Source organism: Podarcis raffonei, chromosome 2 (genome assembly GCF_027172205.1).
Source record: "Podarcis raffonei isolate rPodRaf1 chromosome 2, rPodRaf1.pri, whole genome shotgun sequence".
Taxonomy (NCBI): domain Eukaryota; kingdom Metazoa; phylum Chordata; class Lepidosauria; order Squamata; family Lacertidae; genus Podarcis; species Podarcis raffonei.
Genome location: NC_070603.1, coordinates 36504611 through 36575944, shown reverse-complemented (window position 1 = coordinate 36575944; position 71334 = coordinate 36504611). Strand labels below are relative to the sequence as shown.

At 44.4% G+C, this 71334-nt stretch overlaps 2 protein-coding genes across 5 annotated transcripts in view; both read left to right on the top strand.

The window, feature by feature from the left end:
• The window catches only part of PRPSAP1 (phosphoribosyl pyrophosphate synthetase associated protein 1), a 19827-nt gene extending 8584 nt beyond the window's left edge, over positions 1 to 11243 (top strand). The window contains exons 5-10 of the mRNA XM_053376004.1: positions 931 to 1046; positions 1867 to 1922; positions 3477 to 3622; positions 4289 to 4359; positions 5375 to 5521; positions 7318 to 11243. Coding sequence (XP_053231979.1) covers positions 931 to 1046; positions 1867 to 1922; positions 3477 to 3622; positions 4289 to 4359; positions 5375 to 5521; positions 7318 to 7476 — 695 coding nt within the window. The 3' untranslated portion in view covers positions 7477 to 11243. The remainder of the gene's footprint in view (positions 1 to 930; positions 1047 to 1866; positions 1923 to 3476; positions 3623 to 4288; positions 4360 to 5374; positions 5522 to 7317) is intronic.
• Positions 11244 to 21780: 10537 nt separating this feature from the next.
• Positions 21781 to 65447, top strand: QRICH2 (glutamine rich 2). 4 transcript variants are annotated; one of them, XM_053376003.1, is made up of 21 exons: positions 21781 to 21858; positions 23060 to 23173; positions 30240 to 30344; positions 31069 to 31140; positions 31773 to 31886; positions 35689 to 36976; positions 37952 to 38046; positions 39599 to 39696; positions 42075 to 42189; positions 44339 to 44587; positions 45364 to 45486; positions 46497 to 46571; positions 46896 to 47060; positions 48517 to 48638; positions 52341 to 52406; positions 52786 to 52887; positions 53932 to 54135; positions 57188 to 57356; positions 61194 to 61281; positions 61862 to 61987; positions 64610 to 65447. In XM_053376003.1, the coding sequence occupies exons 2-21, from the start codon at positions 23081 to 23083 to the stop codon at positions 64735 to 64737; spliced, it is 3597 nt and encodes a 1198-aa protein (XP_053231978.1). In that variant the 5' UTR covers positions 21781 to 21858; positions 23060 to 23080; the 3' UTR covers positions 64738 to 65447. The 4 variants fall into 4 exon arrangements, with proteins under 4 accessions (XP_053231978.1, XP_053231975.1, XP_053231977.1 ...); XM_053376000.1 differs by lacking the exon at positions 21781 to 21858 and having other exon boundaries at positions 22040 to 23173; XM_053376002.1 differs by lacking the exons at positions 21781 to 21858; positions 44339 to 44587 and having other exon boundaries at positions 22040 to 23173.
• The last annotated feature ends 5887 nt before the right edge of the window (positions 65448 to 71334 follow it).

Sequence of the window (71334 nt, the reverse complement as noted above, 5' to 3'; positions counted from 1 at the left end):
CACAGGAGGACTGTTGTCTGGGGCCTACTGAACCTTGGATGAAAACCTGTCTGGCTCTTTAAAAAAAAAAAAAAAAAAGCCCTGTTGTAAATATTGCACAAAAACATTGGCATAAAGCAGTGGGGGTTTTTTTGTCTTGTTTTTGCTCTACGTGTTACTACTGTTTCAGTGCCAAAGTCCGTTGTGAGTCAACATCCGGTACATCCATCTAAGGTTCAGTGGTCCCTGTCACCTATAATGCAGAAATGTGTGTAGCAATAATCATGATGGGATACCCAAACCCAAGAGATCAGTTACCTGTTAGGAGTCAAATTTGTGAATGAGATTCTTTAAACCAGTGTTTCTCAAACTATGTGATCTGGTGGACTGGCAAGCCCTGCCCTCCTCACCATGTGCCAGGGACTGGTGCCATATTGAGTTCCTGAAGCATCCTGCCCAACCTTGGCTGTGATGGAGCCACCATGGACTGGCAGCCAATGACTAGTGAAGCAGCACTGGGCTGCAGACTACCTCTTTGAGCAGAAGTGCTTTAAACCCATGTTACCTGGGTACATCAATGTGACTGATACCCTACTGCATTTCTTCAGTGAGTTTAATGAACTAACCTGAGAGTCACATTCAACCTTTGCTAAACCCCAGGGTGGAAGTGGCCAAAAGGGAGCTGGTTACCTCGCATGCACACAGACATTGCACATGTTCCCTCTCCTCAGCTGATCCATTCATCCGCATTAGGCCACTGGAGTGGGGTGGGGAAGGAAAGAAGCTTACACCATTTCACCCACCTCAGCACCATGTCCACTTTACTTTCTTTCCCCCATCAGCTATTGCTGTCAGATTTAGTGAGGTCTTGCGAGGGTGTGTGTGTGTGCATCAGGCCCCTAGGCTGGCAGTTAGCACCCTGGTGTAACGTATGTTCTTTCTTTTTTATAGGCTTAACACACATCATCACTATGGATCTTCATCAAAAAGAAATCCAGGGATTTTTCAGCTTTCCTGTTGATAACCTGAGGGCTTCCCCTTTCTTGCTTCAGTATATACAAGAAGAGGTGAAGTTACTTTGATCCATCAATAGTTATACAGTGGTACCTTGGGTTACATACGCTTCAGGTTACAGACTCTGCTAACCCAGAAATAGTGCTTCAGGTTAAGAACTTTGCTTCAGGATGAGAACAGAAATCGTGCTCCGGCGGCACAGCAGCAGCAGGAGGCCCCATTAGGTAAAGTGGTGTTTCAGGTTAAGTACGGACCTCCAGAACGAATTAAGTACTTAACCCAAGGTACTGCTGTAATCTCAGCTTGATTAGAACACTGTTTAGTGCTGGTCGTTTTTAGACTTATATATTGCTTATGCTTGCTATAGGCAACTAATCTTTGCTGTTAAAGGGGATCCCAGTAATGTATCTTAACAGCCTCTTTGCTAAAAGTGCAAGCTGCTTGGCATGTTGGGACACGTTCGCTGATAGCTTGGTTAATACTGGTGGTAATTTTCTTCATAGATTTTCTTCTGACTTTGCCTCTACCTGCTTGTGGTGGTTGTTAATGAATCCATGGTTTCATGTTTTAGTGTGGCCCTGAGCTAAGGCTAGTCAAATATATATATATGGATGGGGTCTAATTACTTAAACATCCTGCAGCAATGAAAGTAAAAACTGTGTAGAACTATTTAAAAGCCAATTTTACTTGAATGTCTTCCAGTGTTCTGAGAATGATGATAGCATTGCTCTCAGCTGTCATCTTATGTAACAAAAGAGCAATTTTTATTTATTTATTTATTTATTTATTTATTTATTTATTTAAAAAATCTAATTCATTCTGTGTCAGAGTTTAACTGCTTTAAAGTCTCACCATGGTTTCAATGTGCTCCAGATTCCTGATTACAGAAATGCAGTAATTGTAGCAAAGAGTCCTGATGCTGCTAAGAGGTAAATACAGTTTAATTTTGATGTGAATAAATCCTACAAAATCAGCTTGTACAGACAATGTTTAAGGATGCCTTAGCGCTAGAGATTAAATGGTTGATATGTGAGGAATTGGGAAAAGAAAATCAAAAGGTGATTGGGTTCTGTTTTCTCTCTTGCTGGAGAAAGTGACAGTCTCTGCTGGGAAACAGTTTCTTTTTATCAGAAGTATAGCAAGGAGATGCACCAAGAACTTATTCTACTGCATACCTTAAAACACCAGCGAGAAACCCTAAAATAGATTTTAAAGATATATGATAAATTCATCCCCCTCTGGGCTGCAAAAAGTTCATCTGTGGAAGGATAGTGTGGGGAAAGATCTTCTTAATATAATTTAATAGGCATGAACCTAGGGCAGTTTTTTAATATAGGATGGCCACTGGAAAACCATCAGTGTGGGAGATAGAGTGTTTAAAAGATGCATAGCCCAATGCATTTCTTGACCACCACCTACCGGTATATTTGGAGAGCTTTATTCAGTATCTAGCTCAAGAGCAACTGACATGTCTCCCTTAGTTTTCCTGAATTGAAGTGGTAATTCTCTCTTTATAAAAATGAAAATGGAGTGACAGTTGATGTAACTGCAGCATCTTCAACCTGTTTGGACCTGGTGCATGCACAGTCTTCATCCCTTCCCATATCTGTTTACTATTCGATAACTTAGCTGTATTACTCTTATGTGACTATTCTGGTGTGGCCCCATAGACCTTCTGAAGGAAACCAAGAATATATGTAAACTGCTTAGGGGTTTTTCTTGATTTTTCCCCCCAAGGCTTGGGATCAGTCCATCCATGCCAATAGAAAAAACAGTTTGTGTGTACTGATTCTTCTTGTTCAATTACATCAGCTTCCAGTGAATACCAATACAAATATTTTTGAACCTTTGGAGGCACTGTTTCTGGAATACTTTGAACAGTTTATCACTTTGAGACACTTTCCTCTTTTCACTTCTGAGTGGAATGTAAAATAATGCTTAGGAGATCACTCCCATCAGCACAAGGATTTCTGCTTTCCAGATGGAATGGTCTCCCCTCTCCTCCTGCATGCTGTTCTGGAGGAATTTTCCAACCTTCCAGGGCTGATCTGAGTGTGGGGTGGGGGGAGCCCCATTGTGTTAGTGGTACTTGTTGCCCTGGCTTCCACCAGCACAGCTATTTAGATTAATCCAGACCTAGGCTATATCTTCAGTTCAACATTTGAAGTTATTACAGAGACAGAGGAAAGGAGCATCATGTTTTGGAAGTGTTTGACACACTTCCAGAATAAATAGCATCTGCTTTTCATATTAAAGTGGCAGAAGGTGATTGTGCATGGAGTCTATTTTGTTAAAAGGAAATTGAAAAACAATAGTGAAAAGCAACATTCTTAAGCATTAACTACTTACTGTTAGTTGAAAAAGCAAACTCCTTTCCCAAGCTGAATCCTGTTTAAATGAAGCACATGGAAATGAGCTAAAGCAGAGGACTTTTCAAAAGTGAATGTATTTCACCCCACTAATATCTTGTTGCTTTTATGTAGGGCCCAGTCTTATGCAGAGCGGCTACGGCTAGGACTAGCGGTTATCCATGGGGAGGCTCAGTGCACAGAGCAAGACATGGATGATGGACGTCACTCTCCTCCAACAGTAAAAAATACTACTCTGCACACTGGTCTGGAGCTACCCTGTATGTTGTTGCATTTTTCTTTACTTTTATTTTCCTTTGGTTTGATGTGCAAGGCAATTCAATGTAAGAGCCATCTGAATTCTCTGCTGAGGAAACAAACTCTGCACACATAATAATTTGTAGCTACCTAAAGGGAGATAAGGAACCAAGCACAATTAAGTTGCTTTTAAATCAGAGGTCATGCACACATCCAGGAATAATCTGCAATCAGTTGTTAAATGGCAATGCCAGAAGTCTCTCTCCCTGCATTAACTTTCTAAAATGAAAACTGGGTGATTTGTGATTTGTGTGTGAAAGGACTGGTCCTGAAAACCTGGGCTATTTCAAATTTCAAAAAGTGAAACCCTAAATATCGGTAAGTTTCACCACCACCACCCCTCCTCCTCCCCTCCCCTTTGAGGATTATCTAAAGATGACCTTTTAAAGGGTGGCTGAAATCAGTGCTGTGAGACTTAATTTTTGTGCCTCAACACAGTTCATTCAGAATTGCTTAAATGTGACAAGGTTTGTTTATGTTCAGTAATAATAACAGCTGCTATTTGAACTGTCTTTCATTTAAGTGAAACAAAATGTCCAGTATGAGGTCTCTTTCATACAAAGCATGAAAGATGAATATGCATATTACAATGAAGCTGTGATTCTGATGTTGGGTTTTTTATTCCTTAGTTATGATGGCCAAAGAGAAGCCACCAATAACAGTAGTTGGAGATGTTGGAGGTAGAATTGCCATCATTGTGGTAAGGAACTAAAAGGCCATGATGACAAATGGGATTTTTTCCCTAGGTTTCATTACATCTCAAATATTTATGCCTGGATGCAGTTGGGATTTCAGGACTGGGCTAGAAGCCATGCAGGAAAACTAAACAGTCACATTGTATTGTCTGGTTTCACTTTTTCCCTACTAATTAAATAAGGAAGCTATCCTCCAGTATTAATTGGGCTTATGAGGCTGTGGTATAAATTCCTGTTAGTTTTCTATCTGGAAAGAAAATCCAACTCTGATAGACAGTGACACCTCACTGAGTGAAGCTTTGGGGTTCATTGCTAACCTCCTGGACAAAAGTCTAGGTACAGTAGCCTTTCCATTTGGAGGGATCATTGTTTTAAGATGCAAGACTAGACATCCTGGCCTATCCAAGCTCGTATAGTCTGCATGTTGCCACTGTGTAATAGAACTCCATATGAACAAGCTTTTCAGAACCTCCTACCCAAAGGTCCCTATTCTGGTTTCTCAAACAGTCAACAAAATTGACAGGGCCTTGTGCCAAACCATTACATTTTGTGTAGCCTGTGTGACTAGCTTCCTAGTGCCTGCCTTTCCACAAGACACTTCTTGAGTTTGTAACCAGGAGCATGGGCAGCTTGCATTCTGTACCTCTCCTTGAGAGAGAGCTAACCAAAGCCATTTTTGTATTTTCAAATATATCTTTGCCCAAAGAAGCATTTTCATGTATATTTTCCAAACAGCACTCCTTCATAAATCTTTGGAAAGTTTGTGCCTGTCATGTGCTCATTATAGGAACTTAGCCCTGTCCAGGAAGCAGACTCATACCATGCTGGTATAAATACCTGCTACTGAAATCCTTATTGGCAATGTACCAAAAGTTCATATGTAACTTTAGGTTAGACACTGAAGCATCTTCAGATTATTCCAGATTTGCCAAAGTGGTTACATACTGCTTGTGGGACAGTGGAGCAGTTTGTGCTTGCTAATAACTTCCAGATTTAACTGGGATGTGTTTTGCTTCTCAGGATGACATCATTGATGATGTGGAAAGCTTTGTGGCAGCTGCAGAAATCCTGAAAGAGCGTGGTGCTTATAAGATCTTCATCATGGCAACTCATGGGCTTTTGTCTGCTGATGCTCCACGTCTAATTGAAGAGTCATCAATTGATGAGGCAAGTCTTGGTATATTGCTCTATCGGCAAGATTCCCTCTTGTTTGTGTATTAGTGTTGTTTTAAATAGCAAATGATGGATTTAGATTGATCAATAAGTTGACAGATTTGTATATGGAGTACAAGACTGTTGCACATTCTGAATATATAAACACACAGTTGGCTTCTGCATGAATCTAGCTGTTGCTGGACTAGGATTCCCATCAGCCCCATGCAGAATGATCCATTTTCAGGAATGACAGGAATTGTAGTACAACATCTTGAGGACTAGCCTCCTGCCCTGCTGCAGCATATATTTTTCAGTAGATGGTAAACTAACTGGAGTTGAGTTTTGCTGAGATTGAAACCAAATGCTACTGGTTCATTACTCCAAGAAAAAGAATGGCTGGTTTAAACAAGAACCTTACAAACAGGGATTCCCATTCTTCCACTACTATAGCTCAGCACTTAAATGTTTTCTGACTACAGAAACACAGAGCTGTGCTGTGGTGGCTGCCTGTCTCAGTAATCTCATACTTCAGACCAGGGGTAGGCAACCTAAGGCCCGTGGGCCAGGTGCGGCCCAATCGCCTTCTCAATCCGGCCCGCGGACGGTCCAGGAATTGGCATGTTTTTACATGAATAGAATGTGTGCTTTTATTTAAAATGCATCTCTGGGTTATTTATGGTGCATAGAAATTCGTTCATATTTCTTCCCCCCCCCCCAAAAAAAAAATATAGTCTGGCCCACCACATGGTCTAAGGGACAGTGGACTGGCCCACGGCTGAAAAAGGTTGCTGACCCCTGCTTCAGACCATAACATTTTTCCCACCAAGAGGAATGCTGTGCTATAGTGCCTCCTTCCTCCTTGTCTTACTGCTTGTAGAAACTTGAAGCTGCATCGATGTGGCTGCATTTTTCCAAGCAGGAAAATGCAGCAGATTGCTACAGTGGCAATGCACTTGTGGTGCATTTTGTCTTCTGACCTAGAGGTTTACAGTAGAGAGCAATTAACACAGTGCCCATCTATGCAAAACACTGAGTTGTACTCAGATTACACCTACTGAAATGAATGGACCTAACTTAGCCACTCATTTCAGGGGGTCTACTCTGAGTAAAACTTAGTTGAACACCATTCAATATGCTTTCCCCATGACCAGATATTATGGGAAATTGTAGGTCTAAGTGTCTTTCTAGGATTTTAGCACTATTTAAATAAAACTGCAGCTGTACTGCTAGATTTGTCTTAAATCCTAGGTTTTAAATTTAGGCAGACAAGCATTGAATGCCCCAGCCACCTTTGGTCCAGGTGAATTGTTGCTTTTTCAGTGAGTGGGTGCTGCTGAGCTTATTACTTGACACTTCATACTAGAACTAGTGTTTCAGCTTGCTTGCTCACTCACAACCCTCCTTTCTCTGGCCCATCTGTTTATCTCAAGCAGTTCAGGCAGCAGCAGCTGTTTCTGAGGAGCAGAGGCGCCAGGTGTTGCTTTCAGCTGCCTCTCCTGTGCTCCTTACTACCAGCTGCCCTGTTCTCTTGCAGCTTTATAGTTTTCTTTGTGGTTCTTGCAATAATTATATTAATGACACCTCCAACTATTGCGGGGCATCAAATGCAAATACCTTACACAATCTCAAAACGTTGGCTGCAACCTCTATTTCCATTAAGGAATTTAAATGCAAATGCACACTGTGTGTGTTTGGTGACCCATCAAGGAACTTCTGGTTTGATTTTATTTTTCAAAAGTCAGATCCTGTGAATTATGTTTCAGCCACATTTCTAAATTTAATCTTTTTACTTCCCTGTGCACTGCTAGGTGGTGGTCACCAATACAGTTCCTCATGAAGTGCAGAAACTGCAGTGTCCCAAGATAAAGACTGTGGATATCAGTTTGATCCTCTCTGAAGCCATCCGCCGAATCCACAATGGGGAATCCATGGCTTACCTCTTCCGCAACATTACCATGGATGATTAGATTCTCTTTATCATTCCCACATCCTCATTCCTTAAATAGAAGAGAGAAAAGAAATGTGCAAGGAAATATGCATGAATCGGCAGTGCCATAAAGTTGATGCTATTTGGGTGGGGGAAGCATTATTATGGGTCTGGGTGTCAAGAGACTGATGCCGTGAGGCCCAGGTATTTCAATTTCACTGGCCAACAGTTCTCGGAGCCAGCTAGATCAGGGTGCAAATAGGCATTGCATTCTGTTTTAAAAACCGATACTAGTGGTGGCCTTCTGTTCTTGTTCAGCAAATCTTGTGTATTCAATTGCTTACAGAGATTTGACTTCATAAATTCTCTAGTCATGCATGTCTTCAAGCTCTATGGAAGGAGGTGTGATTCTTCTTGCACTGCTGGAATGTGCAATGCCCTCTTACTGCCTTTGGAGCCATTCTTAATATGGGTGCAGCAGAGCTTCCTCTTGTGAAACCATCTACACATAGGTACATTTTACTGCAGTCTAGGTAATTTGATCAGCAATAACATAGCATGATGCTAAGGGGTTCCAAAGTCATGGTAGAAACTAGAATGTGCTACCTCTCCTCCTCTATAGAGCCCTAGGTTCCAGTTCTGCCTAGCTGGCCATGTAACAAGAGTATATAACATTTTAAGACTCTTGCTACAGTATGTGAGTAAATTTGTAAGATTAAGTACGGTCTAATGGGATTTGCTTCTGGTGGTATTCTGTGTTCCTTCATGGGCAAAAATTAAAGCACATCGGCCAGAAAGTATAGAAACATCCATGTAATACCTTCCTGTGTGTTTTACACAGCTGTACTCTTGATGCACAATGGTAAATCTAGAACAGTTTTTTATCTGTTGCGTCCCTAAGAGAGAATTCTATAGTGCTATCTATTAACATATAGGGTGATTCTGCCTGCTGCCCAGTGCAGTGTTTCTTAAAACATTTTACTGAGAAGGTATGCAAAATTCAAATCTTTTTGAGACAGTCCCATTATATGGCAGCCTCCAGCTAACAGTGAAACTGCCTACCCCTTGTGCTGTGTTCTCCTAGGGTGCTAGTGTTTGACCTGTAAGATTCCTGCAACTGTCTAGCATAACCTTTTCTTTGTACCTTTCGGTTGTTGAGGTCCAATGACTCCCAGCCTCCCTGGTCATTGAGTCATGCTGGCTGGGGTTGATGAAGCTGTAGTCCAGTAACACCTGGAGGGCCCTAAGTTCCCCATTCCTGATCTAAGCAATAGAACGCTTGGTCATTAGTAAGAATGAATAGCATACTTATATGACAAATTACCAACCTCTTTAAGGTCTGCTAAGTAACAAAACACTCCCTTCAAGACAGTTCACAAAAGCAGCTAGTGTTAATTGTATTTACTCTGATAACTGTTTGATTAAAAGCAAGAATGTTGCATTTGCCAACTACTGGAGGCCTAAGGCTGTCGTTCCACTCTGACTGGGCAATTGGGGTGAGAGATCACTAGGTACCAGCCACAGTCACTGCTTGGCTGCCTGGTGGCTGCTACTCAAAAGCCCACTCAGTGTTACTAGCTATCATAGAGATGGAGAAAAGGGAAGCAAGCCTGATGCTGCCCACCATACTGATCTGGCAGTTCCCTTTGAGGGAGCCCCTGGAACATGACCCAGTCCTTTGCTCTGCAGTGGCTCTGCCTGGTCCAATCCATTTAGCCCTGCTTCCCCGCTTTGGGCCCAGTTGTTCCCTTTCATTTTCTAGGACCAGACCCTATTTCTTTTTAACAGTTCAGCTGAAGGAAGATTTAGATCAAGGTAGCTTTTTCCTTATCACGTGTGATGGTGTAACAGGAGAAAAACTGCACCTGATGAAATACTTATTCCTGAGAGTGGACTTAAAGGGATTGAAGGTCTAAGAAACTCTACACCTCTGGCCATAGTTCTTGTCAGCTTCCAAACCCCCTCTCCTGGCCACCTTGTTATTTTAACAACTCAAATCACCATGTGAGGGGTTTTCCCCAAGTCCCACTTTATCAACTCCACCAGCTCTTTGCTTCAGTCTACGATTGAACCAGTAGTAAACCTTCGTCTTGGCTCACTGCCCCCCAGCTCCCTACTGAGAGTGGCTCTGACCATTACAACACAGGCTCCTTCTACAGTGTAATGACTAAAGCAGTGGAGGTGTGAGAATTCCAAATACTCACTGCCACTGTGGACATGAGGCACCAGAAGCTTAGAAAGAGGATGTATGAATCATCCTTTTGGCACGCTTTGTAGCAGCCAAACCACTTAGGTCCTTGGCTCACAACAGCTCTTCTTATCTCAGCCTCTTGCATAGGACCTTTTCCCAGTCAAACTGAAGACAGATACTGTATACTATGTTCTGTTCCAGAAATTTCACGTCTCAAGCTTTTGCCTGGCCTGAGCATCGGGCTTGCTTTCAATAAGTCAGCTTTCATTAACTCAGCAGTTAGAAGACTAATTAACACTCCATGGTGTCATAGCTGCTCAGCCAATTGCTGTCAGAAGCTTTACTACCAAGGAGTATTTTTTTGTTTACGGCATTACAATAGAGAATACACAGGGGCAGCCAACATGCCCTTCAGGTGTTGCTGGAATAGCTGCAACAGGTGGAGGTTGGTGTCCAGCAACTTATTGAGTGCATTCCATTGACTACACCTGGATTATAGGATCTTGAGAGTGCATTCAAATACTTGTATTGAAAGATGAGAAAACAAAAACCTGCTGTGGACTAAACAACCCATTTGTTAACTAATTATCAATAGCCACATTCTGACGCCAAACAATAAATGGTCCCAATAGCCATGGCAACAGGATGCTAAAACAGCTACATTTCACCAGCCATGCAAGCAGATATTCTGGCACACCCAGGCACGGTTTAAGTGCCTTATGGGTGAAATGGCAATTCTAATTCACACTAGAGGTTGTAAGAACAGAGCCCAGGCATACAGTATCTTCTAGACTGATAAAAATAGAAACGACTTGTAATGTTGAAACTCTCCCTTAATAGCCTGAGTTATCAAAAACACAGGCGAGGCTTTCAAAAGTACCATGCAGAGTGTCTTCTTCACTTACCTTGGGGGGGGGGGGGTTGTTCTTCACCTTTCCCCAACATATTTTCCCTCCAACTCAAGCACATTTTAAAATGTATATCATTCCATATTAAATTACAGACAAGAAAACTGCAAGTCCAGGACAGGCTTTTAACTGTTCAGCAAGTAAAGTTTCCTCCATTTATGTATGCAAAAGTGCACACAACACAACTTAACTACCTTTCTGTCTCATCACGGCTACCTAGGTATGCACATCTTGTTGAGATGCTGTCTTTTAAAAGCCCTCCCAGATGGCTTTAAACATAAGCAATACCTTGGGATAGGTTTACTATGAATCCTGAGCATTAGAGCAAAGTTACTCTCATCCATTGCTGTGATTTTTATGAACTCGGATTCAAAATTGTCTGAGAAACTTCTAATGTTAACAGTTAAAGTATTAGCGGCATTGTGTAAAGTTGTGGGTAAAGTCCCAAACATTGTGAGGTCTCCTTTACTCTCAAGCGGTTCAAATATTCATGATGGATTTCTGTTGCCAGTTTTACAACGATGAAAGCCACCTATATTCATGTTGGAGGGTTAAAATGTTCATCTGTGCATTATCATACTGCTTTGTTTGAACACTACATTGGTCCTTAATGTTCTAAGCAATTTGGCAGAGACAATCGATATGTCAAGACCCTGGACTACAACAAGAGGGATGGTGGATGAGAATTAAAGTGATGTAAAAGTGTTACACATGGCATTTAAATTTTGTTTCTGTCCACACTAATCCTAGAGGGTTTTCTTTACATATTCCAGTTGCTGCAGCATTTTCCCTTTAGTCTTGTAGGTTTTAGAAAGAAAGCCCATAACCTCTCCCGTTCCATCACCTCCAGCTCCTGGGGAAGACTTGAAGAGGTTATTTTTGCTAGTTTAAGTTAGAGCTTTTGGAGGGAGCTGGCTTTTGGTTTTAAATGGGAAATCACTTCTTTTTCAGATATATAGAATGTTTTTCCCCAGATGCATAACTTAAGTTTTTTAACTGCTTTGACATTTTAACATTTATCCCCCTCATTCTCATTTTGCTCTGTTTTGCTTTTTTTCATGCTCCTTTTTAATTAGGGTGACAGGGTGATGCAACAAACCCACTTACTAGTGCAGACAGTTGCAACCTCTGTCTCAAGTAAACTGCCCGCCTCAAGCTGAAGCTATGGGAGAAGGGAGTATAATTTATACCTCAGCTTTCTGAGATTCTAAGACAAAAGAAGTTCTGTCATGCCACACCATGCAACTGGTCACAAAACAGCACACAGAACATGATCCAAGTTTCACAGAGGAGGCAAACCATACAACTGAGAAATGGGCAAATGTCTAGTAGCCTTCTTGCGTGATCAGAAAAAGCATGCTTCCATTGCATTTTATCTTTTTCAAATTTGATTATGTTTACAACCATGCAGAGTCTTGTCTTAATCAGAGCTGTCAAAATAAGAGTGGAATTTTGCCACTTGCTGTGGACATGCAAAACAAAACAAAAAACCCTAGATACTTCAGAAAGAACCTTGGTGTGCTTTTGAGAAACAGGGCTGAAACTGGTCCTGATCTGATGCACTGCCTAATAGATCCTGGTCTCTTCCTTGTTGAACCAGAAGGCAGTTTGATCAGGGCTTATATGCAAAAAAGTAACACCTTCGCCTGTACACCATGGTAGGATCTCTGGCCTCTGTTTTGAACATTCTAGGTGTATTATTCCTTTGTGCAAGCTGTGAAGATTGCCTTCTTGAGCAGAAATTTTATAATGTATCCAAAGAAGAGGTGATTTATTCAGAATATTCCTGTAGTGTTTAACATCTATGAACCCTTTGTGCATTTCTCAGAGATACTGATGGTGCAGTGGGTGGTATGAAAAGCCTGCTGTCATGCACATGCAGTCAGTTGTTTTTAGTCTTCCAAATCAGGGTGAAGTGGGGGGGAAATCGTAAGCATCTACTTTTTGTCAAGCTTGCTTGCTAGAGCCTGTTCTCAACTGCTATGATTGCTGCTAGGAATCCCAAACAAAGATCCTTTTCAACCATTGGAATGGGAACTTTGTTATTTTAAACCTTATTTATTGACTTCCATACTAACCTGAGAAAGGAACTTACCATGATGGAGCTTTGTGGGTTGGCATAAGGAGGCAGCCACTGTAACACCTTAAATTAATCTTGCAGTGACTGTCACTTCTTGACAATGGCGCGCTTTGCACCTTGTTTTTCTTTTCAGTTTTCCTTTTTGTTTGGGAGCCCACGATTGATTTTTAATAATTTTTGCTTTGTCATGAGCAAAACTGCAAGCAAACCCTAGAGGGAGGTGCACAGAGAGAAAAATCTATGTACATGCCCTTGCCTTTGGGTATCTCACAGGACACAGCCTTCCACTTGCATGTATTTTTATGATAACCTGGAAAGCTCTTCCACACAAAGGGCTCATCCAGACTGTCTTTTGTGCTGTGTTTCTAGACACAGGTCAGGGCTTTAAAGCTCTGTGTCCAAGTGTTGTTTTTTTGCCAAAGCACTTTCCCCAGGGAAATCCGTGTTTTACTGCTGAATTGGAGAAAGTGGCAATTGGATTCTCTGCAGATTCACTCAGATTCAGCAATAAAACACGGGTTTCCCTGAGGAAAACGCTGGGACCAAAAACAAAACAAAACCCCACAACACTCAGACACAGAACTTTAAAGTGTGTGCCCATGTCTGGAAAGCACAGCTCAAAAGGAAATCAGATGAGCCTTAAGAGACCAAGTTTCCTTTTCAGTGTATGAACAGTGTCTATCAAATGCTAAACATGCCCTGGGAATAATTTCCCATAACAGAAGGCTTAAAGGGGTTTAAGTGAGTATCCTTCCTCAAAAAATTATCACATGCAAGATTACACCTTTTAGGTGTAATCTTACACATTTCCCTGCATAAATTTCTCCTGGGAAGTGAGGTGCTTTTGAATATATCATATGATCAGTAGGACTCGTGAGGTTTTAATTTTGTTCCTGAAATGAAGATCTGCCTGAGGTTTTATAGAATATAAATACAGTATAAGGTTTAGAAGGGATTCCTGCGTTTTGTAGTGATAACTAAGCTAGGCTTCTACATCAGTAACAGCTTCAACAAGACATGGAGAATTCCACATGATCCACTATTTTACAGGCGGAAAATCTGTTGCAGAGTTTCAGATCCATGCTTATGATAGAATTGATGCTCCTAGCTAAGGACCTTGTGAAGGATGCAGTGGGTGAATCATTCTGTTAAAACGAAAAGCAAATCAAAGTATCATTCCAGAGAGTCTTTAATTCTTGTAATTTGAAGGTCCTTGTTTAATAACTCGGTATTTGGATTTAGCAATGCCAGGGCTTAATAGCCCTTTTGAGTGCCAGCAACTGAAAGAGAATGTGACATTTCTTCCCCTACGTACCTGGAATTGTTTATACAACCAATGGGGCAAAGTGTGATTGGAGTTATGTTTTTTATATATATATAAAGATATTAAGTTTCCAATTTTATACAAACAAAAAAAAATGCAAAAGAAAAACACATACAATTCTGAATACTTAATTTTCTATGACATGTTTCCCTGACCTCATACCTTCCCTTCTTGTATTCCAATTCAAATTATTTACTCAGCAAATCCTTATCTCATAACATTACAGCTGGAAACCCCTTAATTTCAATCCAACATCATTCAACATTCTTTAATTTTACAATATTTCTGTAAATAGTCCTTAAATTTCTTCCAATCTTCTTCCGCCGACTCTTCTCCCTGGTCACGGATTCTGCCAGTCATTTCTGCCAATCCCATACAGTCGATCATCTTCATCTGCATTTCTTCCAGAGTGGGTAAATCTTGCGTCTTCCAATACTTTGCAATAAGTATTCTTGCTGCTGTTGTAGCATACATAAAAAACGTTCTGTCCTTCTTTGACACCAATTGGCCGACCATGCCCAAGAGAAAGGCCTCTGGTTTCTTCAAGAAGGTATATTTAAATACCCTTTTCAATTCATTATATATCATTTCCCAGAATGCCTTAATCTTAGGGCACGTCCACCAAAGGTGAAAGAATGTACCTTCGGTTTCCTTACATTTCCAACATTTATTATCGGGCAAATGATAGATTTTTGCAAGCTTGACTGGGGTCATGTACCACCTGTATATCATTTTCATAATATTCTCTCTTAAGGCATTACATGCCGTAAACTTCATACCTGTGGTCCACAACTGTTCCCAGTCAGCAAACCTAATATTATGTCCAACGTCTTGTGCCCATTTAATCATAACAGATTTAACCAGATCATCCTGAGTATTCCATTTCAACAGCAAATTGTACATTTTTGACAAAGTCTTGGTTTTGGGTTCTAACAGTTCTGTTTCCAATTTAGATTTTTCCACCTGGAAGCCAACTTTCTTATCCAAATTGTAAGCTTCCATTATCTGATAATAATAAAGCCAGTCTCGCACTTTATCTTTTAATTTCTCAAAACTCTGTAATTTCAATCTGTCCCCTTCTTGCTCCAAAATTTCCCAATATTTTGGCTATTTGGCCTCCATGTTAAGTTTTTTCTGAGCCTTAGCCTCCATTGGTGACAACCACCTTGGGGTTTTATTTTCTAGTAAATCCTTGTATCTTACCCAAACGTTATACAATGCTTTCCTGACAATATGGTTTTTAAATGCCTTATGTGCTTTAACCTTGTCATACCACAAATATCCATGCCACCCAAACACATTATTAAAACCTTCTAAATCCAAAATGTCTGTATTCTCAAGAAGCAGCCACTCTTTCAACCAGCAGAATGCTGCTGATTCATAGTAAAGTTTAAAGTCTGGCAGGGCAAATCCACCCCTTTCCTTTACATCAGTTAATATCTTGAATTTTATTCTGGGCTTCTTGCCTGCCAGACAAATTTAGAAATGTCTTTCTGCCACTTCTTGAAACAATCCATTTTGTCCAAAATTTGCAATGTTTGAAACAAAAAACAACATTCTAGGCAATACATTCATCTTTATAACTGCAATTCGACCCAACAAGGAAAGTTTCAAACTTGACCAAATTTCTAAATCTTTTTTCACTTCCATCCAACATTTTTCATAGTTATCTTTAAACAAATTCCCATTTTTACCTGTCATATTAATCCCCAAGTATTTCACTTTCTTAACCACAGTCAGTCCTGTTTCATTCTGAAACTTCTCTCTTTCAATCGGTGTTAAATTTTTCTCAAGAACCTTAGTTTTTAACTTATTCAATTTGAACCCTGCAACCTGACCAAATTCTTGAATTAATTCTAAAACTCTTTTAGTACTAGATTCTGGCTCCTGTAGTGTCAAGACTAGGTCATCTGCAAATGCTCTCAATTTATACTGTTTAGCTCCGACCTGTATACCTTTAACCATCCGGTCCCTTCTGATCATATTCAGCAAGACCTCCAGGACCAGTGTGATTGGAGTTATGAATGAAGGCTTGTTATAACAATGAGATCAGAGAAAATGGTCACAGATTCCCTTTCCAGCTGTTGTCTTCAAAATATCCCAAGAGCTGCTGGTACTTATCTCTAAACTGGAAACAGCAATTAAGTTGTGCCAGCAATTATGAGGAGTCAATTGCAGATTATGTATAAACAGTGCACACACATCAGCTGCGGCCCTCTGACTTGTTATATACATCATTAGCGAGCAGAGATCTCCAGTAAGCGAAGCTGACCACCCGCTTTCCTGAGAAGAGTGAAGGAACACAAAAAGGATGCAGAGGGTGAATTAAACAAAGGATGCTGTACTGTAACCCACAGCTTTGGAGCTGTTAACAACAGTAAATAAGTCGACAGTTGTGCGTCTTCCAAGTACCGTATATGCCAAGAATTGTCTGCGTCCAAGTAAGCACTTGAGGAAGCTTATAAACACATGATTTTAAATCTACAGCTATATCTCTTAAGAGTTTCTAGTGTGAGTAAGGTAAAGGTAAAGGGGACCCCTGACCATTAGATCCAGTCGTGACTGACTGGGGTTGTGGCGCTCATCTCGCTTTACTGGCTGAGGGAGCCGGCATACAGCTTCCGGGTCATGTGGCCAACATGACTAAGAGCAGCGCATGGAAACGCCGTTTACCTTCCCGCTGGAGCGGTACCTACTTGCACTTTGACGTGCTTTTGAACTGCTAGGTGGGCAGAAGGTGGGATCGAACAACAGGAGCTCACTCCGTCGCAGGGATTTGAACTGCCGACCTGATCGGCAAGTCCTAGGCTCTGTGGTTTAACCCACAGCGCCACACATGTCCCTCTCTAGTGTGAGTATTTATGCACTAAAATTAAAACTGCAAGAATTGCTTTTCTGGATGAGGCCAAGGTGCATCTAGTCTAGCGTTCTGACTTGCAACCAACCAGGTGCCTCTAGAAGCTGATGAGCAGAGCAAGTCATGCTTGGAATGGTCACTTCCATGTTTGTCCCCAGCATCTGGTCACCAAAGGCAAGTGGCAATGCCTCTGAACATACTGGTTCCAATTAGCTGTGCTTACTCAACACTCAAATAGCCTCACTTCCCTGAGCCTGGTATTTTGATCACAGGACATCTGATGCCCTTTTGTGCAAGGCATCAAGACTGCCACAGTTGGGGAGTGGATATTGAACAGCTGAAATGCGAAGACAACCTCTCTCATAGGCGGAGGGCGCAAGGGTGAGGCATAACCTATCAAGGAGTTAAATCACCCCTGGGATGCATTGAGATGAAGGGTGGGTTATAAAAATGATTCTTAACAAAATAGAATAAAATATGAGGGGAAAATGTGAAGGATGTTTCTGGACAAAATTCAAATTTAAGCAGCAACAGTGATTGTGATTCTTTAGCTAGACCAGATTTGCTTGTGGTCAAAAGAAAAGCAAAAGAGACGTGTGTTGTTACCTATACACTGCTTTCTAGTGCTTATCTGATCTGGGGGATACAGGCATACTTGAAGACTGTGATATGGGTCACATCCACAACGCAGAAAGTGTGCAATGTGTAAACAGAATACTTGCTCGGTAGACACTCATACAAGGCTTTGTCAATAGCTGCCTACATCCTATTTCATGTGATATGCTGCCACCTGCAGGAGGCTTGCACTTTTGTTGTTGTTTAGTTGTTTAGTCGTGTCCAACTCTTTGTGACCCCATGGACCAGAGCACGCCAGGCACATCTGTCTTCCACTGCCTCACGCAGTTTGGTCAAACTCAAACTGACAGTAAGAGCTGTTTGACAGTGGAATTTGCTGCCAAGGAGTGTGGTGGAGTCTCCTTCTTTGGAGGTCTTTAAGCAGAGGCTTGACAACCATATGTCAGGAGTGCTCTGATGGTGTTTCCTGCTTGGCAGGGGGTTGGACTCGATGGCCCTTGTGGTCTCTTCCAACTCTATGATTCTATGATTCTATGCTGGTAGCTTCGAGAACACTGTCCAACCATCTCATCCTCTGTCGTCCCCTTCTTCTTATGCCCTCCATCTTTCCCAACATCAGGGTCTTTTCCAGGGAGTCTTCTCTTCTCATGAGGTGGCCAAAGTATTGGAGCCTCAGCTTCACACTGTCCTTCCAGGGAGCACTCGGGGCTAATTTCCTTAAGAATGGATGTGTTTGATCTTCTTGCAGTCCATGGGACTTTCAAGAGTCTCCTCCAGCACCATAATTCAAAAGCATCAATTCTTCGGCGATCAGCCTTCTTTATGGTCCAGATCTGTCTTATTATTGGTTGTATAGTTAAGGGTCAGGGTACGGCCAGAGACTCATGCAGCTTGGTAGTTGCTTTGTGGAATGTCAACATTTGCTTGCAGGTGAAGCCAGTGCATGTCAGAAGGGTAGAGAAATCATATTGAACCCTGTGGAACTTACATCAGAGTAGACACATATAGGATTCTTCTGCTGTTCTTGCTAGGCTGCCTATTGTTTCCCCACCCCCCTCTCTGCTTCATTCTTTAACTATTCCCAGCCTATGGGAAACTGGGGATGCACTAGAATGGATCGATAGCTTATGAATTCCATGCAAAAATGCCAAGAACAGCTTGGAAACGTAAGATGCTGCCTTATATACTGCAGTTGTTCTCCAGGGTTTCAGGCAGGGGACATTCCCAGCGCTACCTAGAGACACTGGGGATTGAACCTGGGACCTTCTGCATGTAAAACACCACTGAGCTGTGGCCCATAAACTAGATGGACTGGAGGAGGTTTAGGCAGGGAGATGCAGACGAGGGTTTGATGATAAATTATTGTTTAAATGATCGTATAAGTAGTTGCATTGGCTTGTCAATTACATGGAACAGCTTGTATAGTTCAAGGAACTATGTATTTGTGCAGTTATTTGGACTTACTGCTATTCTTGTTCTGAGCATTGCATATCAACAAACCAGTTAATTTGTTTCACTTACAGTCCTGAGTCTGTGATTCTTGTCATGGATTCAGTTTTACCTTCTGGGGTTCACATATGGACCAAAATGAATCCTGATTTTTTTGTCTAGCTTCACTCACATATACAAAAAATATATATGCAGCATCCTACCATACCTAATGTAAGGCTCCCCTGATTTCATTGCACAATAAGTGGGTCTTGAAATTTCCTACTTTGTTTAGAGAAGGGCACTTGGGCACTATCCAGACCACCTCCCTCCCTCCCTCTCTCTGTCACACACATGCGCGCGCACACACACACACACACAACCAACATGGACACACACTCCTTTAACCATATGTTTCTTGTTCTGTTTGCATCTCAGATCTGAGAGCATTACAGTGCCCATCTGTGCAGTGCACCTTTAAAAGTGGTCCCTGGGTATATTACGAACTATATATAGAATATCATTTCACCTCCACTGCAATGCAGTCAGGCCAGAAGTAGAACACCGCTATCTAGCCCAACACTTAGGAGAAGCAGAAAATATTGCAAAGATATATTCTTGATCATGGTTTTAGAGAAGCTGTCCTTGTTGCTGTTGCTGCTACATATTTCTTAGTTGCCCTTCAACAGCCAGTCTTAGGATGGGTTGCAATTTGTAAAGACACAATTAAAACAGCAATGAAAATAAACAACCCCATGCATAACCTTAAAACAGTAATTCCATAGTGATCTGTATTAGAATTCAGCCAGGATCCCTTACACTTATGAATCAAATGTTGAGCATTAATTTCATATGCTTAAGATCTGTGGGAACTGCTGCCCTTAATGTGCATTTGCTGTGCAGACTGTAAAGCAGGGGTAGCCAATGTGTCCTTCAGATGTTTAGTGGTGCCCATCAGCCCCAGGCATCAGGTCCAAAGCTAGAACTGGAGCTGTGGTCACTAATGCGTTGGCTACCCCTGCTCTACAGCAGGTCCTTAAGGGCATTTTCTCATCTGTAAATACAATTGGCTTGGATGAGAGGAACTGAGCACAGCCACCAGCTCTCATCACATGATGAGGGCATCTAATCACAGATAAGAGACTCTGCAAAGAATCTGCTGTTTTTTTTTCCAGATTCAAGGTGCTAGTCCTTTCAGTACACACAGAGAGCTGTTCTGAGCTGATGTTACATACATACATCATTTTATTTGTATGCCGCCTTTCCATAGCTAAAACCATGCTCAAGTTGGCTTACAACATGAAAAAAATTGCATAGTTACAAATATAACCATAGTAGTAAAAAACTACTGTATGAATGTATTTGTTCATTAGTCAGCATACCGTGAAAACATGATTACGTCCTGCAAAGTAAATTCACATTGTTTTAGAGTAGCTGACATGAGTAGCTGACATGAGTAGACTGATCCTATGCATTTCACTCAGAGAGACATCCAACTCTGTCCAGTTGTGGTTTAATCCCAAGTGTCTGCCACAGAAATTTTGGCTTTTTTGATAGGGAAATTGCCAACCCTGTTAAGAATATAGAAATTCATCATTTCTGGCCCTCAGCCAAGCTGCCTGGGACTAATGAGAGCCAGAGTTCTCCATCCCGGCCCTACATCTGTTTCACTTTTGCCCCTTTTTTCACTCCATCCCAGTTATGAGAAATCAAGGACCAGATGCTCTTTTGTGCTACTGTGGAGAAGACAGGAGCAAAGGAGCTCAAACTGCAACTAAACAACAGAAGTGAGATGTTAGGAAGAGCCTTCCAATTGCGAGAGAGGCAAAGCATTGGGATATTTCAGTTGAGATGTGACAGGCAGCTGCTGCTTGTCGGAAGTCACTGTGTAGGTGAATGTTTGCTTTGAGATTTGGGAGAGAGCAAGAGAGAGATCAGGGCTCCAGGGATGAGGACCATGTGGTCCTCCAGATGATGTTGGACTGCAACTCTCTTCCTGTGCCGGCTTGGCACTGATGGGAGTCCAACCGCACAAAGCCCCCCTGTCTGCTGTACTCACTGTCTCATGGGAACTTTGTAGTTGCCCATTGTTGGAGGAAACATGCTTTGGAGTAGAGGGCATCACTACATATTTAAAAGACCTGGGCCACAAGCCCATTGGACATAAATCTGCATGAAATGTGCATAGGTTTTTATATCTGTATCTATAGATATATAAAAAAATAGAATTATATAAATTTAATAAATAATAATAATATTTAAATTTCACAAATCAATGCAAAACTAACCGTTAAATAGCGTGTATGGAGTTTGGCGAGATGAACCTTGAGATCCCTTCCAACTCTATGATTCTATGATACACAGAGTCTGTTTTTCTCACCACTGTCCAATTTCCCCCACTTGCCGCTGTCCACAGTTTATCTGTTCCCAGTATCTTGAACACTGAAAACAGCGCTGGTGCAAACTAAGACGTACCTGAGACAGGTCGCTTTCCACCATCCAAGGCCTTTGGTTGCAAGGAGAGCTTTTGCAGGGGTCTTGCTTCTGGCAAACGGTTGGACCAGATGACCTTAGGGCTAAATCACGCTTACGTGGTTCTGCGCAGTATTTCAGCACTTTCCCCTTTTTTCCTGTAAAACCTACGGGGCAATTTAAATGTTTAAAGTAAACAGATCTACGAATGCCACCAACAGATATAGGGGGGACAGCCCCCCTTTAAAAAAATCAGTGTGTGTAGCGTCTAAATTTTATTTTATACTTTTTGAATCTGCTGCTCGGAAACTCATAGGAAAGAAATAGCTTAATTAAAGTGGAAATATATTAAACTGGCTAAGAAACCTCCCCGATTCCTTCGGCTCCCGCCCATTCCTCTCTGCCTAGCAAGGGCGGGGGGAGCGCGCGGAGTCATAATTCGCGCGGCCCCGCGAGTCCCGGAACAGCGGAGGGCGGTCGCCCCCGTTGCGTAGCAACCACAAACGCCGGCTCGCAATCAGCCGGCAGCCGGCGAGGTAAACAAAAACACCTGAGCAGTTCTCGAAGCCAATCCGGGAACGAGAAGGTTTGTGAGGCAACCAATGGAACGCAAGGATTCGAACGGGGCCGGATTGTCCGCGGCGGAGGCGGCTTCTTTTACGAGCTTCGGCTGGGAGCTGCTCGTCAGTCTGTCGCTCGCCCGAGCTGCGAGCTGCGCTGGGGGCGGGTGCTGCTTAGGCTGAGGGGAGCTTTGAAAAAGCCCTTTAAATAGGGGTGGTCGTTTTGAGGGGGGGGCGGGTAGGAAAAGGATAGGCAAAAAGATAAAGCGAGATAGAGGCGCTGCTCATCCCTTTATGGCGCCAGCCTGCTCACTTTTAGGAATGGGCTTACAATAAATTGGGCTTAAATATATATATATATATATATACTCCAGATATTCCTTGTTAAAAAAAGGGATGAGATTTTATTTATTGAACTGCCTTCCCATCCCAGCGTTATATTTTCATAGGGGTTAATAAAAGATTAGGAGGTGTTTTGTTTTTTTTTTGTTATTTCTTAAAAGAAGATTTTGTTTTATCTTTCTTAAATAAGGCAGCTGGCAGTTGTCGCAAAGCGAAGGGTGGGTCGAAAGGGGTGCAGACATGTCTCTGAAAGTCACCTTGTACGAGTTGGCGGACATCTCCATAGGGACTCCAGAAGTTGGCCATGTCAATTTCAATGCCCTCCACACCCTCCTCCATGCCATCCTCAGGTACCTCAAAATCCAGGATGCCATGGCGGAGGTCAAGGTGGATCGGGGCCCGCCATCCAAGCCAGACGTGCCGGTGGCTATTGAGACGGGGGTTGGGGAGATACTATCCGATGAAGAGTTACTGAAGGGCAAGGATGGCAGGGCAGGCAAGGAGAGCCGGGAAGGCAGGGCAGGCAAGGAAGGCAAGGAAGGCAGGGCAGGCAAGGAAGGCTTGGAGGGCAAGGAAGGCAAAGAAGGCAAAGAAGGCCTGGAGGGCAAGGAAGGCAAAGAAGGCCTGGAGGGCAAAGAAGGCAAAGAAGGCAGGCCCAGGAAGGAAAAGGGGGTTTCAGACAAAGACATAGAATCTCGCCTTGACGACTTGGAAAAGCAAATGTTCGCACTGCAGGCTAACCTCCAAGGGATGGCAGATCAGGTGCAAGGGGTGGAAGATCAGGTCCAAGGAATGCAAGATCAAGTGCAGGGAGTCCAGGGGAAAGTGCAGGGGTTGGGAAAGCGGGTCAAAGGGTTTGAACAGCAAATGTCTGGCCTAGAGAAGCTGCCTTCTGGTACCGACTTGATGGATAAAGCCAGGAGTGGCTCTGTGGCCGATCTATGGCAAGCGATGCAGTTGCAGAAGAAAGTTGAAGCCAACGAAGAGGGCATCAACAAGGTATGTGAACGATTAAAAAAACACACCCAGATTGTAGAAATTTCAGGGGCATGCAAAGGTTACATCAGAATTGAGTTAAGAGTGCCCTTTATAGCGATTGCGAACAATATTAATTTTAGACTAGTTTTTGAAGGAGGCATGAGGACTGCTTTGGTTTGGTTATTTTTCCTTTAAAGGCCTAGCTCGCTGCAGGGATACGGTACAGCAAGCTGTCAATCATTCATTTCTGAAAGTTTCTTTCTTTTTTTTAAAAGATATTTATTAAAGTTTCCAATTTTTATACAAACAAAAAGAAAAAAGCAAAAAAGTTTAAAAACACATAAAATTCACAATACTTAGTTGTCAATGACATATTTCCCTGACCTCCTCATACCTCCCCTTCTTGTATTCCAATTCAAATTATTTATTCAGCAAATCCTTATCTCAAAGCATTACAGCTAAAAACCCCTTGATTTCTATCCAACATCATTCAACATTCATTAATTTTACAATATTTCTGTAGATAGTCCTTGAATTTCTTCCAATCTTCTTCCGCCGACTCTTCTCCCTGGTCACGGATTCTGCCAGTCATTTCTGCCAATCCCATGCAGTCAATCATCTTCATCTGCCATTCTTCCAGAGTGGGTAAATCTTGCGTCTTCCAGTACTTTGCAATAAGTATTCTTGCTGCTGTTGTAGAAAGTTCTACAACAAAAAGAAAGTTCTATCCTTTTTTGACACCAATTGGCCGACCATGCCTCTGGTTTCTTCAAGAAGGTATATTTAAATACCTTTTTCTTCAAGAAGGTATATTTAAATACCTTTTTCAATTCGTTATAGATCATTTCCCAGAAAGCCTTAATCTTAGGGCACGTCCACCAAAGGTGGAAGAATGTACCTTCATTTTCTTTGCATTTCCAACATTTATTGTCGGGCAAATGGTAAATTTTTGCAAGCTTGACTGGGGTCATGTACCACCTGTATATCATTTTCATAATATTTTCTCTTAAGGCATTACATGCCGTAAATTTCATCCCAGTGGTCCACAACTGTTCCCAGTCAGCAAACATAATGTTATGTCCAACATCTTGTACCCATTTGATCAGAGCAGATTTGACCGTCTCATCCTGAGTGTTCCATTTCAACAGCAAGTTATACATTTTTGACAAAATCTTAGTTTTGGGTTCTAACAGTTCTGTTTCCAATTTAGATTTTTCCACCTGGAAGCCAACTTTCTTATCCAAATTGTAAGCCTCCATTATCTGATAATAATGAAGCCAGTCTTGCACTTTGTTTTTTAGTTTCTCAAAACTCTGCAGTTTCAGTCTATCTCCTTCTTGTTCCCAAAATTTCACCGCCTGTGATTTCTTCGGGTCCCCGCTTCACCGCAGCGGCCAGACCCAGTCCCCGCGGAGCCGATTCCCTCCGGAGCTCAGAGGGAATCCGCCATTAGTCGCTGGCGCTGACCGGAAGTCCCTTTCTGAAAGTTTCACCCCGCTCCAAAGATGTTTAACTGTCAACTTGTGTTGGAGTGAAGAGACAAAGAGAACTATTATGCATTGTTGTGTTGGCAAACACCATAAACTGCTGCACCGTGATTCTAGATCTGTTGTGCAGATCTCGGCAGTACCTGAAGCTTCACATGTATTCCTCCGTGGAGGTGATGCCTCCTGGAATTATGAACAGAAGCATAAATAAATGTTTCCCCATGGAATCATTTAGTAACCCTTAAGAAAATGCACCAAGTATGCACTTGGTATTTACATCTAGGTACCTTGTCCATACAAGCTTCACCTTCAAATTTCCAGAATTAGTATTAATTCCTGTTTTACGTTTTTGACTTAAGAGTTTGAATACTCTTTCAAGCGACTGATTATTAAAATGTTGGTTCATACATTTCAAAAACAGTTCATGCCAAAGCTTTCGTTACTTGTAGTGCTTCGTAAAGTCATTGGCAACAGAGAAATCATTGTTTTGCTAAAGTTCTGAGAAATCCAGAGGATTTGCTAAGTTACACCAGACAGGCATTGATTTACCTGTCAAAGGAGCACTGGGACTGGCTAAAGTGGAAAGCTGGATGGATGCCAGTAACACTGTGTGCCCCCACCCTCTGCCCTGAACATCTTTCCCTGCATTAGAATTGGTGAACCAAAGGCAGCACAGTTTGTGAACTGTGAGGTATGCTATGCCAAGATTGTCTCCCAGCAGAGCTAAGCTTTGCAACAGGCAACTGCAGGAGCAGTTGAAATATCTTGCATTCCTTAAGTTTCCATTAGTTCTAGATGCTCCAGTGAGCTGGACATGTAGAGACTCATCTCTTGCTATTTAGAAGCTGGCTTATTCTGGCTTGTGCTGAGACCCCAGCTGGGTGGGCAGGAGTCCGTTACCTGTATTCCGTGCATAGGAATAACATTAAATAGAGCAGAGACATGGAATATTTGTCAGCCTGAGGGCCACATTCCTATCTGGGCAGTCTTCCAGGAGCCACATGCCACTAGTGGATGGGACCAGTCCAGAACAAAATGTTGGTGGAGCAATTACAGTGGTACCTCGGGTTACATATGCTTCAGGTTACATACGCTTCAGTTTACAGACTCCGCTAACCCAGAAATATTACCTCGGGTTAAGAACTTTGCTTCAGGATGAGAACAGAAATCGTACAGCGGCGGCGCAGCGGGAGGCCCCATAGCTAAAGTGGTGCTTCAGGTTAAAAACAGTTTCAGGTTAAGAACAGACCTCCAGAACAAATTAAGTTCTTAACCCAAGGTACCACTGAAATGTAAATCTCATCTTTGTACAGTAGACTAGTTTCTACACATGCTCCCACACTCTTCTCCATCCCCTCTATCTAGGCAAGCAAGAGGCATTATCAGAGTTCAAGGACCAGCAAGGCAAAAACAGTCAAGGAAGGAGCACAGCAGGGGCAGGGAGGGTTGGGGCCTAGGGAGAAAGGGTGTGGCATGGAGAGAGTCCTGAGGACCAGACAGTGAATTCTAGAAGGCCACATTTGGTCCCTGAGCCTGAGCTTTTCCACCTCTGTGGCAGAGTGAGGGAGCTGTTGGGGGCAGTAACAGCACCCCCCCAGTCCTGCCATGCAGTCTGCCCTGTGCCCCCTAAGCTAACCTGCTGCTCTCAGGATGCTGCTGCTGTCTCTGTCAACCAGCACTGGAGTAAGTTTCAGCCGCCAGTTGAATGGCCTTTTGTATGTGGAAAAGGGGAGCACCATCTTCTCCCTCACCTCAGGCAACAAAATGTCTTGGCCTGGCTTTGGCCTGTTAGTTCTAGCCATCTCTTGATGCACACACCAGGATGTTTTAAATCAGGCAGCCTTCCAGTTAGTTAGGTCTGGTTATCGTCTGTATAGTGTTGATAACAAATTAATATGAATGCAGTTTTGGTAGGAGGTGTGTGTGTGTGTGTGTGTGTGTGTGTGTGTGTGTGTGTGTGTGATGAGCTCCAATCCCCGCTGGGAGCACTGAAGGCTCCGCTTTCCGTTTTCGCCATCTGGGACTGAATTCCAGTCCTTCTGGACACAGACATACACTCATATACAGACATTTGCGAGTGAGTGAGGTGGTTTCCATCTCTACTATCTGCCACTATGGGGCCTTCTGAGGACCATCTTTCCCTGAAGGGAGGAGAGACTAAAGACAAACTGGCCTGGAGAGCTGCCTACAACCTGGTTCCCAGTATTGGAGTTGAGGTGACCTCTCCCTCCCTTAACCGCCACCCCAGGGCTACTCAAAGAACCTCTTTACCTGTGGGAAGGGGAGATGTAGCTTTCAAAAAATATCCCTCTTGTAGATTATCTTGGCTGGCTTATTCTATAGATTTAATTGCTGCCTCTTGTTTTAAGATTTTAATGTAAACTGCTTTGTGAGAGGCAACTGAAAAGTGGTATATTAAATTGAATTAATCAGTGTATATAATATTTATCAGATTTCTATGTTTCATTAGATAAGAAGAACAGGAGCATTTTGCAGTATAGAGTCCCCCCAGACAACATGCCCCTACTAGTCTATGAGGGGAGCTATAGCAATAAGTACATGCTCATAAGTATTCCAGATTCAGAGTGGATAGTGGTGACAGGGCAAGCTCTGTGTGAAACCGCCTATGAGTTAATGAGCAGCAAATTGTTATGTCCAGTCGCATCTGGCAAAGGCCTGGGACAAGTCTATACTTGAATTCTTAGTGAGATAGCTGCTATTCTGATTTTCAACTAACCTCCTGGTGTCTAGTGCATTGAAGAGGGTGGTAGGAAATGTAATCATTTAGTGAATTTGAACTACTATTTCCTGGTTTCCTATTTGGGGAGGCTTCCACAACAAAGCAAGACAGAGACTTGATTATTTCCTTTAGTAGATGATTCATTGCCTAGGCCTTATCAGATTAGTCAAGACAACCAATACCAGAACATAAAAGCTCCTCACCGTGGACTTGTGTGTGAATGAACTTGAGGGACATTAATGACAGCACATATTGCAAGCACATTTTATGGTTGGTTTGTTTTTGTAGCCAACAGGAGAACTAGAAACTTACTTTGAGAATGTTGCCTTTATTCTGTTCGTGTCCTGGTGAGCAAGCTAGCTGACTATTCCACCCCACCCCCCAAATCCACATAATCCTACTGGAATCTTAAGACTGCTCTGTTGGGTTTTCTTCTGGCTCCAAACCAACTTTCTAAGAATCACCATGCATCTCCTGTGGTGCAAGCAAAAGCTATGCATGGCTTTAAGTACATAGGGAATAGCTACCGTAAATGTGACTCTTCATAACACCAGAATCAAGAGGCGCATACAACTTGAGGCAGGTAAACTATTTAGGGAGGAAGCAGGGTTGAAGAAAACCAGCACAGTGGTACCTCAGGTTAAGTACTTAATTCGTTTCAGAGGTCCGTACTTAACCTGAAACTGTTCTTAACTTGAAGCACCACTTAATAATAATGATGATGATGATAATAATAATAATAATAATAATAATAATTTATTTAGACCCCGCCCATCTGGCTGAGTTTCCCCAGCCATTCTGGGCGGCTCCCAATTAAGTATTAAAAACAATACAGCGTTAAATATTAAAAACTTCCCTGAACAGGGCTTCCTTCAGATGTCTTTTAAAGATAGGATAGCAACTTATTTCCTTCACATCTGAAGGGAGGGTGTTCCACAGGGTGGGTGCCACTACCAAGAAGGCCCTCTGCCTCGTTCCCTGTAACCTTACTTCTCGCAATGAGGGAACCGCCAGAAGGCCCTCGGCGCTGGATCTCAGTGTGCGGGCTGAACGATGGGGGTGGAGACGCTCCTTCAGGTATTCAGGACTGAGGCCGTTTAGGGCTTTAAAGGTCAGCACCAACACTTTGAATTGTGCTCGGAAACGTACTGGGAGCCAATGCACATCTCTCAGAACCGGTGTTATGTGGTCCCGGTGGCCACTCCCAGTCACCAGTCTAGCTGCCGCATTCTGGATTAATTGCAGTTTCCGGGTCACCTTCAAAGGTAGCCCCATGTAGAGCGCGTTGCAGTAGTCCAAGCGGGAGATAACTAGAGCATGCAGCACTCTGGTGAGACAGTCCGCGGGCAGGTAGGGTCTTAGCCTGCGTACCAGGTGGAGCTGGTAAACAGCTGCCCTGGACACAGTATTAACCTGCGCCTCCATGGACAGCTGTGAGTCCAAAATGACTCCCAGGCTGCGCACCTGGTCCTTCAGGGGCACAGTTACCCCATTCAGGACCAGGAAATCCCCCACACCCGCCTGTCCCCCAAAAACACTACTTCTGTCTTGTCAGGATTCAACCTCAATCTTTATCTAATGGGGCCTCCTGCTGCTGTTGCGCCGCCGGAGCACGATTTCTGTTCTCATCCTGAAGCAAAGTTCTTAACCTGAAGCACTATTTCTGGGTTAGCAGAGTCTGTAACCTGAAGCGTATGTAACCTGAGGCGTATGTAACCTGAGGTACCACTGTATCTTTATTCCACAACCACCACATCATCCCTATGAGGCTATTAAGCTATTAGGGAAAGTGTAGCAGTCCTGCTGGAAAGCTGTCCTGGTTCTAGGTTTTATTTTTGGAAGAGCTTGGGCAAGATCTCTGACGGCACCCACTTCCTTCTTATCACTGCCCATTCACTTGTCTCTTCCTCCGGACCTAATGTGCACCACTTCCCAGAGGGACAAGAGAAAGCTTGTGGAAGTTACTGCTCCTTCTCCTTACTTTACTCACTTGGAGAGCAAGGCTGAATGGGCAGTAGTGGTCAGGACCAGAAGGCTCCAGAGTATAGTCAGATGTCTAATGCCAATCCCCTATGTTAATCCTGGAGTACAGATCTAGTCGGGTGTTTGTGTGCAAATCTGAAGGTGCTGGGATAGGATCTGACAAGTGTTATAGATAGGGTTGCCATATTTCAAAAAGTAAGAACCAGGTCCCCCTGAAAGTTGTTTTTCTACAAAAACACCAAAGAAACACAATCTTTTTTTAATGACTTGCCAGAACAAAGCGTCACCTTTCAGAAATCCCCCTGGACGTCAATTCCGCCTTTTAAATCCCAGATGTATGGCAGCCCTATTTTAGATGCCTAAGGTGCTCCTGTGCATCAGCACTCTTTCAAAGGCAATAATATCTGAATTTCAAGATAAAGAGTTTGTACCTGCTTGAAGATAGTTGACTTTCTTATACTGAAATTTAGAAAAATATTGTTGCCTCTGCAGAAAAGCCAATGGTTAAAACATATTGGGCATCAAAAAATTGTTGGAGGTCCCCCTTGCCTTTGCTCAATGTATTCTATCCTACCACCTTGCAGTAGGTGGTGGGCTTTTGGGGGGCTATATTGATGCTGTTCCCTCTTTTCCTCTTTTGGATGTAGTTTATCCTAGGGAAACAGCTCCTCTCCAGCGTAGGCTGCTTAAAGTGGGAATGGGCTCTGTAAGACCTGAAAATAGGTTTCCTACAGCATATCTTCTGTCTTTGGCAGTCAGAGACATTAGGAAACACATGGTAGCTTCTTGTCAGTTGGAAATTATATTTAGGCTGATATTTAGAGGAGTCCATGTATTCCTTCCTTTCACTGATATTGTATCTCTTTTTGTTTTCTAGGCCATATCTTTGTTGCAGGATGTAATAGATGAGGCTGGCAAAATGAAGGCAGCCACAGCTAATTTAGAGGATGAAGTACAAAAAATCAAGGATCACTTAGCATTGGTAAACTAGTCCATGCCTTATTTCCTTCTATTTAACCACTTTTCCTGTTGGGTCCACCTAACCCCTCAGAGTTCAGGAGGAAAGCAACACTGAGAGGATGAGAGGTTCAGCAGTCTGACCCACATGTTCAATGTGTTTGTCAAAGTGGAACTTCGCTCCCATTTTGATATATGATTGGGGAGACCTACTGTTAAAGAAATGGGCTGATTGTCATTGTGTATTATTTGCCCCAGGCCTGGCCATAGGTCTGGAAGTGTTGGAAGAAGCCGTTCTCAGCCTTGGCAATCCAAAACTCAACCTGGCATATTCATAGCAGGCACTGGGATGCTATGCTTAATACTGTGTATTTTTGAGCAATATTGAATACCCAGATACATCCCCAGAGGCTATCCCATGAGAGCAATTCAGGTTTCTGGGCTGTGCTTTTGTTTCTTTGTTCTCTTGGAAACGTGATGTTTGCTCCTGTCCCCAAAGGTTTGTTGGGAGGAAAAATGGCCCCCTGAGCTATGCATTTGCTGTGAACTGGGCATGCATAAAGGTGCCTGAGTTTTATTTTCCCTGCAAGGCTTTTCCCCAGGTGCTCACCTCTTGTATTTTAAAAGTGTGGGGAAAACAAGCTCACTTTTGCAGTGCTCCTTTTACAATATTAGAACGTGTTTGCACTCATACATTATTCTTGAGCAGCCTGGGGAAATCCTAAATTATCTTTTCCTTCCTTTTGCAGTTGGACCCCCATGCATTTGACGATCGACTGAAGACTTGCTTAAGTGATCAGATAAGTTTGGATAACGAAGTGGTATGTTCCCACACAGCTCCTCTACAGAACACCAGTCTCCATGCAGATAGCAACCTCTCCCTGCTGTGTGCTAGTTTTGCACAGGACCAGAAGTAAATTCAGTGACCTATCAGTTTGCCATGGTCAATAGGCATTGGCAAATTCCGTCCACACTGGTCCCAAGCCTACTTCTCCACCCTGCCTGTTCCAGCACATTTGCAGTGTCAGACTAGCATACAGTGTTCAATTTGTCCATAGCGGGGAACCCAGCCACTCGCTGGCACATGATTTGTTCATTTTCTGTACTCCCACCTTTGTGCTAATGTATCAGATTCATAGCATCAGAAGCTGCCTTGAAGATGTACCCTCACTGGTTAGTTTAAGCAGCACCTGCTAATCCCCATGTGTGTGTGTGTGTGTCTTGTAACATTCAGTACCTTCCCATCCCCGCCCTGTTGACACTTCTCCAAAAAGGGTTGTCCCATAGTTTGATGTACCCACTAGCTCTTCGCTGGTATGTATCCTAGTCCTCTGATACCTCTCCACAGCCAAGGTTCCTAATGAAGAATAAATGAAGGTGGCTGCAATGGCCTCTTCCATACTATTCATGGGGAATAAAGTGTGACCTCTTTAATGTTTTTGTTTGTCTGTAGAAAGACTTAGAGAAGAGGCTGAGCCAGTTTCCTTCCCCAGAGGAGATGAGCAATATGGTGCGGTGGGACGTTCTAGAGGACGTCCTCGTGAAAGGGAAGAGGAGCCCATCTCCCGTGAGTATGATTTCTGTAGCAAAATGAAGATTGGAGGATAAAAGGTTTGCACATGAACGTTTTCTTCATGAAAAATACCAAGACAATGCATGCATCCTTTATATGTTGAATTTCATGTCCTATTTATCCCCTTCACTTAGACCTATATTATTGTGTACAAAAAGAGTTTTCTACGTACAATCTGTGCACCATGAAGCACATTTCTTCATCACCTTATGGCCAGTTCCAGGGGTGGGGGTGACATTTATTTTGTGCTAATTTTCAGTGGCCTCTGATCAGCCCAATGTGGGGCTTCATTTTCTGCCTTTTGTATTTAATAAGCATGCAACAAAGTTGATGACAAGCTAGTGTGTGGCTCACATAGATTGTTCTGGACCTTTCCATTGACCTCCACTGCTTGCCATCTGTCTGGTCACTATCTTGGGAGATGCTGGATGAAGATACTACTGTACAGGGCTTTATTTGTTCTGCCAGGACTCAGCCACAGAATCTGCCAGCAGCTCAGCTACAGTTTCAAGCCCAGAATACAAAAAGTAAAGCTAAATGAAAGTGCCCTTAAGCCAGATGCAGGGTGCATTCCCCTTGCTACTGAATAACTGCAGAGTATTTTCACACATCAGGAATATTGTTGGGCGGGGTGCAAGGAAAGCCTTCGGAACAGAAAGTGATGTTTCCAAACAGACTTGAGCCCCAACATCTCTCTTTTTTTAGAAAAAAGAAACGAAGCACTGAATGCATGACATAAAAATGCCACTTTTAAAGTATAAAAATGGGCAGATACAGAGTGCTCTCATGAGGATGGAAATCACAAGTTAATCTAGCTTCAAGTGTTCAAAGATTGGTCTTTCTGGACATTATATATTTTCCTTTCAGGCACCACTAATCCGTCCTGGTGACATCATCTCAGCCTGGCAGCCTATTTGTCCATACATTTGGCCCAGCATTCAGAAAGCTAATCACACTTGCAGAAAAATAGCAGATATTATACCCCAATATGGGTATTTTCTGTGAAGTTGGTAATTGCCTATTGGAAGGTGGCCATGTCATCATTTTCTGGTGCATCATGGTGAAGCCTGTATCCACGTGGTTTTAAATTGGGGACAGTGTGGGAGGTGGAGGATATCTCTGTTTTCCTCATAGGAGGTTGACTTTGCTTATACTCTCCAGTGCTTGGGCACATGCCGCTTATACTTCTAAAACCTCAGAAACCAACCCATCCCCTTGAACAATGCTAGTTCTACCCCCTCCCCTTTGACTGCATCCCATGGCTGAAATGAATGTGTGACTAAGAGGGGTGCTTTATTCTCCCACTGCCACCAAAAGAACGTAAGTGTTTAGAAAGGGTCCTATGTTAGAAGCACAAAGCTGTTTGCACAAGGCCATCTCCAGACATTTTTCTGCCCGAGGCAGAAGAACAAACAATGCTTTCCCCCACTGGTCAAGGTCAGTATTTATCTTGTGTATGTTTTTAGCCTGGAACCTGGAGCAGACAGTGATAGTACCAGGTGTGGGGAGAACATTCCTCAAATGGGGAGCCACCCTTCTCATAAGGCCCATTCTCATGTTGCCACGCTCCGCACCTCTCTTGTTGAAGGCACACAACAAAGTTTTTCTGATGATTGCTGTGCCCTGGTAGGTTCATGTGTGAAGAGGCAGTCCAAAAGGTATTGGAGTCCTTAGCTGCATAAGGCTTAATTAGGTCAAAATCAGCACTCAACAAAATCAGAGTTGAGCCCAGAAACTAATTGGTAGCTAGTGTAGTCATGCCATAATTGGTGTTAAATGCTTAGGTCGTCTTGCCCCACGAAGAGTCTGATGAAGCGAACTCTAGTCCATAAAAGCTTGTGCCATAATAAATTTGTTAGTTAAGGTGTCACAAGGCTCTTTGTTGTTTTGATTTGTACTTGGTTCTCCTGTGCATACTGCATTTCCTGGATGAATATCTTGAAGAAAAATCTTTGTCCTGAGCATAACCGTGATGCAGTGTTATAAAGACTATGCGAGTTTGTATTTCTTTTACTTGAGAGCAAAGGCATGCAGGAGTTTGAGAGAGAGAAAAGCAATTTAGCACCTAAACAACAATGTGAGAACACCTCAGGGCTATTGTTTTGGCCCCTGAAGAACATTTAAAACAGTGCAGCTCCAAAGCACCCATTTAGAATTGTTGTAAGCATCATTAATTTCACATTTCCATAGTCATAGAGCAGCTAGTGTCCCATAAGGCCAGATAGGGCAAAACTTGCATGCATGTTAAATGCCTGCATTTGGATATATAGCCAGTTTCCACAAAATAATGAACTGTTTTAAAGTGGTATGATAGATTCATTACTGTAGATCATCTGTGCATGTGCAAAGTACAGATCTAAAAAAGATACCACTTTACTGTAGCATCTTTCCATGGCTTAATGATTGGTTTGAGGCCAGGCTTTGGGCTCTGGGCCCAGCCATTTCTTACCTCCAGACTTAAAAGAATTCAGTGAACAGCAAAATGAAATATTTAGGATTCCTGACAAAGGTACAATAGCAGGAATTCTAGAAAATTTACCCAGCTACTTGCTTTCTTACCTTTTGGGAAAATCAGCACTTGGTTAGTCTATTCTGAAATGTGCATAGAAATTGTTTCTGGCCAGTGTAATTCTTTGTTCTACGTCAGAATCTCAATAGAAGGAAATCACTGCAGTGAAATATTCCCTCTTGGTTTATATGTACTCTGATTCCATGAGTGAGTCTTTCCAGTCTCTCAGTCAACATGGTATAATTGAGTGAAGCAGAGTGTCACTTTTCAGGCTGTTTCTATGTCTAAAAGCAAGTCTTCATGATGGAGAATCAGCTGTAATCCATGGGCTCCTGCTTTTTTCCTTTTTCTTATTAAGTGTAGGATCAGGTGTCAGTTTCTGCTTTTTGATCTGAACAGCAATAATATTTCAGGAACAAAAAGTAGTTCTGACTGAGTGTATGATGGCTCTTATGCATTCCTGCATAATTTCCCTGTAGATCTTGGACAGAGGTAGCATAAGCTAACAACTGCAGAACCAGAGGGATACAGGCTAGGGATTCAAGTATTTGAGGGAAAAGGACTGGTTTATGCCATTCAGTTCTGGTCCTTATTTTCAATACCAGCCTAGACCCCTTGAACATGGCAAGTAATAGTAATGAAAGGTTGCCTCTGAGCACATGCAGATTGTCTTCCTCTCATCAGTGAGTTAACCACAGTTAACTCCCATTGTGGACAAAGGAGAAGCACTGAAGCTTATGAATGAAATTGCCCAGCTGCTGCTCCTATACAAAGGAGGGTTTATGAGCTTTTCAGTAGCGACACTGGGGCGGACTTGGATCATTCAAATTTCAGCAGCGCCTTGTGACACTTAGAATGCCATTTCCTATCAAAGGCCTCCTAGATCTGAATCCAGCAATCTTACCTGTTGCACCACACTGTCCTTGGACACTTAGGAAACTTCAAAAGCCCATTTCTTGTGGCCTTACCCAACTAAGGGCAATCCAGTCAACACCTCAGATTGTGCAGCATGTATTGTTAGTTTGAATTAAGGATGATACAAAACCAGTTGACCTGCTTCCAAAGTGACAGCGCCCTTGGATTTGCTGAGGGGCTGTGGCATGGTGCTGGTCGCCATCTTGGATTTGCTCTGGTGCAGCCCTGCAGTTGAAGGTGGTGGTAGTGTTCCTGATACACAGTGGACATGAGATGTTCTTATGAAGTCAACTGCAAGATGTGAGATGCCTGTGATAATGCCCCAAGCTAAAGCCACCCCTGCTTTTGTCACTCCTCTCTATATGTTTCTAGGTGACAAGTCCAGTCCAACACTCTCCAACTGATTCTGCAACCTCTCCAGAAAGCAGAGCCACTCCTGGATCTCCGGGAACTTTGCCTGGCACTCACAGAAGAGAAGGAACACCGGCTGGTGCACCAGGGGCTCCAAGAAGTGCTCCAGCAGGCATTCCTGGAGCTCAGCCAGGCCAGCCTGGTGTTGCTGGTGCTCCAGGGACCCAGCCAGGAGCTCCTGGGGCCCAGGCACCCTATCCCGGGGCACCTGGGGCCTATCCCGGAGCCCCTGGAGCCCAAGCACCCTATCCTGGGGCTCCTGGGGCCTATCCCGGAGCCCCTGGAGCCCAAGCACCCTATCCTGGGGCACCCGGGGCCTATCCTGGAGCACCCTATCCTGGGGCACCTGGGGCCTATCCTGGTGCTCCTGGAGCCTATCCCGGAGCCCCTGGAGCCCAAGCACCCTATCCCGGAGCACCTGGGGCTTATCCTGGTGCACCTGGGGCCTATCCTGGGGCTCCTGGAGCTCAGCCTGGTGCTCCTGGAGCCCAAGCACCCTACCCTGGGGCACCTGGGGCCTATCCCGGAGCCCCTGGAGCCCAAGCACCCTATCCCGGAGCACCTGGGGCCTATCCTGGGGCTCCTGGAGCCCAGCCTGGTGCACCTGGAGCCCAAGCTCCATACCCTGGAGCAGCCGGGGCATACCCTGGGGCACCTGGAGCCCAGCCTGGGGCACCTGGGGCTCAACCTGGAGCACCTGGGGCCCAGCCTGGCGCACCTGGAGATGAAACAGCCTATCCTGGAGGCCTGGCGCCCTATGCCGGAGCCTATCCCGGAGCCTATCCTGGAGTCCTTGGCGCCCAGCCTGGTGAAGCCTTCCCTGGAGGCGCTGTCATTCCATGGATACAAACTGGATTTCCCGGACCCCCTCCATTCTATCCTGGTTCTCCTGATGCCCAAGCTGGGTACCTTGGTCAGCCTGGGATTCTTTGGCCCAGTCCTCTTGGTTACCAGCCTGGTGAGGGGGCTGGTGCGCAGCCTGGAATGCAGCTTGTATTGCCCCCTGGGCCTGTCCTTGGAGCTACACCTCCAGCATCTCCGCTGCTCTCCGCCACAACCCCCATGCCACTGTCCGAGTCTGGCTCCACTTTGGCCCCAGCCCGCTACTCTGAGACTGTGGATGCCCTGCGGTCTCTCGCTCAACTGACGGACTTGTACTATGCTCTGCGAGACCAGATCAGCCTCCTAGATCAATTCAAGTGTGGCTACGCCGATCTCCGCAGGCTGCAAGACTTCCTCACAGATGCACGTATGTATCACGTGTGTATCGGTTTTCTGGGTTTCTGTTTTAAATGGCAAATATCTGGAACCTGCTTCGGCAAATTTCCAACAGGTTGGGCAACCATTTTTTTCTGGGAAGGAAAATCTAAAAATGTAAGCCCACCCAAATGTTTGGAGGGTTGATTTGGGGGTTAGAGCTAACCAGGAGCATGCAACCTTTTGGACATTTCCTGGCAGCATTTCTTGGGCAGTATGGCCAGTGATGATGGACATAATGTCTGGAGGGTCAAAAGTCACCCATCCATATGAGGAATGAGCATGTTCAGTGGGCACACTGCAGGGAGGCTAAATGGAGAAGCATTGAGTAATCTGGAAGGTAGCTTGGCTGGAACAGGAGCTTTCCATGTTTTAATTCCTACTTGTATACAGTCATATCTTGGTTCTCGAACGTAATCCATTCTGGAAGTCCATTTGACTTCCAAAAACATTAGAAAACCAAGGCTCGGCTTCCCATTGGCTGCAGGAGCTTCCTGCACTCAATCGGAAGCTGCGTCAGACGTTCGGCTTCTAAAAAACATTTGCAAACCAGAACACTTATTCCGGGTTTGTGGTGTTCGGGAGCCAAAACAGATGAGTACCAAGGCATTCGAGAACCAAGGGACAACCGTATGTACTAACAGCGAACTTTCATTCTGTGAGTGCTGAATCTTATTTAACTAAACTGGCATCATCCACCCACAAGAGGGAGCTATAGGCTTGTTTGTGGGGAGAGGGGGGACCCCAAAGTTTGCAACAACAACAACAAAAACTGAAACCCCCAAACAGTGTGCACTGATACTGTTCAATGCAGTTGGAATGGACTGTCCCTAAAGAAGTGGGGGGAGTGGGATGGACTATCCCTACAGAGGGCATGGCTGGAGCCCTGAACTGGACACTACAGTGTTTTGTCACCTGATGGCTCACTTGTATATATTTATAATTCTACTGTGTTTTTGCTGGATAGTTTACCGGAACATTGCTCTCATCCCACCTGATCTTCCTGAAAAGCTTGCTGCACTCCAGGCCATGGAAGAAGACATGAAAACTGAGAAAGAGAAGGTAGGGGACTGTCAGGGAGAGACTATGCTGCCTTATTTGCAGCAAGAATGTTTTCAATCAGGTTTTCATATAAGAGGTAATTTGCCCAGTCCCAAGAAGCATCCTGTTCTTAGAAGCCATCAAAACATATCCAAAACATAAAGTTCATTGTATCAGCACTCAACCTTTAAAGCGTTATGAATGGAATATATTTTGACCAACTTCCTAAACACCAAGGTGTGTGGGGGGGGACTTTCTTGAAGTTGCGCAGTCAATTGACCACCATTGACAAGCACCCCCAAACTCAGCCCTCCAGGTGTTTTGGGACTACAACTCCCATCATCCCTAGCTAACAGGACCGGTGGTCAGGGTTGATGGGAATTGTAGTCCCAAAACATCTGGCGGGCCAAGTTTGGGGATGCCTGCCCTACTACTTGAAACAAGCTTCTGAGTATCAGAAATCCAAGCCACTTAAATTGAAAGCTGAGATTTTGAGAACTGTAAGCTGGTTTGCATGCTACTTTGACGGCAGAACTTGTAGAAATGATTTTATATTTCTGATTTCCTGCAATTCATCATTTCTGAATTACAGTGATGTTTGTTAGCTACAGGAGGTACCAGGTGCTCACAATTCCTATCATGGATGAGATCAGTGAGACGCACTTTAGTTGTTGTTTTTTCTGTGCTTCTGCAAACTGCAATTTAAAATAGAATGTGCACTAGCTGCTTGAAGCTCAGTGGTGTAATTGGGTGGTCCTAGTGTGGTTCCCCTGTCTGTCTGGGTCACAGTGACCACCTAACTTCACCAGGCTTAGTTTGATCCTGCACCCTGCTGTTGTCATTTCCTTGAGTCTCCTGCTGACGCTTTTGTCAATTGCTCAGGGTCTAGTTTTGCTTGGTTGTAGCAGTAAACATGTGCTGAAAATAAATCTGCCTTCAGGATCGTTAGAGGGGATTGTTATTTAATTATAATTGCCCCCCCTTTTCCTGAATATGATGACAGTATTCCCAATGTCAAGCTTAAGCTTTCTCTCCTTTTTTTGTAATTCTTAGTTCCTTTAACAGGGGAATTCATCGCTCTACTATTTTCCCTTTACAACATTACTATTGCTCATGATCTTCATTTAAGAAACATATAACCTTTTCAGTATATTCACAATGTAGTCATACAGTTTACTTTTTGTTGCTGTTGTTGAGGTGTCTTTAAGGGTCTTTAAAAGACGTGCTCTGTTTTATTTGAGATATTATGGGTGGTGGTTAATCTTCAGCCTGATTTTGTGACTCTAAACTTGAAACTCAGCCAGTAGAACCCCAATGTTGTGAATCATGATGATGCTCCAGTTACCAATGAATCAGTTTAACATTCCTCATAGGAAGCACTTTCTTAATCTCTAGACCTGAACCTTAGCTCTGATATATGTGGATGTAAACTATCTATTGTTTACAACACGGGGAGGTGAGGATGTGCCCCTTTCTCCCAGGGACTTTCCATAAAGGAAAATTAGTGTTTCATGACCAAAGTTCTTCAAGGCAAGTATGGCTTTTGATCCCCCTACCCCAATTGTGATTCTAGTTAAACAAGATCCAGAATGTACTTGAAGGAGAGCTGGCAGAAACAGATGACAAACTGGAAGGAGCTGGTCAGATCAACATGCAGATAGGTTTTCTGAGGTAAATAAGTAGCCACTATACTGAAGGAAGCCACCTAGTAGGCGAGTCCAGTCTCAGTCTTATCAGCTAAAACATTGGCCTGTCATGTTTGGTGTCACCACAACCAACTGAATTGTGGAGTTACATAATTGTTTGCTGTACAGTGGGAAGCCAGAATGGGATCTTTACCAGTTAATAGTTCCATGGAAGTTGAGGGGTCTTTCTCAAAAGTGCAGCTGAAATAAGATGCCACAAAGAATTGCTCAGTGAAAATTAGAAGTGGTTTGAAATTTCACTGGCTTTCTAGCATATACACACTTTAAAAAAAAAGAATTCAACTGAATTTTTTTCAATTATATTTTGGAATGTCATCAGTATTCTTTCCCCCCAGGCAGATTAAATAGAAAACTGTGTGTGGAGCAGCTTTTTCGGACCTGGTGCCCTCCAGATGTTTTGGACTATAACTTCCACTAGCCCCAGCTAGAATGGCCAATGATCAACTTCCAACGATGGGAGTCATAGTCCAGCAACATCTGGAAGGCAGAAGGTTGGCAAAGTAGCTCCTTCGCTTTATAGCACCAATGTACACACAGAAGAAGGGATGCGGGTGGCGCTGTGAGTTAAACCACAGAGCCTAGGACTTGCAGATCAGAAGGTCGGCGGTTCGAATCCCCACGACAGGGTGAGCTCCTGTTGCTCAGTCCCTGCTCCTGCCAACCTAGCAGTTCGAAAGCACATCAAAGTGCAAGTAGATAAATAGGTACCACTCCGGAGGGAAGGTAAACGGCGTTTCTGTGTGCTGCTCTGGTTCGCCAGAAGCGGCTTAGTCATGCTGGCCACATGACCTGGAAGCTGTACACCGGCTCCCTTGGCCAATAAAGCGAGATGAGCGCCGCAACCCCAGAGTCGGCCACGACTATATCAAAATAGTTATAAAATGTGAATGTGCAGAAATGAGTTTTGAGAGGTATTGTGACAAGGCCAAACTCTTAGAAGGTGTGAGTACACCACAGAAAGGTCTTGCATCCCCCAAATAAATCATGTGTGGGGAGATAGGGAGGCCTAAGCAGCTGGTTAAGACTGGACCCAGTAGATGGAGCTGAGGCTTGGCAGAGGTCAGTGTGGGAGCCCCTTTTCCAGTTCTGGCATCCCTCCTGTAAAAGAACACCATACAATTAAAGCACCAGTATACCACTTTAACTGTTGTGGCAGGCTTCTCCCAAGGAATCATGGGAGTTGTAGTTTGCTAAGAGTGCTGTGAGTTTTTAGCATACCCCTCACACAGCCACAGTTCCAGCACTCTCTTAATAAACGTCAGCGACCAGTATATGAGTGCTTGTGAGAAGATCACGGATGCTACTAACATGCAGTCCCTCCAGTAGTATGTCTCTGGGTGTGAGGAAGTGTGATGTGACTTCATTGTTTTTGGGGCTTCCTTTGTTTTATTGACTGGCACCTTCTGAGGGCAGGAAAAACGATCACCTCACTTCATTCTGCCCCCACATGTAACTAGGATGACTCAGTTATGGTTTGGCAGTGTCTGCATCTATCCCTTGGGTGCCAGGAAGGAAGGAAGGACTCAAATGATGGACTCGGTCCATATTGTTCCTCTCGTCAGGAGCTTAATTACAATTGTGTGGGAAATGGCCCCCATGCCTCTAATTGTAAGTGTGAATGTGCTGAGGAGCCCAGCACTCCTGGGTCAGAATCTCTGAAAGAAGGAACACTGTGTAGATATGTGAGTCTTATAAATTTTGATGGATTCGCTGTGTTCTGAAATATGGAACATCTTTTATGTTCTATTGTACTCACAGTTTTCTCATGTTAATTTTTAAAAGCATTAAAAGTTTTTACAATGCAATAAGATAACAACTACAAAAACTACAAACAGAACAAGTAGAATGTGGAGAGTGAACTTGCAGTTTTCTAAGGGACAATTGCCATAAGAAACACCTGGCATTCCTAGGAGACAGTTGTCATTTGTAAAACCTTAGAAAGAGATATTTTAAGCTCCACACCCCCAAACTTAAAGTTCTCTAATTCACAGCCATGAAGGCCCCTGCAAGTGGTCTGTCTTCCTCAAATTGATTCTACATTTCTGGAAAAAAGTAGCTAGAAGTCAAATTGCCAGGATGATTTCACATATTGTTGGGGCATTTTGCAGTGCAATGTGACTTGATTACAAATAAATATGCCAAAGCAAACCCCCTACCCTCGAAAGCTGGCCAAGTAGGTGCATTTAGGGAGTTGATTGTGGTCTAGTTTCAGTGACCCCCAGTTTACCCCAGAACTGTGGTGTGAGTGTTTCTGATTTCCTAGAGACCCACACTCCAAAAACGACTTTCTTTTTCCTGTTTGGTGAGTAACTCCTCTCTATTGTTGTTGGCTTTGCGGTACAGAGCAACAGTGCAGGATATAGAGAAAGAGCTAAAGGAGCTCAGAAACAAGCAGGATACGGGGAAAGCCAAGCTGGAGCAGTCAGTGACCGACACTGCCATCTACCTGCAAGAACAGGTCAGCGAGAGGAAATGTGAGGTCTTTCTTCCTGGCTGCCAAGAATCAGTCACATGGTTTCCCCTGGCCATTAGTTTGGTTTCAGGTCCCTTGCCTGCCAGATCTCCTCTTGAAACCTCTGCGCTTTGCAAGGGCTCTGTAGAGGTGGCTCTTTCACAGTGAGAATAAAAGCATGAGACTTAGCTTTCTAAGGCAGGAGCCAGACAGGGCCAAATCTGCTTGGAAATTCTAGGAAAGAATATTGGTCCAAGTTCTTCTGCTGACACCTTAAGCTGACAGCCACCTTGTAGTTAGCCAGGAAGAGTAACAGTAAAGAGGGAGTAAGAATCTCTTCCCAGTGATCAGCTTGCCAGACACACTTCTTCGGGTTGCCCTGAAGAAGTACACTCCTAAAATTGTAACTTTCTTGTACCGTTGGGTTCAGCTGTGTCATTGGGTTTGCTAAGCAGGAGTTTGCAATGATGCTGTCCTCGATTTAATAAGCATGCCCTGCTGTCATGAGGGGAAGCCCACAAGCCTAGGAACAGTTTTGATCTAATTTGGGAGGACTGATTCCACTTTTGCAAGTAGATAGGTAGCTGAGAGTTCTCTGGGATGGCTTAGAATATATGTCCCTGCAGGATCCCCACAGTTGGTACATGGACAGCTGCCTGTTTTTATTTTTAATGAAAAGCTCCCTTCCTAATCCTCCAGATAAGGGAGGATGCCTCAAGCTCTGGCTGCTTCTGCTCAGTGGGGCAGACTCTGGTTGCCTTGCTTTCCCGCTGCCTTGCAGGGCCTTTTGCTCTGGAGTTGCCAGTGTTTTGAACCAGCCCCTGTAGCTTTCTGCTTTTAACAGCCATTTGTTTTGCAGCTATGAGCAGGTGTTAATCTTTGGCTCCATGTTGTGTAAAGCATCACCTGCTGTTTCCCACATATCGAACCTCTTCTAGAGGTATAGAGAAGGAGGCCACACTGTCCTGTTCCTCTCCCCCAATGGTAACCCTGTTTCTTTCCCATGGCCATCCAGTTTAGTTTTTTGGAATGCTCACTTTCTGGAGCAAGCATTCCACAGATGGGGTGCCACCACGAAAAAAGCCCTTTCCCCCAGCCTCACTTCTAAAGTCAGGAATACCCAGGGAAGGGCTTCAGAAGGAGATCTTTCGGCAGGTTCCTGCTGCACTCCCCAGGGAACCCACTCCTGCCATGCATTCTCAGGGAGCTTCAGAGCAGCTGCAGCAGCCAAGGGCCTCACGTTTCTGACACCTTTACGATACCCATTTGTAAACAGATGCAACTTTGCCATGAGCCACACCAGATGGGAATGAGTGAAGTGCAGAAGGGTGGCAGTGTAGCCACAGCCTGATCCTAAAGGGGTCCGTGTTAGCTAAAATGGCATCAACAGTGGCACAGAAATCCCAGGCAAATGCCCTTGGCAGTAAGAGATATTTGTGAGCGACTGTGTAGAGGCAGGGGGAAAGGGAGGGAACTGTAGAGTGTCCTGTGTTGGGCAGTGAACCGGCACGTGGTGAAATAAGTGCCACTCCTTGGCCACCGAAACCTCCATCCGCTCCCCCTTGACAGCCTGAGAGCTAAATCAGAGATTGCGCTAAATGCATCTGTTCAAATTGCAAGGGGGCAAGGACCAATTTTCATTGGACTGCAGAACGTGCAGAAGACTGGCTTAACTCTTACAAACCCCCATAGTCCTAACAAAAATCATTTTCACAAATCTTGCTATTAACTCTGTGTGGAAGAGCTCCTACTGGCACCAATGAAAGCCTCCCTTCAAGTGTGAATAGAAACTTTGGCTTCTAGGGTATATGTCATGTCCATATTGGTCTGTGAGAGTTTAGCAGACCCTGCTTTCTAAAACTTCCACCCCATCTCAAGTCATGAGCTCTAGAAACTTTTATCTCTTAAGATGCCACTGGGATTCTTGGCATTATGGTTGCGTTGCCAGACCCTGCCTGCTCCTGCCTGAAAATAATGTAATAAATTGTTGTTGGTGTCCATCTGTCTTGAGAGACAATGGAATGGGCCAATTAGAGCAGCACGATATAGCTGCCGCCACCCGTACTCGACCCCACTTCTGTGGAAGATAGGAAACATTTTGTCGTCTGACTCCCTTGTCTAAAGCTGGACTCCTCCTTCTCTCCCTTGCCCACAGTTAGACAAGCTTAGAGGTGTCATAGAGAACATGATGGCTTCCTCGTCCACGCTGCTGTCCATGAGCATGCCGCCTACCCCGGAGCCTGGGGTGGCTCAGGTCCAGAGCACATGTGCAGCTTGTAGCTTAGATGTCAGTGAGAAGGTTAGCCAGCTGTTCAAGCGCTATGAGCAGCTGCAGGACTTGATTAACAACTTCATGTTAAGGCAGGCAGAAGGCAAACTAGCCAAGAAACCCAAGCACCGCCAGGTAAGGCCGGCGCAAGAACGTGACCTCAGGTTTCCAGGAGGAGGGCAGAGGGAGGACTGCAGGGGGCTCTGTGTGGATGCTGAGGCCTGATCTGAGACTTAGTGGTAAGGCCTGAAGAAGGCCCATTTTGGGAGTGCTCTCCAAATGCATGATTCAACCTGCTGTCCTCAGACGGCATTATGTGTGCAGCTGCACATATTCATATCATTTATTATCCTGCCCATCCCTAGAGACGGGATCTCTGAATCCCTCTCCCATCCTCCAAAGGGAAATAGAGAGATTCTTGTCCTAGGTAACATAAGCAAGGAATTAAGAAGGATTGAACAAGCCACCCTACCATAGATAATGGTTATGTCCATGGCTTTTTTGTGATTCTGTTTTCTCATATGGCATCTTTTTGTTCTTTGTGCTCTGTAACAAAGTGCCAGGATTTGTGCTTGCTTTTGTATGCTGAAAGTGCATTAATATCAGCACCTAGGGGCAGAATGGAAGTACAGTGCAGCATCAATGATAACTAGGGGCAGGGGTGAGAACAACACACGTGTTTCCATCCAGAGAGGAGACACATGCAAAGGCAGAACCCACGGGTGTCTGCTCCTAAGTACAAAGTTTTTGCTTGATGGTGTACTGTCATCTTCAGGCTGTAGTTCTGATCCAATGTAGATAAAATACGCATTGCACCAAAACGAAAGGGAATTAACACACTTGGGGAAGGATTTAATTAAGGAGACCCATGCCAATGTTGGCTTTCATTACTTTGTTGCCTTTGCAACCAGGATGAAGAGATGCTCAACCAGATCCAAAGCACCATCCTGCAAGTTCAGGATGACTGTGAGAAGCTGAACGCCACTGCAGGCACTCTTGTAGAAGATCATCGCCAGAAGCAGAAGGAGATAAGTGTAGGTGATCTTGACGCCAGGTTAGAGGGTCAAATGACATGGGACATTCCCAGTGTTGTTGCTTCACAAGGATTTGGTGGTGCTTCCTCCAGGGGGAAGCAGCTGGCTCTCCTCCCTCTGCTTAAGCAAGTGCAAAGCAGGTGACTGAGGCCATGAGACTATAGCGGTGGCAGCAGTACTGGATATCCACCTGGGTTTGTTGGCATTTGGTCCAAGCAGCTACAAATCAATCAGCATCAGCAAATCACCTCTTACAGCAGATGTGCCAACATTTGGTATTTGGGCGGGGGCGGCAGCCTGTTCTCCAGGGGCCATCGTGTTCCCTGCTACCCAGACCCCTCATGGGAGAACCAGCTGTATAATATGCCACCAAGTAGCTGCCAGCCAGATTGTCCAAAGAAAAAGGAGTGATGCTAAGATGTGCAGTATCTTGGCTCCTTGCTGCTGTTGAAAACAACTTTGTTTTTTCTTACAAGTGGGTAAGAGTTCTACCTGATGTTCACTAAACTTTAGTAGGGTTGCCAGGGGCCCCATCAAATCACCCTGTTGCCCTCCTTGGCAAGTAAGCATCCTCCCACCCCCACTCTGCCCCCAGTATCGATTCCCAAAATGTTGAGCTAGTTGACCTAAAGCATGCTTTGTCAATACACTAGCCTACAGTCTGTTATCAGTCATGAGATAGAAGCACAAGACGGCTCACTTTGGAATGAGAGTTGTGTGATTTGCAGCATTTGGATGCAATGAGACCTTGCAGAACACGTGCTAGTAAATGAATATATATATATAATTTTAATTAAAAGTGTAGTGGCAATGAAGAACTCTGTGGCCTTCCAGATGATGTTGGACTACAAACAACTCCCATCATCTCTGATCATAGGCCATACTGCCTGGGACTGATGGGAGATGAAGTTGGAAACATCTGAAGGGCACCAGATTCCTCTGCCCTGCTGAGTAGGAATGTGAGTCTCTGGGTAACCACCTTTGATTACTTTGCTTTGTGTTCTTTACAGATGTTGTTCAAGTCCTTGGAGAGACTAGAAAATGTAAAAGCGGACAAAGACAGCCTTGTGATGGAAATCGATGTGGTGAGGAGTTGTACTTGATAACACATCACAGTTGTCCCATGCGCATCGAGCCATGGCTTGGTGCTCCTGCATAAGATCTGCTTGCAGAGGGAGCTAGCATATGAAGTAGATGGGGCCTGGATTCTGCTCACAGCTCTGCAGCCAACCTGCAAGGCAGTCATTAGCAGTTTGAACGGGGATTCTGGTGCTTGCCATCCTTATAGATTGGAGGGAGATGCTCTCTGGACATGCACACTCAGAGCTACTGATGGGAAGGGTGGGGGTGTTCTTTGCGATACAGATCCGACCAAAGATATGCCCCCCATTTCCCCCCTACTTTTCCAGAAAGCAGATAAGGCTGCCCTTGCTGCGAAGGTCAGCCGTAGCCAGTTCGATGCCACCACGGAGCAGTTGCATAAGATGATGCAGGAGCTGTTGAACAAGATGGCTGGGCAAGAACAAGATTGGCAGAAGATGCTTGACAAACTCTTGATTGAAATGGACTCCAAGGTAAGCAAGGCTCTTGCCTTGCCCATGATTCACAGCCAGGCCAATGAGGGCATCCCAAAGTGTCGAGAGCTTCCCATGTTTGTGGTTCAGTGCTGTGGAATGTGGCTGGGAGTACCCAGTGACTCATGCAGAAGCACATCCCTTTCTGCCCTGTTCCCAACACTAACTGGTGGTTATGCTGGTAAGCCAGCCATGCATGTCTCATTGCTCGCGCCTGTCCCTGCCAATCAGGTGAGCCAGGGTAGGCTGAAGGGTAAGCATACGCATGATTCCTGCCTCTAAATACTGGCTTCTAGTTTGTTTCTGGGCACAATTTGAAATGTCAGCTTTTACCAGTAAATCTCTATAAACAGGATGTCTGAAGTAGGGATGGACAGGCCAGTCTAATTGTCAACCAATGCGTGTTTTACATGTGTTTACTTGTGGGTCCCATTCTATCCCATTTCTGCATCAATCTTTTTAATGCATTTTTTAAAAAAATCTGTTTAATGTGTTTGATCACATAAAATACATATTTGTGTATGAACTTTGTCCTTAAATACACATTTTTGAATGCATTTTAGTATTTTTATAATCTTTTACCTGAGAACTATATTGCAAAAATAATAAGGGTGCAAAAAGTGGAGGATAATTGTGTTCTAATCCGCTGTCCAGGAATGCAAATCAGACCAGGTCACTTGAAAATGAAAGGCCAAGTGAAATAGTTGAGTATCTCTAGGCCAAAGGCATGCCTTCTCCTATAGAAACCTGCCTGTTCATACCAATTGTCATCTGAGGCTCTTCTCTGCTAGCCTGCCTTCAGAACCTACACCTTTTTCTTCTTTCCCTTTTAAGTTTCTTTTAATTTAAACATACAAAGCATATGAACATTTCCATTCTTTACACACCATACAATTATCTTAAATGTTCTAACTCACGCCCTCTCTAAAACAATGCAGTGTAAGTTAATATGTGTTTTTGTATGCTAATCTTGCCATCCAGCCATTAATTATTTAATATAGCTTTTATGGTCTTTCATATTGTTTTCAAAGTACCTCATTTCAGCAGTCAGAAAGCGTTAAATGACCCTCAGTTAAATCTTTGCTTCATTTAATTGGTAAAGGGGGAACAAAATATTTCAATTTGTTCTTCTGTCTCTCCACACTCCCCTGCCCATCACAGGGTCTACCATGTGGTGGCCCCTCGCCTTTTGAAACGCTCTCCCGGGGTATCTCCTCCATATCTAGGCCTTTACCACTTAGGCACTGATTAATGACTATGCCATTTTCCCAGCTTGTGTTGAAATGGATGCACGACTTTTCTGCTGTAAGTTGCCTTGAACACCAGAAAGGTGGGCTGAACAATATTTTGAATGGCAGTGACTCACTTAATGGGGCAGAGTTGCAGCTCTACCCTACCGCGTCAGTGCCTTGAACGCGCAGCTCTCTTCAGAACCATTCTGTCCCTTTCTGTGCAGCTGGACCGCTTGGAACTGGACCCCTTCCGACAGCAGCTGGAGGAGCGCTGGAAGGATATCCGGAAACAGCTGAAGGAGAGGATGCCACAAGAAATAGGAGACGAAGCTGCTGGGATCAGGAGGTAAGAAGGTCTGAAGACAGACAACTCTTATCTTCCGGTAGACGTATGAGAACAGCGGGCAGATGTCAAGCCAAATCTGATGCACGTTGCCACACGTGTCTCACGTTTGTGGGTGTTGTGACAAAACGAAAGCCTCCAGCATGCCAATGCACACTGCCTACAACATGCTCCTTGGAACCGTGTGCTGGTTTTATAGTTGAAGGGTCTTAAGTAGAGGAGCAGAATGCTGAGACACTGCCTGTCAGGATAAGATGTGTTGGATGGACTATGGCCCTTTGGCCTGGCCTGACCTCAGCGCACTTTGTATATCTAGTATGAGTTCCTGAAAGAAAGGACTTTCGAGTAGCTTGCACCCTAACCTAACACGTTGAAGAGAATGGTTATTCTCCAGCAAGCTGGGGTCCATACGTCCTACTTCTCTACTGCACTCTTTGGGCTCCGGGTATTTGTTTTTGACACTTACGCTGGGAACAGTGAGCCCTGTTCCAACACCGAAAGCCTTGCCAAAGATGCTGTCTCTACACCAGGTAGGCAACCTGAGGCCTGTGGGCCGGATGCAGCCCAATCGCCTTCTCAATCCGGCCCACGGACGGTCCAGGAATCAGCGTGTTTTTACATGAGTAGACTCTGTCCTTTTATTTAAAATGCATCTCTGGTTTACTTGTGGGGCCTGCCTGGTGTTTTTACATGAGTAGAATGTGTGCTTTTATTTAAAATGCATCACTGGGTTATTTGTGGGGCAAAGGAATTTGTTCATATTTTTTCTCAAAATACACTCCAGCCCACCACATGGTCTGAGGGACGGTGGACCGGCCCATGGCTGAAAAAGGTTGCTGACCCCTGCTCTACACCATCCTTGGCTTTTCTTCCTTCTCTCTGCTTAAGCTCTTTTCAGAAGTGTTTGCTGCTTCTAGGCATAGTTAGCAGTTTGTGAAACAATACACCCTTGGCTTGAAGGAGTATACCTTGCCTGCCTGCCTATATATCTATTCTCCCATGCCATTAGGTTGCCTAGAAACCTCTGCTTTCAAAGAGTAGAAGTTATGATTTGGGGGGGGGGTGCTTAAAAAAAAAACTGCTTTGGAAGACTGGAAGCCTTTCACGTTTACTATTGCAGTATGATTAGAGTAGGCCTGGGGTCAAGTGTGTCCCTCCAAGCCTCTCTGTCTCACTCTCTTTACTCTCCCCAGAGTACACTCTCTCTTCTCCCTGGTCCCAGGCAAGTCAAAGGAGTAGTGGAATTGATAGTTAGAGTATGGTGCTAATAACACCAAGGCTGCAGATTCGATCCCCCTATGGGACAGTGGCATATTCCTGCATTGCAGGGGGGTTGGACTAAATCATGGGTAGGCAAACTAAGTCTCAGAGGCTGGATCCAGCCCAATTGCCTTCTAAATCTGGCCCATGGACAGTCCAGGAATCAGCGTGATTTTACATTAGTAGAACGTGTGCTTTTATTTAAAATGCATCTCTGGGTTATTTGTGGGGCATAGGCATTTGTTCATTTCCCCCCCAAAAATATAGTCTGGCCCCCCCACAAGGTCTGAGGGACAGTGGACTGGCCCCCTGCTGAAAAAGTTTGCTGACCCCTGGACTAAATGATCCTCAGGGTCCCTTCCAACACTACAGTTCTATGATTCAGCCCCCCCCCCCCAAGTCTGCTGGTCCTCCTTCAGTGTTTTTGCAATGCATGTCTTCAGTAAAAAAACAAAACACACACACACAAAATTGTGTATGTTAGAGTACAAAAATGCATTGTGTTATGGAAAATTGCCAGCAGAAATGTGTGTGTTAGGTAAAATTACATATAATATGCACACCTACAGAGAAATGTACACAAAATTGCAAACAATTTTTTTGCCTGGAGGTACCATTTCCCCCTTCCCCTTTTTTAAATGCAAACTAATGTGGAAAAGGGGCAAACTGAATTTTAAGACTGGAAAAGTGAGAACCCGAAACTGATAATTTTGTTCAGATGGGGCTCTGAATCTTGGATGTTCCCCCGCCTATAGGAATCTCAATCACACTCTGCTGCATAGCTGTGTTTTTTGTTTTGGGTTTTTTTGAAGTCTTTTGGAAGGAGTGGCCCAGCTGGCCAGCTGGCACTCTCTCACCCCTCCACGTTGTTGTCAATGGATGCGCTTTCCTTCACTGCTGCAAGCTGCATCACCCATGTGTCACCACCAGAGGGTGGTGGTGCTTGCGACGCGTGGGGACATGGGGCACGGCTCACTCACCTCGAAGAAAGGAGAGTGAATAGCCTCAGTGATGGAAACTGGCAATTACGAATGCATTCTGCTGGGCGGAGGGTGGTGGCACAGTGAGCAGCCCCCATACTGTGTGCCCGTTATGTAAGAAGATAGAGACTGGATCCCACAACCAGGCAAGCCACCTCCCAGGCCTTGCCCGTTGCTTCCCTCCACATCCTTTGACGGAACGAAACAGTGACTGTACTTGAAAGAATGGAGGAATAAGGCGCCAGCAAATGCTTTCCGACAAGAAGCATGGTATCCCCAGGCGAAGTTGTGTGCGCGCAGTTAATTCCAGCTCTTCCTCCAGGGCGATCTTCAAGGAACAGAGAGGCTTGAAGCTGCTCAAATCCTGCCCCATGCACCAAGTACTTTTTCCCAGCAGTAGCTGGTGGTGCCAACGTCAGTCAGTGGGATTAGGTAAAGGTGTGTCATGTTTGGGAGGGAAGGATCTCCATAGCTACCTGATCTCCACCAGAGGAATCTGCTTCCCTCGAAGAAGGAAAAGGGGGGTAGGGAATAGAAGTACAATACAAAGTGCAACCAACGTGCAGTTTTGAAGAGGGGAGTACAGTGGTACCTCGGGGTTAAGAACTTAATTCGTTCTGGAGGTCCGTTCTTAACCTGAAACTGTTCTTAACCTGAAGCACCACTTTAGCTAATGGGGCCTCCTGCTGCTGCTGTGCCGCTGCTGCACGATTTCTGTTCTCATCCTGAAGCAAAGTTCTTAACCCGAGGTACTATTTCTGGGTTAGCGGAGTCTGTAACCTGAAGTGTCTGTAACCTGAAGCATCTGTAACCTGAAGCGTATGTAACCCGAGGTACCACTGTACTTGTTTTCTAAAGCAGGTTGTTGACGTTCTTTTTTAAAAACAACTCCCAACGTTTTCGCATGCAATTTGACATTTAGATTTTGAAAATGTGTTGTTCTAAAATATCGAGAATGGTCTCCTGTTGCTCTCTGACAGCTCCCCAGGTGGTCAGTTTTAAATAAGAGGCACCCATGCTGAGCGTTAGGATAGCCAAGTTAATTCCACACTGTTATGTTGCTACCCAGGCAGTCAGAAACTACATAGGAACGGGGTAAGAAGGCAGCAGGTGAATGTGCCTGGCCTGCTTGTGCTGCAGTGTGCGAAAAGTGCCTTCTGCATCTCCTCCTCATCCACGGAGAGATCTGTGAGTGCCTGGTGTTACCAAGCACATAAGGAGCTCCCTAGACACAACTTGTGTTGCTTCTTCCTCTGCTGTTGTGAGCCCACAAACCTTTCAACTCCAGGGCATCTTCCCCTTCATGAAAACGTGTGTACAAACTATCATTTTCCTCTCCTTCGCACGGACCGTTCAGGGAAACATTTGCATATCCTGTATCTCCCCCTCTCCTGGCACCTGCTGTATACTCCCATTGCCGTAATCCCTTCATTTGACCTAAGCATCTCTTTTTCTACCCAAACAGGAGACTCCTGGCCCATTTCCACTGCATCTCTTGCGACCGACCTTTGGAAATGGTGGTTCCTGGCCCGTAAGTCCATGTGTGGAACTCTAATGGTGCTTGTGTGCTTATGCTGCTGTCCTGGGCTCCTTTGGGAGGAAGGATAGAAAAGTAACAATAAATATTTATAGGGGTATGTGGTGGTTTAAAAATAGGTGCAGAACAGGACTTGGAAGCCGGGCCATTTGGATTTGAGTCCTCCTTGCTCAGCCATGATGGGGCAACCACAGCCTCCAACTGGTAGCTTGGGAAAAACACATCCCATCAGCCAGCCCAGGGTCCTGCATGGCCTGCCCTTCCGTGACAAGCAGATGTCAGCAGCTGAACCAGGGACGACTTCCTTGTCCTGTAGCTGCTTCGTTCTCCCACCCCTCCCTTTGCTTAACCTGCCTGCTTATTGTCTTGGCAGACACATCACTACACTCCCTGCTGTGCCAGGTTTACCTGCTCACCAATCCCTCCGGCCATACATGGTTTATGAATTGGAACAAATCAGGCAGCTGAACCGCAGGTACGCAGAGGACAAGGGGCTTCGGAGGGGTTTTTTCTGGTTCCTAGCTTGTGTGTATTTTAAGAGGCAGGTCAGGTGGGAATTGGACGGGGCACAGATTTGGAAATAGGGGGCCTGCTGGGGAGAATGAAACTGAGAAGAGAGCAGATGCAAAGTGCCTCTGGCCTTGGTGATTTTGCTATCATTCTGCTGGGGGAAGGCAGGAGTGGCAGGGAAATAGCTTGCAGCCCAAATACTCCTACCTAGCAAAACAAGATTTTTCACTGACAGGTTGGACAGAGGGAGCTCCCCCATTTCCTCTGCCCCATTTGCATGTGATGAGAATGGGGCAATCGTTTCAGCAAACTGGCAGGTAGGGGAGCAGGGCAGGGAATTAGTCTCTGTTGGTGTGGCGAGGCTTTTCCTGGCAGCTAGTGGATGCCATTGTTTGTTTCCTACAGTTCTCTTGCAAACAATATTCTGTCACCGTGTAGCAAAAAAATTACAGTGGCATCTGTTAACCAGAGGCTAAAAGAAATAACCCCAGTGCCAAAGTTAGGAAACCGGTGGTGGAAGGAGGACAGGGATATAAGGGGGTAGGTGGGGGTGAATCCCTCCCTTTCCTCCAACCATCCCTCTCAAAAATTGGCTGAAAGTTTCCTTTGGGCAATCTCTCAACACATCCTTAGATAGAAGTGTCGCTGGATGGGGCAGTAGACCTCAGCAACCCCTCCATTTGTTACACCCAGAGGATCTTCTGTAGAAAATGTGTCCCATTGAACATGTGTCCTTTGCTTTTTATATTCTTCATAGCTGTCAGTTTGAGTGAACCTGGTTAGGTCCTCCCGGGTAGCATAGCTCCACGTAAATGTTCTCACTAGTTCCTGCTTTCTCACAAAAGGCGCGTAAAATGCGAGCAAGGCATGCTGGAAGCAACAGCCCTGCTTAACAGTATGATTTCTCTTTTCCGTTCTCTTTCTGTGGCTGTTTGCCATCTCCTTGCTCTCTGGCTTGTGCTGCTGCACCCCACCTTTCCCCTTCCCATCCTATTGTACCCCACCCTAGTCTGAAGTTAGGACCTGGTGTTCGTTTTGACGCACTGGAGAAGAGTGCGAGTCTCAATAAGCTGCGCCGCATCCATTCCAAGATGCTCATGGATATACAGAAGGTGCAGAGCCATTACAGTGGTGGAGCAGCGAAGGTCAACGCTCAGATGATCAGGGAGATGCTGCAGGCCCAGTGTCTTGGCTCAACCCCGTATGGCAAACGGTAGGAGAAAAGGTCTCGAGCAGTTGAAGTTCATAGCTCCAAAGCAACGAGAAGCAAAGTAGGGCTGGCACTCAGTTTGAAGGCACCCGGGACAGATCAAACTCCACGCCCCACCCAATTGCGGCTTCCTGGCCTCACCCACCGTACCCCACTTCTGCCACCACGCCCCAGTTCTTGCCGAACCTGGTGCGAGCCAAGGTGCTCCTCTGAGTGTTGCTCCCCCAGGGGAAAACCAAGCAGCAGCCAGAACACAGGAACACCCTGGCTCTTGCCAGGACACTCACCCAAATATTGCTGCTTCCTTGGCTTCTCCACCTGGAGGCGGGGAAGACGAGCAGCAAGGCTGCACACTGGAATGCCTCCTCCTCGGTGGCAGAAGTGGTGGAGAAGGCCATTTTATTATCCCAGAATGAGTCTGGAGGAATAAAAGATGTTGGCTCAGGCCACTTTGCTCAGTGCTTCTTTGATGAGTATGGAGTTGGGTAAGCTACATTAAAAAAATCAAAAGGGGAGGGCAGCAGTGTCAGCTCCAGCGGGCTTTCTGGGGGTTCTGGGCCCAGACATTTACCCCATCATTTCAGGTGCTGATGCTGGGCTTGAATAATGCTTCATTACGCAGCCATCCTAGGGATTTCAAGGCATGGACACAACAGAACACCACCTGTTCAGAAATCCCTGAAAGTCAGATTTATGAAACAGTCATTAATACTTAGCTAAATCTCTGGGTCGAGCTCCTAGTTCATTCTTTTTATCCAGGTGGATATTCCAAATAGGGTGTAAACAATATCAGCTTTGCAAGAAATCAGCCACAAGAAGAGCAGGAGCAGCTAACTATATGCTGAGCCTTCTCATTTACCAATGTGGAACTTCTTCACTTTGTTGCACACATGGGTGAAAATTCCTATACACAGAATCCACTTTTTGGAACAAGTTTCTGTGTGGTAAGAAGCCACAAACTCCTCACGTGCTCTTAGTCTTATCTCACTGGATACCTGGCATACAGGATTTACGCAGATTCTTATGCAGAACCAACTTCAGTGTAGGAATTTCATCATGCCTGAAGCAACCCCTTAAGGTGCTTCTCCTTAGCGTACATATAGCTCTGTGAATGGAAAGAATGCACATATTTAGTGGTCAGACTTGCTGCTGCTGCACGGTAATAAAATCTGGAATTCCAAAGCAAACTCTGAGCTTGAGATGTCTGTTGAACAAGTCAGACCTGACTGTTACAGCTTCACAATATATTTACTGCAGGCTGACTCCTTTACCTGCAGAACCAAAGAAGTAACATGCAAACAAACATTAACCTTGTACTGCAGGTCAGGTATGCCACCCCAGTTCCCAACAGCAAAGTTCCACCAAGACTTCAGAAACCCCCTCCTGTCAAAACTGGCCATGTAGCTTGCATTTTTATTTCTGCTTCATTGTTAGCTTGCTAGTTGCTGCTAGTTGCTGCTCCCCCTATTGCTTCCATGCCTGAAATTCTACTTTCTGTCTAGGAAGCTCCCTCCTTGTCTACATGCTGACTTGTGACAAGATTTACTCTTTCATTCTGGTTTTTTTTGTGTGTGTGTGTGTGTTGCTGCTTGATGAAGTGCAGGCCAGGGAGACAAAGCCAGGAACAGGTTGTTGTTGTGCACTGAGTATGCACCTAATATTTCAGTTTCCCCTTCCACCATGACCTCTCTGGAGCAGCTTAGTGTTTTCTGCTTTATTTGGGAAATGAATCAGTTTTGACATTCTGAAAATGTTCAGTGTAATTGTGAGTGGTGTTTTGTGGGACAATTAAGGACAGCCGTGCTAAATTGTGACAAAGAAATGTAAACCCACCCACCCCCAAAAGTGCTTTCTGAAGTTAGCATTTCAAAATATCCTTGGGCAGGACTTGACCCTAGACAACTTGGGAGTGGCATCTGGCTTGCTCTCTCATATTTATCTTATTTACTTGTCTGTTTCCACCTTTATCCCTCCAAAAGGAGACTCAAGGTAGCTCTAAAGTGTCCCATGAAAAATCAAGCACAGCATTACTGTGCCATATTACACATATACACTCAACGCAAGCCCCACTGAGTTCAATGGGGCTTACTGTGAAGTAAGCAAGTGTAGGATTGCAACCTAATATTTTTTTAACAAGCGGCACCAAAACCAAATTACTATTGCACCTGCAAAGAAGACCTTTCCTGTTCCTTTTAACCTCTCTGCAGCCACAACAGAAGGCGGTGCCACAGACCTTCCACCTTGCTCATTCCCCGTTCCCCTCTTGACCACCTTCTCCCCAGCTATAACATCCAAAAGGGAAGTCCTGCCTGGTCTAGCTCAAGGGTAGCCTCCAGAAGAAGCTGGACTCCAACTTCCATCAGCCCCAGCCAACATGGCCATCGGTCTTTAATGGAGCTGTAGGCCAACAGCATCCTGTTGGTTATCACTGGTCTAGCTAGCAAGCCGTGATTGTGGCTGACGGATGGGATCCCCAGTTGAGTAAGAGGACAGGGTGGGTGGGTGCTGTACTTTTATGAGCTGCTTAGAAGACAGGATTTCCACATGCAAGGCTTACCAGCTGAGATTCTTGTCTTCTGCACAGTTTAAAGATGTGGTAGCCCACCCTGGTCCCCCTTTTCACCTGGCCACTGTAGTGAAGTGAGAAAATAAAGAATAAGGCAGGAGGGGTTGTGGCTGTGTGTTGGGACAGCTGGTCTGTTAAAGAACTGCTGCAGCATGGAGAAGCAAGGCCAGCACTAGCAGCTGGACGAGTATACAGCTTTTGTCACAATCCCCCAGGTACCTATGTATGGTTTGGGGTGTTGTCCTCCAGAAACCAGGTTAGTGTAGTTGGTTCGGCTTCAGACTCACTGGTAGTGGGGAGCCAGGGGAGCAAGAAGACAGAGCACCTGTGCCTTTGACAGTTGTGTAAAAGATTTGTGTTACAAGCTATACTTGCTGAAACTCCACCTCCTACAAACCATTCAAGGTTCAAGAGCCTGCTCTTTTGCATTTGGGCCCCTTACACACTGGGTTTCCCCACTTTGACCTGTTGACCCTTGATTCCTAACAGCGACAGGCTTGCTGATATGTCAGACTTCAGCTACATAAGTGTTCCTCGGCACTGCGGAGGCAGCCACACCCTCACTTACCCATACCGGCGTTACGGACGGCTGCAGCAGTTTGCACAGTCTATGGCACCAGTCCAACCGGACGAAAACGCCATGTTGGCTGTGATGAAGGTAATAAGAACTGGGCGTGGGGAGGAAGACGGAAGGCGGGGCATGGAAGTCAGGCTCGACTCATAGCTGACCTGTAGGTTTTGGAGCCTACAAGGGATGCACATGCCTGCACTTGCTTTGCATGATCCACTTCACATAAGAGGGAGAAATTCAGTCTGGACTGCACTATTTGCTCATCCTCTGTCCATTTGGTTTCTTCACATGTAACTTTGAAACTCATCAAATTGATTAGATTTTTAAAAAAAGAAAACAGTACTGCACCTTGCATTGGATGATCCCTAGCACTAGTAATAACACAGAGAAAAACTTCCCTCAATCAGTTTTGGCAATACTATGCCCAATTTTATAAACCTCAGGCATGTTTTTCCTGGTCTGCTCCCTGCCCTCCCAAAAAGCTCCAGTGTCACAAGGGAAGTGCTGCAGCCCCTTGGTTTCCTGCACCTTTTCCACCTCTACAATATCCTTTTGGAGATGTGGCAGCCATACTTCTACATAGCATCTCAACTAGATTGATATGAAGGCCCTGTGATATCTGCAGGTTTGTTTTCAGTCTCTTCCCTATTAAACCCTAGTAAGGAATTTGCCTCCTTCGCAGCTGCCACAAACTGGGTTGACACTGAGCTTTTTCTTCCAAGATCCAGAGACCTCTTCCATGTCACCGCCAGTTCAGGCTGATCAAACTATATCTGAAGTTGGGATTACTTTTACTTTTGCCCCAAGGTGCATCTTTACGTACAATGAGCTTCCACTTCCCATTTTGTTGCCTACCTACCCCATTTGGAAAGATCCTTTTGCCTCAGCCAGTAAGGAGGTTGACCCTCTGCCACCTGCACACACAGTACAGTGGTACCTCGCAAGACGAATGCCTCGTAAGACGAAAAACTCACAAGACGAAAGAGTTTTACGTTTTTTGAGTTGCTTCGCAAGACGAATTTCCCTATGGGCTTGCTTCGCAATACGAAAACGTCTTGCAAGTTTGTTTCCTTTTTCTTAAAACCGTTAATACCCAGGGTGCATTGCTTGAAGAGGTGCAGTTCCGTGCTTCGCAAGACAAAAAATTCGCAAGACAAAAAACTCGCAGAACGAATTAATTTCGTCTTGCGAGGTACCACTGTACCTGCATGCATCAGTGCATGTGGAGAGCCTTTTCCCGCACTGTCTGAATGTGTGAATAGAGGGTGAGGGAACATTTCCTCCCTGCTTGCTGTCAGCAGAAGACATGACTGTGGTTGTTAATGGAAAGGGCCCCAGAACCCCATTCCCTTGTCCTTTTTAACATGGGGGAGAGGGCTTATATGAGCTTCCCTACTGAACTTAATAGTCAGGCAGGTTCATATATGAAATTGAAGAGTAACAAATTTTACTGCTCTTGGTCTTAAGAGAAACCACGTACTTTCTTTTCCCTGACCAAGGTCAAACCCTTCTTTCATTATTAGAGACTTTCCTTTTCTTCATAAACTTGCGCTCATTCACATAGGCTGTTTGCTACTATTTTCTGCTAATTTAGTAGAAACTGAAACGGGCCTATTTTAGGTTCCCATTTCAAGGCTCTTCTACTCTTGCATGTGGGCGGGGGACACACATTTAAGTTGGTTTTCAGAAACGTAAATGTTATAAAACCCAAGCCCACAATTCTGCGTGCTGTGTAAAGGCTGAGTACTGGAACGGCAACAATAAATGGAAGGCAACACAATTATTGGCCTGGACACACTTGTTGACCTTGAGGAAGTTGCTGTATAGGCTTATTTCAGACCCTGCAAAAAGGGAATAATGTATTATCTAAATGAGAATGAGAACAAGATCACCGTGTGTAGAAAATGCTCCTTTCTAGCTGACATTACAATTTTCTCTTAATGGCAGGACTAATGGCTTGGTATTGTTCCTGTGATACACATTTCACCTGCCACCAGCTTATCTCTCTCTGAATTATGTAACATAAAGATAACCGAAAAACAAATTTCCTTTTGACCACTCTCTCCTGATTTCTTTTTTTATTATCTTTTGTTAGCAAAAAGTTAATTTAGATTGCAAAATGTTTTGTTCATCCTTGCTAGCTCAAACCAGTGCTAGTTCTAGGCCAGTATAACAAGCACTCTCATAGTGCTTGTTGCTAGAAGCCATGCAAGAAATACAATGACTAAAAGGTTTGGAGGCTTTTTGTGCATCAGGATACATGTCCTGATTGTGGGGGCTCAAAAAGCCATGCATTTGTTTAGTTCCTTTTTTTATCTCAGATGTTCTTCTCCCCCAGATACCCAATCAGATGCCCACCATCCAAAGTGCAGCCTCTATCTTGGTTTCCACAGTCTTGGCCTCCTTTCCTTTCCTTCCATATTTCCCTGACATAAGACATGCACCCCACCTCTCTCCCATGAATGGCACTCAAAATAATTCACCACAAGAAATTAAAACAACTGGAAAGGAAAAATATTGAACAGCAGAATTCTCCCTTCTCCAGCTTTCAATTATCCCCCCCTCCAAAAAAAATTGCTCAGGCTCCTCCTACTGCTTAGAAATTTAAATGCCACACATAAACAATACAGTATTCAAGTAGTCATCCTACCTGTAATCCAAACCTGCATGATGGACCTGCTTTTAATTTAAGACATACTTGTTTATCTTTTATTACCTCTGCTTAGAAAAATGTAAACATATAACTCTCTTGGTCTGACCTTACCATAGTACAGAGCCCAGTACAGTTGTGGGTTACAGACCATTAGTTCCTGTTCTTCTCCCTTTTCTGGGCGCAAAGTATAGATTTCCTCACCAGTGGCTGCAACTGGGCTCTTTCATTAGCTTTTCTAATTCTTGAGGTTTTTAAGACAATATTATATTGTTGCATTTTTAAGTTGACAAGCGTGGCGTGTTGGATTTACATGAAAGCTGCCAGTCTAGAAGATGAGAGCTTATCTTCCACTCGGGCTGAAATCTTACAAATATATGCACTGGGAGACTACTTCGGATGTCAGAGTTTTAAACCAATGTGGACACCAATGTGAAAAAGGGTTGGGACAAATTCAGCTTAAAATCCAAGTTGCCTGTTACATCATTGACAGTCTGTACAGTGGTACCTCGGGTTACATACGCTTCAGGTTACATACGCTTCAGGTTACATACGCTTCAGGTTACAGACTCCGCTAACCCAGAAATAGTGCTTCAGGTTAATAACTTTGCTTCAGGATGAGAACAGAAATTGTGCTCCGGCGGCACGGCAGCAGCAGGAGGCCCCATTAGCTAAAGTGGTGCTTCATGTTAAGAACAGTTTCAAGTTAAGTACGGACCTCCGGAACAAATTAAGTACTTAACCCGAGGTACCACTGTATCTGTTTACTGCAGAGAAGGGATTCCAGCGTTTCCCACTCTTTCTCAGTCAATGGAACCACCAACAGGTTGCAACCTAGAGATGAAGTTTCTACCTTTGTAACCTCCTTGGTAGAGTAGGGCAGCCTTCTGCAACAATGCATGCCCTCCAGATGTTTTTGGACTCCCATCTCCCATCAGCTGCAGTCATAATGGCTAGTGGTTAGGGTTGATGGGAGTTATAGTCCGACAAAATCTGGAGGTTGGAGGTAACATGCAAACAGGTGTGAGTGGACAACAGGACTAAGGTAGAGATGGGCAGGGAAGCTGTCACTGGATCAGGGAATCTAAAAGGCAAACCAGGGATCACTAGGTTCCAGCCTGGCCACCCTACTGTCAAAGTGAGAAAGCTTTTCAAGCTCCACCGTAAGTGTTGAGACCGATGGAGTGAAATTGCAGGACTGGCTTGTAATGGATTTTTAATGTTTGCCCTTGGGGCTAAATTGAAATCTGCCCTGTGCTTGCATTGATTCCTAGCATGAAGAGGTAGATATACTGGGTCTTGATGGTCATATCTACAAAGGACGGATGGACGCACAACTCCCATCAATAACTGGAAAGGACGGTAAGTGTTATATTCCATGTGCAGATGCTTTGGGTAGATTTTGTTAACCCTTTCATGAACACTGTTCAGGTTATTAAGTGTTAATATGCAGAGCTGTCTTTACCTTGCATGGAACAATGTGAAACATTTGCCTTGAGCTGCAGAATGCAAAGCCAGAACCGTTTTCCTGCTGCCGGTTTCTATGGATAGGGGTGATTAAGTGGGAAAAAGAGTTCTAGGCCATCTCTTGATTGACCCTTACTCCAGTCTCAGAGCTGGGAGATGTACAGCAATTGCCAAATGGTTTGCTGCAGGGATGGGGAACCTGTGACCCTTCAGTTGTTCCCGGTCTACCATCTCTATCACCTCTGACCATTGGCAGGCTGACTTTGGTTGATGGGAGTTGCAATTGAGCAACATCTTGGCAGATCAGATCGCAGGATCCTCGCCCCTGGTTTACTGAATAAGTACATCTGTAAGAGACCTGATGCATGTAAAAGGATGGCTCTTGTTTGGCTTCTTTAAATCACTACATCACTATTTGTATGTGTGTAGCAGAAATACTGAAGTGTCCTTCCACCCTCTGTGCTTCTCCCGCCAGGTGTTTTAAGACCGAGAAACAAGCTCATTCGGTCGTCCTCACAAAGGCATCATCCCACGCTCAGTGACATTGCCAATCTTCCAGCTCGTCCCCACACTGCCAAAGTGTCTTTGCGCAGCATGTCAGGTAAGTTCCAAGCCAGGTCAGGATCCAGAAAAGATGAGATGAGACCCACTCAGATAAGATAGTGAGGTTTCCTTAATTTATATACTCTGGGATTAATATAGAATAGGACAGTCCACACAAGTGGAGCGTCTGTGAGACAAACTCTGCTTTTATATTGGTTTTATACTGTACCTAGGGCCCCTGCAGACATCCTTTTTATGCATTCATGATTATTTGTGCTAATGATGACATTGGCACAGTTATATGTGATTTCCGTTATCATTGGCACCTACATTGGACATACATTGTTTCCAAATGTTGCATGTCCTATTATAATCTGCTGAAATCTGGTAACTTTTCATGCCCAGAATGTTTGGGGTGGTGATGGATGGTCAAGTTTAAATACACTACTAATCCATTGTTAATTGCACCTGCAAAAAAACCAAAACCCACTAGTCTGGTCAGCCTTAAAACTGTTGTGGCTTTTCCCAAATAATCCTGGGAATTGTAGTTTATAGAGGGAATCTTGTTAAGAGAGCTGTAGTTTGCGCACACTCTTCGCAGAACTATGTTTCCCAGAATCCCTTGAGCAGGGGAGATTTCAGTTAAGCCAGTTTTAAGGCTTTAGAGTGGGTATTTCCTCTGTACATTCTATAGGCCAGTTCCATTGTACATCTTTGCAGATTTTGTGCTCAGGGAAGTAGCTTCAAGTCAGAATCATGCAGGTTCCTTAAATTAAAAAAAAAAAAGGGCCAGCAAAGGCTTCTAGTGAGAGGACTGTCACTGGTTCACTGATTCTAGGTCTGCTTGCAATCTCCGCGCCTGCCAATCCATCTGTCCATTATAGAGAGCTCCCTTCTGGTAGCACCGTGGTGCTGAACGCTCACATCTGAGATGTAATTGCAAACACAGTCAGTTAGAACAATTGGACTGTGTGCCAGACTGATTGAAGAGCACTGCAGGAAATCATGGGGCTCCTTAGCATAGACCAAGAGCACTGTTTACTTAGCAGCGCACCTAACTTGTGGAAATGTACAGAACCCGTCGGTGAACTTTGCCTGCCCTGTGCGGCGAAGGTGGGGGAAGAGGGGAAGGAGCAAGGCTGAGGGTGAAAGGGAAAGGAAAGAGCCAGTGGCTGCTGGAGAAATTTTAACCACCTGGATAAAATTATCTCTCTGCTCAAAGCCGGCAGTCATTTTGCATATAGGAATGACAAGAAGGACTTGATGCTAAACCCCATTACACCTCGGCTTGAGGGCTGCTTTACATGTTACAAAATTGGCAGTACACTAAGTGTACCCGTGAAGTGGTCTGTAACACATGAAAGGCAAATATGCTTTTTTAAACTGAATGTGGGAAAACAAGTATACATTGTGAGAAGACTGGACCGATAAAGGCTCTCCACAGCCTTAAAGGTGTAGGGATGTGGGTGTGTGAGAGAGGGGTGTGTGATGTGTTTCCTTGGGTGGAGTACATATGATGCAGCAGGTATATTCTGTTCTGTGCATAACAATAGAAAAGTTGCTAACAGGATCTGGAAGATCATTCCTCTCCTCTTTAGCAGGAGATATAGAATTGCAAATGCCATATTTCATTTTCCATAGTGACTTCTAGCACTGAAAACTAATCCTGGGGTTAAATGCTTCAGTCAAATTAACCCTGCCTCCATTCAACAACTGACTGTTTGAGATGCTGCTATCTTTTAAAAACCTAGATCAATCGTCACAACCCCATAAGTCTAAAATGTTTGTCAAGGTAAATGGGCCAGTGCACATAATATGCCAATTTTGTGCATCACTTTCACTTGCAAAATAATTTTAAAAAATAAAATTGGAAGCCTTCAAACTCCATGCAAGGAGGCTTGGGTCTTGAGCCTTCTGTCGGTGAAAATTCATGCCTTTAGCAGTCAAAAGTCTGGCTAGGTGAAGCTTCAGGCTTTCTGCATGGGAGCTACGTCTTCACTTTTCTAGCAGAACCAAAGCCATGTAAAAAACTAATAAATTTGCCTTCAAGGTCATAGTGCTGGGCAGACCTCTTATCCTCTGCCCTGCTGCTGTCGTGCAAGACAACAAGTGGGAGAGTGCTGCTGCACTCAGCTCCTACTTTTGGGCTTTCCACAGGTATCTGGTTAGTTACTGTGAGAACAGGATTCTGGATGAAATAAGCTATTGGCCTGATCCAGGAGCCTCTTCTTCCATTCTTAACAAGGTGATCTGAAGCTCTCAAGGCTACTTCCCACATTATAAAATAAGCTGGCACCACCCTATATGTCAGGAATTGTGAACCTGGTGCCTGTTGGATGTTATTGGAATACAAACCTCATTATCCCCAACCATGTTAGCTGGGGCAGATGGTAGCTGTAGTCCAGGCACAGGCAAACTCGGCCCTCCAGATGTTTTGAGACTACAATCCCCATCATCCCTGACCACTGGTCCTGTTAGCTAGGGATGGTGGGAGTTGTAGTTCCAAAACATCTGGAGGGCCGCGTTTGCCTATGCCTGCTGTAGTCCAATGGATAAAATATTGGTTAATCAGTTTCTTATACTCATTTCTCATTAATCAATTTCTTATACTCATAATAATTAGTCCATTCCAGTTCTACAATTCTATGATTCTGTCTATGGCTGTTGTTCTGTGTTGCAGCTAAGTCTGCAGGGGACAAATCCACAACCCATTTGCGGATCACGGAAGAGCCTGGAATGCAGGACAGAGAAACCATTGAGCTACGAATGACGATTCCCTCAAGACACTCAGATGAGCAGTCAGCCTAAGCAGAGACCCACCAGCTTTGTGCCCCAATGAAAGCATGGTTCTTACAGATGAAAGCAAGACAATAAAGAGTGAACAAAATATGAAGAAGATCATGCAGACATACTGCTGCCACAGGAACACAGCCTTTTTGCTGTGCTTTGGCTACAGCAGGTGCAGTCTCTGTGGTTCTTCCATACAGTGATGTTTGCATGGGCTGGGCTGGGCTGGTATGGGCTTGGGACCAAATGTGTTTTGGGGGGGGTAGCAACATTTCCTTCTGTAGAAACCAGTTTTACTGGGTCAGCGGCCATTCACTTTATTTGCCCAAGGAAATTGGTTCTTCAATACAAATTCTTCTGTTCAAACCAGTTAAAGAGACAGCTGATTTCAAGTCTCAACATCTTCAACTTCCTCCTTTTCCTCTTGTTGTTTCTTATTCCAGAGCCAGGCACACATTGGCCACTGAAATAAAAAAAGTTGCTGTGACATAAAGGACCAATCCGGTTTGGGGTCCAGCTAATTGCTGCCCCTGTTGACTTTAGGGAAGGTGGGGGGAAAGATACAAGACTGCAGTGGCTGAGTGGAGCACTGCATGTTGGGCTATGTATTCTTTAGTTGTTGCAGTTTTATCTTAGGAAGTTAATACAGTTGCTTTTGGGTTCAGCACGTATAACTCATGACAAAATTTATCACTCCTACGTTCATTAATAAATATGGAATTCATAGCTTTCACCAGAGTCAGTAATTCAGATCTGTTTCCAGAGTGGAACTATTTACTGTTCAAAATTTAGATGGCCATTTTTGTTTGTTTTGATGCAATGCACACCAGTAAGGATACCTGTGAGCAAAAAACTAGTTCTCACTAGAGATTGAACATGCTCAGCAGGTTCCTGCTTAAAATGTCTACCTCTTAAACTGATCAGGCCATGCTAATTGGAATGTATGTAGTATGAAAAGATGATATGTGTTCAGTTATTTGGCAACCAATGTAACATTTAAATGGGTTTATGTTGTTGGCTGGCATGCCGTGGTCATCTTAGTCCTGTGATATGACTGGGCAAGTAAAATAGAAGCTTCATACAACCCAAAAATAGCAGAGAAACTGTGGGGAAATACATGAACATTTATTTTATTCGTCTCAAGTATGGGTTTGAACTGATCAGTGAGTTGAGCAAGCCGCTAACTAAATTCCACTTCTGTGTGGCCAAAACTTTCACCCCCTTGCAAATCTTAAATCATCACTTTGGAATTCCAAAAGCTTTCCAAACCAAATAAGCTTTGGGTGGAAAACATAACATTTGGTTCCCCAGTATGGCTGCGGATCTTTCAGTGCCTAGTTACATCATGCAGAATGCAAGCAGACTGGGAAAATATCACAGGCTGTCTCATAAGACAACAGAAGGGCGATATCGAACTGTTCACGCGGAGGTGCTAACACACAGTAGAATGAGAAGGATATTGGCCGAATTGTTCTTGGAGGTCAGCATGGGTAAGTTACCAAGAACTGTGTTTTAGCAACATATTTGCACCTATTCAGTCTTCCCCTGACAGCACGGCTGGCACCAAAGAATGACAGCGTCAGGCATTTGCAAGGGCTCAGAGAACAGTAGCAGGGCCACTGCATCAACGTTCTTGCTGTCTTTTATTTTATGCAGGACATTGAAGAAGCTTAAGTAGCAGTGAGAGAGAAAAAAATTCCGGCCACTCTCCTGCCTAAACACACCACACAAAGCAAGAGGCTTTACCTACCCTTCCTCCAGAGTTCTCTGAAGGACCAGAGGAGATAGGATTGATCTCTTGTGTCACACCAAGGCCTGCAATGTCACAATATTTTCTGCCCACTGTAGATCACAGGTGTCTCCCACTGTAAATTACTGGGAAATGCTTCATAGGGACTGAGTGCTTGTGGGAGTCACACCTTGGAACTCTTGGTGACCATGGCAGGTAGGTTATCAGCCCATGTGCCAGCTCCCTTAAAATGGGCAGAATATAATAGAAGTAGAATCCTTACAGATGGGAGAATCATTAATCCAGAGGTGGGGAACTTGTGACCCTCCAGATGTTGCTGGAATACAATTCCCTTCTTCCCTGACCACTTGCCATGCTGACTAGGGATGATGGGAGCTGGAGTCCAGTAACCTCATGGGCTCCCCACCATATTCCCTGCTTTTTTCCACCATCATGTGGGGGGATTTAACTTAAGAATTTGTGAATAAATGTGACAAAATTACATTAGTTTGCGCAAGAACCACCCATAGGGCTGCAATTAGGACTCGTCAAATATAGGCTACACCTGAGGCTGTGGAGTTAAAATACCATGATGCTGTCAACGAACGAAAGAAAGGTGTGTGAGACAAACATTCCTCAATGTCAAGCTGTTTCAAAGCAATCCATCTAACATACAGCATACTTGGGAGGGGTTTAGTATTCAAGCAACAAGACCTGCACACTGCCTGTACCTGGCTCCATCTTCGTACATCCTCCCCAAACCAGAATGGTCAGTCTTTTGACAAAGGTCTCTCTCAAAAACATTGCCAGTTTATTTTAATTTATTTAATAAAATTTATATGTGGCTTGACTGTAGAAAAACCTCTAAACAGTTTATATATTATCAATTAAAAATGTAAAGTATCAATAAAAAGTATCTTCCATGTTTGTACAGGAGGCATGTAGGAGATGCACACCAAGAGATGCTTGACATAATAGTCCTCAGGCTTTTTTGCTGCGGTCCATCCTATTGTGTTTGTGATTCAGGAAATCTTTTACATTTGGTTACAAACAACAGAAAAACATGCTGCTACTCCCCAGACACATTCCTGGACCCAAAGAACTCTGTCCACTTCAACTGCTCCTGCCAATACCATTTATATTAAGTAGTCAAAGATCCAAAAACCGTAGGTATACATGATCCCTCAAGTATGAGACTAGATCTAGTATTTGGTCAAGATAGCCTTCAGAATTCACTGGAGAAAGTATAAAGAGACTGCAGAGTCTACTATGCATTTTCCCCCAGAAGCAAACATGGGCTGTTGTATTTTATGCATGCTCCTTTTTATTTGTAGCATTTTCTCCATCCCTAGCATGCATTTGGGCAGCGCACACATCCCCTCCTCTCTACATCCCCCCAAAATGCCTCCTGCACTTCTCCCTCCCCCCTCCAAAAAACCCCAAAACCATAAGGCTTTCTTTCCCTCCAATGCTGCATCCTGCCTGCTTTTGCTATACTCTGTCAAATGGTTCTTAAGTTAATGTGCTGCCCTCCAGAGTTTGGGCTCCATCATATTGCAAGCCAAACAGAACAGATGCCCACATGCCAACGAAAAGGATCCTTCTAGCATAGCACAGCCTAGCTTAAAACGACACCCTGGTCCGACAGAAATGCAACGAGGGGGGCAGAATGCCCAGGGCACTTGTGGTCCTCAGCTATTTAACCCCCAGGGTCACCCCCTTTACACTCAGAACATGTCCCCACTGCAACCCTATCTCCAGTTCTTTGTTCTATGGGCAGAACCTAAGCCAGTAGCTTGCATGCTTGGAGTGTTGAAGTGAGGTAACAGCCCAGCTGTGGACAACCATCCACATTTTATATTCCATGTGATGAAAGTGGAGGAGGAAAATGCATTTCACCACCACTTCCTACTGTGCTTGGCTCCTCAAAACACACTTCTAGTGAATTTAGTGGGACCTACCCCCAGGTGTGTACAGGATTGCAGTCTTAAGTGTGACGACGAATGCTGTGACAAAGAAGACGTGTTGGTGTCCACCATCATACCAGAGGTAATATGATAGTTTAGGGGGACCTGCACAGGCAGTATGGCACACAGAGCTCTGCTTCCAAGAGAGAGGAATGGTCATCCCCACCCAGCAGCTGCTGCCTGAGGCGGTCATCTCCACCCCGTCTAACAGTAGGGCCAGCCCAGCATGTTAAGCAGCAAGAAATTACAAGCTCTCTCATCCTCCTCCCTCCATATTGTGGCATCTCTAAGCAGAAGCTCCTTTGGTTTCAAAAGTGAGTTATCTACTCAGAACGACCAGAGCTGTGGCCTGTGGCCTACAAAGTCATCTGCCTTTCACAATATGGTATCCTGTCTCCGGAAGCAGAAGCATCATTCAGAACCCCTTCCTTGGCCTGTTCTCTGGGACTGGAGATAGAACAGCAAGAGGCGGAGACACTATCACTTCCATATACCTTCCTCCTCGCCTCTTATTTGCCCTCACAAGCTGCCTCCCATTCACCAACGGCCCTTTCCACTCATTTCAAAAGAGCTCTTGAGGGGCTGTTGCAACACTCAAGACTGGAACACCGTGTCACTGAGGGGAAACCACAGAGACCTTAGGGCTTTTTATTTGCACATTAAAAAGGAAGTTGCAACAGCAGCTTGTGCTTTCTTTTAGACATTGTGAAGGGAGAAATTCCCTTGTTTGCACCACCCTGCACTGAGAGGCGTAGGGGCTAGGCCCACATCTGGAACTGGGGCGGGGGGAAGAGACCCACAAATTCCCCCTCTCCGTGTTGTTATGCAGCACATCTTTCTTTCAAGGACTTCAGGCCAACATACATAAATATGGGCTACCAATGGAAATGGGACGGGCCATAGGACTTGTTTTCAATTCTGTTGTTTTGTCTTGTCGTGTAAAGAGCCATAATATAAAGTTCAAGTGATGCCTGCCCTTGTATCTGCCTGGAAAATGTAAGATAGAAGGAAAAGGCTACATGGGTTTTATCTCACTATCCTCACAATATAGCTCTGAATGGAAATTAGGCTAGACTCGAGAAGAGAATTACCTAAGGCCAACCCCAGTGAACTTCATGGCTCAACAAGGATTTGAACCTAGGTCTCCCTGGGTCAACTACACTACACAATATAATAAAGCATGTGATGCGTCATCTTTCATCACCTCCTGTAATGTGCAACATGAGTTTGAGGAACATTGTGATGGCAGTTCTCTGTCCAGCCTCCTGCAAAACAGAAAGCCGGCGAAGATGCTTTAGCTGTACCTTCTAACATTGGACTAAAGAAAAGCCATGTACAGTGGTACCTCAGGTTAAGAACTTAATTCGTTCTGGGGGTCTGTTCGTAACCTGAAACTGTTCCTAACCTGAAGCACCACTTTAGCTAATGGGGCCTCCTGCTGCCGTTGCGCCGCTGAAGCACAATTTCTGTTCTCATCCTGAAGCAAAGTTCTTAACCCGAGGTAATATTTCTGCGTTAGTGGAGTCTGTAACCTGAAGCGTATGTAACCTGAAGCGTATGTAACCCGAGGTACCACTGTAATCTAAACACACTGGGTACAATGGCGCCCAGATTTTTCCCCTGGACTTTCAGCAAAGCATGCAAAGCTGAAGGTGCAGAAGTTAAATGCATGTAAGATGTGCACTTACTGTACTGCATACCACACACAAAAGAACTTCCTAGCATGTAGTGAGCTACTTGGCCTGTTATACAGAGTTTCTTTTAAAAGGACTGTAGATTGGATTGAAAGGGGTCTGGTCAATTTCCTGCACTGATCCAGTTTGTATAGAACCCTAAGCCTAAGAAATAGATGAATAAATAGATGAATAACTAAGTGCACACTATTCCCTCCTGCACTTAGCACTCTGACGATAAATTTTCAAAGGGGAGAGACATCAAGGCGGCATTCTAAAGCGAAAATGTTTTAATAAGTGATTTTAGCTTACTCTCACATCGACTTGAGTGTTCATGTTGAGGAGACAAAATTTTTCGATGTGATAAATTACTGTGACCCAGAGAAGCAGGTCAAACTCACACAGCTAACTAGAGGGGAGGCAACCCCTGACTTAATCACGAAGGCGCTCAGATCTGGGGCATGTTATTTGCTCCTTTACGTGTCATGCGCACAAAGAGGACTTTATGAGAAGGTGAAGCAGGGGTGCACCCTTGTGTGCCTCCCCCTTTCAAGCCCCTAATATCTACACGCAGGGTGTGGGTGGCAGGGGGTCATGCAACAACAATCGCAGTGCCAGTGGCAAGGTTTTGCTTCCCCTTATACTCACAGATACTTATTAATTAGTGTCATGAAGTAGTGATCCTGTGAGCAAGTATTGGTTAGTAGCTTGGAGGAAATACTCAGGAAAGTGACCCCCTCCTTGACAATGTGTACAATGGTAAGGGAGACTTGTGTTACTGAACTGCTTGGGGACAGCCACACATTTATATGAGTGGTAAGATGCTCCAGAAATTCAATACATTTAACAATGAAAAATGAACTCTGTAATAGAAGATTACTTGCAATGGGAGATTCAAAAACGGTCAGATATATTGAAGGTGCTCAAAGGTTAGTTAAAACCGTCATATTAGGAACTCGAAAACAGAACGTTTATCTTAAAATTGGAAAGTTACAACAATCCAAAGAATGCAGCACTGTGGTAGATGAGTTGAGTCAAAGAAACTATAAAAGGAAACACCACGAGACAACTTCCTTTAAAAAGTGGAAGTCCTGCCCAAACGAGATAAAACATGAAAGAGTGCAGATACTGACAAAATAAATATAAGCTGATAAGACAAGCAAAAAGATGTCAAGAAACACAATGCAGCGGAGATGTTGGAAAGCATAATAAAAGCCAGAATGAAGAAGATCAAGCCTTGCTGAGGAAG

Coding starts and splice junctions, on each gene's coding strand:
- QRICH2 (XM_053376000.1), top strand. CDS start 22,415: ATGTCTCTGAAAGTCACCTTGTACGAGTTGGCGGACATCTCCATAGGG. Junction 39,697..42,074: donor ATGCAGATAGGTTTTCTGAG/GTAAATAAGTAG, acceptor TTTGCGGTACAG/AGCAACAGTGCAGGATATAG. Junction 61,988..64,609: donor GTCTTTGCGCAGCATGTCAG/GTAAGTTCCAAG, acceptor TCTGTGTTGCAG/CTAAGTCTGCAGGGGACAAA.